The following is a 72,089-nucleotide window of genomic DNA, read 5'->3' as shown; positions in this document are numbered from 1 at the left end:
TCTGTTTGATATATAATAGAATGGTAGAGACATTCATTTTAAGTGGCTTTTCTAGTTCTTACACCACTGTCAGGGTTTATGTTGTGTGGCATTTAAGACACTTTATTACGCTCCGTAAAGCTTTGAATTGGTGTAATTGTACTCAAGTTGTTGGTGTTTTAATGTGTCTTTTAGTATTTTTCCATTTCAGGCATTATTCTAAGAATCAGGTGAATTAACATTGTTTTTGTGCTAATATGGTGTTAGGATGATGTCCAAAGAATAAAGCTCTGGAAGCCAACTCGATTGCAGCAAGAATTAAAGAAATTCAGAAGTTTTTTCAGAAGCACGGATGAAGCGCGTGGCCGCGCCGGGTTGGGATTTTAGAATCCTGATTCTAGTTGATTTATAATTGGAGGACTTCTATCTTGCATGAGCTGCTATATATGCTTAAATAAAGGATCTTTTCTAAAGAGAAGGATATAACAGAGCACAAGGAGAGCCGTAAGAAGACCGTGTTAGCACAATTCAATGAAGACGAAGAAGAGATTGTTTTTACTTGTGAATCTTTGTTCTAAGTTGTAACTTAGATGCTAGTTTTCTTATTTGTGAACCTTACTCTTGTTTCATACTTGGTTTTATTATTTATTTAGTATAAAGACTACGTTTATTATTTTAACACCCCCAAATCCGGGGTCGGGGATCCGGGTTGTCACGAGTTCCATTTCCCTTAATAATACTTAATCTTAATAATCAACCAACTACTGCGTACTGTGACCCCACAATATACACACACACACCACAAATTATAGTCTCAGAGATGAATACCAAAAATAACACAAGTCATTTTATTCCACAATTATAATTCATTACACCTCAAAAGGGTTTCTGAATAAATTTACACATTCTTTGCCATTATTACAATTCATAAATATACATAAGTCTGGTACAACAAAAGTTGAAAGCCTAGCCTATTGGTACACCCTACCTCAGCTACAATGGCATCAACGCCTACAGGAAACTGCGGAACGTTTCCTATCCGCTCACGAATTGGGAGCTTGATCCTGTTCATCTTGTCTATCTGTTGTTGTGTGATGAAAGAAGAAAGCAAGGGTGAGCAACAAGCCCACCGAAATAATATGTATTATAATTAACAATATATGAGCATTCTCATAGTACTCATAAAAGTCTTGGTCAAGAAGAAATGAACCAAGTTTGTTATTTTAATGCGATGAAGTCGCAAAATATTCAGTATACATATATACTTCTCAAATCTTTGAAATCCTATGACATGTATAATATACACAGAGTTCCTGTTTATAACTGTATACAATATCGTTGCAAGGTGATCTCATATATCTAACCTTGTCTCAACGTTTTTCTGAAAATCTTTATCATGCATAAGATAATCATTTACTAGATATAAGTTGAAAAGATGAAGTTACAAGATACTCCCATATACTTATATCTTTTCTGAATACTACTTGAACTACCACCGTTCAAGTTATAATTAGTTTCAAAAGTTCATCACACAGATGAGACTACAAGATAATACTTGAATAAATTCAATCTTTGAAATACTATTGAATTAAATGAAGTTATGAGATACTTCATTAAGTCCCGATATATATATATATATATATATATATATATATATCCATATATATCTCTCATACATTTCCTGAAAACCTCTATCATGTAAAGTATGAACAGAGTTGCAATATCCAATGAATTTGGAAAGAAAAGAATTTTGGCATAAATCCGATATCTTGCTGATCAGGCAAAGATACCAATAAGTAACCTTTTCTACTAGTAGATGGATGAATCCCCCACCGGTCATCACCCTGGCCGCATTAGGACCTTGTGTTGGACCGCCACCCGGCCTCTTACGCGTTGATGGACTGCCACCCAGCCACTTACACTTTGATAGACCGTACCCCGGCCTGTCGCTTATGCCGACTCAATTAGATGGGCTTACTTCCCGAACATTGGGCAAGTAATCAAATTGTTTTCTCAAAACAGCAACCTCGTTGCGAATTTAAAATACACCACAGAGCCGAATCCCTCAGATTTTGAGCGAGTATTTAATTACCCTTCGAAAGAAGGATTTTAAAAATAAAAATGAGTTTTGGGATCCGCCCTAACTTTTAAAAATCATTTTGAAGACTCGAAAATATTTTTAAGAATGTTTGGAGTAATGCTGATATAATGAAATAAATAAGTCCCGATATATTAGAAAATATCTGAATATTATTATTTAAATAATATTCCCGTAAGGATAACCTTTATAAAAAAATAATTGAAGTAGAAGTTTTAAAACTTATACTTGAAATGAATAATAAATAACCAAAGATATACTTATGCGAAAGTACGATCTTTATTTGAATAATCGAAAATAAGTTTGATTATCGAAACGTTATTCTTTAATAAAATAAAGAATATTATTTAATAAATAAGCGGAGTCATAAGTCCACAACTGAATATTCAAAATAATATTCATTAAATAAAATAAACGGAGTCATAAGTCCTCAAATGAATATTCAACTAATATTCATTAAATAAAATAAAGGGAGTCATAAGTCCTCGAATGAATATTCAACTAATAATATTCATTAAATAAAATAAACAGAGTCATAAGTCCTCGAATGAATATTCAACTAATATTCATTATTTAAAATAAAGTTATCGAATAAACCTTATTCGATTAATAGTTTTGAAAACTATATCTATATCTATATATAAATATATATATATATATATATATATATATAATATACTCGGGAACATCGACTCCCGGTTTAGAAAATGTTCACCTTTGGCTCCCCTATACTAAGGGTATACGCAACTACTGCTTATCTCTAGCATAGGTATTATGCAACTTCTAAGCTTTTGAATCAACAATTAGATATCAAGATTACAAAACAGGCATGCATATAAATATCATATCACATGCTCCAATATATCGCAAGACTTTGCTAATAATAATCATGCACTTATCACAAGATAATGCATATACATATATACATCACAACAACAGTATAACGGGTAGAAAACTTGCCTGAGTGTTCCCGGTTAGACTTAAGCTTAGAGTGGGTCCGATAACCTATGAACAACAACATAAGTCGGAATTAAACCACGGTCGCTTAAGGAACTAGACTTTAACCAATTGAACCCTAACATTTGCTTATGGTCACTTCTACGCTTAACGAATCACATAAGTCGTTCGAGTACCCTTAGCTCCACCATTTTTAATAAATTAACCATTAAGAATTTTAAGGCGATTCTTTCGCGAGTACCCTACCAACTGCCTAATCCACTATACTTTCATACTCCAATTAGTCATTTAAGGGCCTTAACCAAGGTTTCAAAGTAAGGCGAGGGGTAATGGTTCGTTCGCGAAACGACGTTACTTAAAACGGTCGTTTCTCCTAAACCGTACATCGGATTCAAGCGAACCACATATCAAAATGAAGCTTACGACATAATCTAACTAAATATGGAAAAGTTACAGATTCAGTAGTTAGCTCTCTGTCCCAAACACTAAGAACAAGAAGTTGTATGAAATTGGGCATTACGACGGCTATGTTTACGCGATTACCAAGTTTTAAGCCACTCCAAACAACCACCATTTAACTCACAACCAACAATACAACCAACCCTCATCCAAACCTTACTATATCAGTCCCCAAACCTCAATATTTTCCAATTTATACAACCCCACACATGAACTACTTGCTATATTTAAGTTTCATTAACTATAAACAAGATTTCAACATCCAAATCACTACAAATCCAATCCAAACTCTAAACACATAAGTATCATGCTTCTCATTTATTATAACCGTCAAAACCATCGTAATACTCAAAGTAAAGTTAGGGTTTGGAGGTGTTATACCTTCCTTGGAGTGATTAGAGTAGCTAGGAAGTCTTAGGGAGCCTTCTACAAGCTTGATCTTTCCAAAGAAATCAAGAACACAAAGTTAGGTTTTGAAGTCTCTAAAAGTCAGATTGAAAGAACTGTCAACACGAGGGTATTACCATGCTTATTTGGACGAGACTTGTGAACAAGAGTTGTAGGGCATCTCAATACCTTTCTAAAGAGCTATAGAACATACTATTTGAGTGAGTATTGAAGGAGATATGGTAGTTTGAAGTTGCTGCTCTGGTTTTGGCCGAGAGCTTTTTGAAGGAAATGAAAGTCAACTTGTATTTTGTGTTTTTGATTTGTTTTGGCTTGGTTGCTTTGTTTTGTTTTGTTAATTATCCTTTTACCATGGTAAAAAATGAATGGCTTAAAATCGACCAACCAATCCCTCCATTTGTCATGCTTATGTCACCATGCCTATGTCATCCATTTGCCACATGTCTCTTCCTTGTGGTTTGATGATGTCACAATCCTTGGCTTCTTGTACAAGCTTGTCTCTTGGTCGCTTATTTGTTTTACGGTACGCTTAACTTTCGTTCTCGTTTGTCGTTTGAGGGATCATATCCGGGATCTTATTACTTGGGTTCCCCTAAACCTTTCTCAATATTTTGTATTCCTTTTATGATCCTCTCTTATAATTCTTGAATTTAAATCCTTTTAATCATGTTACCTTATACTCAATTCTTTCGGTATCTGGTAGATTTTCGGGAAAAATCAAAGTGTTCGAATTTGGATTCTGACGATCTTTACATACACTTATTTACTTTATGGAGTACTAATACGATCTTAGAATTTCCATAACAGTACTCCTATATAGCGTGTTCTGATAATTTTCCTTAATCATCATCATCAGCAAAAGTTACTATTCATCCGTGTTTCAAAAATTTCCAAAAATTGGGGTTATTACAGTCTCCCCTCCTTAAAAGGATTCCGTCCCGGAATCAGATAGAAAATGAATAGGGATGCTCTCTTCGCATTGCACTTTCTAAGTCTCAAGTAAATTTTCCCACATTGTGGTTCTACCACCAAATTCTGCCTAGTATGATAACCCTTCTCCTAAGCACTTATTCCTTTTCGATCTATAACCCTTTCTGGTTGCTCCATATAGGTTACGTCTGGTTGCATGCCTATGCGCTCATATGCCCCTATTTGTCTGGCATCCGAATTATACTTCCTTAACATTGATACGTGGAACACGTTATGAACTTGCTACATGTTCGGGGGTAGGGATAGCTCATATGCTAACTTCCCAATACGTCTTAATACCTCAAAGGGTCCAACAATTCATAGGCTTAGCTTTCCTTTCTTTTGGAACCTCATCCATCCTTTCCCAGGGAATACCTGTAACAACACTAGGTCCCCTACTTCCTATTCTTTGTCCTTTCGTGTCGAATCAACATACTTCTTATGTTCATCTCGGGCTACTACCAGCCGTCTTCTGATTAGATCTATTATATCCTTGGTCCTTTGGACTACTGCGGGTCCGAGCATCTTGCGCTCTACAATCTTCATCCTAACATAAGGGAGATTGACATTGTCTTCCCTCAAGGATCTCATAAGGCGATATCCCGATACTGACATACGATCTATTGTCGTAAGAAAACTCAATCCGTGCTAAGTGACCATTCCAAATTCTTTCAAGTCTATTGCACAGACTCTCATCATAGCTTCTAGCATTATAGCTTTTGTTTCTCAATACTCATTCTTTTCCAGTTCGTAATTGTTACTATCTTCCGTACATAATACTATACTGGTTACACTTTTGCTCGTTAGTATTCTATAACCTTTTAATAACTGCGTCAACCTTAGTATCATGAACACGTTAGATTCGGAATACCACCGCACTGATACTACTTTCTTTAGCTGCTTCCATCTTCGAAAGCTTGATCTATCGTATAGAAGTAAAAGATTTTATTTAGAGATCACTATGATTATGAACACTTGTTCTATTGCATAGTTAGTACAGAAGGTGGCCAACCTTTAGTACTTGACAAGCAATCAAACAACATGTGGTATCCTACTAGGCTTCTATCACACATATAGATAGTCATTCGGCAATACCTCCCCTTCTGGAAGGGTTGTTCTTCTCAGCTTATACAAAAGGAAAAGGAGAGAAAAAAATGAATTGAAGAGAATTGTATATGAAAAAAAAACTGCCACAAATATCTGGCTTGGAATCTACCTCTGAACTATAGAGGTTTGTCATAGGAGAACAAAACATATGTGTATATATATCAACATCAAGTATTATAACATCGCATTTCACGTGCCAGAATATTTACTATTCCGTCCATCATTCCATGGATCCATGTCCTTGCTCGAGCTCATAAACAATCACTTTTGAAACTCCCTCAACATCGAAACTCGAATAAGGGATTTCATTCTAGACATCATCGTTACTAGAATTTTATGCTTGCACCGCAACCTTCCTCGTATAGTAATATGACTCTCTATTGATAAGAAGGAATAATTATTCAATAGGTAGATAATCTATTAATTAGTCTATCAATGATAACTTATACACCACCACGACCCGATTAGTGGTACTCAATCTCAATATCCATTCCAATACAACTCTCACGGTTGTAAGTAATCGGCTCATTACTCGTAGAATCATTCCTGCATTACTATGGTCCACCGTTGACCTATTGTAGTCATTTATTTTCCTTGAAGTCTTAATAGCTAACCATACGGAGTCCATACCTGCCGTATCGGATTCTTCTGAGGAGGTAACATAATTACCATTCATGATTCATGAAGAACACTCTAGATCTTGATGTACATACATGACATGAAGCATATAAAATTATAGAAGAGTTTCAATCAAAGCAACGATAGCAGGTTAATGCCATTCTTAATCACATGCCTTCGATAGAAGACTTAACTCAAAGGTTCGTTTAGTCCTTTTGAAATATGGTCCTAGCTTATCTCAAGATATGACCTTATAAGATAGATAGCCCGCTTACAGCGATTACATAAATTAATCTTTACCAAACTACTATCACGGTTGAGTATCGCACAATCATCAGAAGGAATGTCAATCTTCCACACCATAATACAACCTTCATGGCTTTAACCCTCATTACTGTATTCCTCTGGCACGAGTGCCTATGATTGCTTTCTTACACTTAGAGTGTCGGGCACCTCATTGGCCTTTCCTGAAAGTAATAGTTCCTTATAATCAATGTCTTTTGAATGATCTCCAATAAATTTTCTACCTCATTTCCAATCACTGCTTGTGCGAAAACTCTCTTCCTTACACTTTGGTGAGAAAAAAATATCACCATTTTTCCATAAGTTATTGCCTCGGTCTTTTAGAGGTTAACATTGTCACGATTGACTCTTGATCATACTTAGGACGTCTCTTATTTTGGGTCCTTCTTGATTTCACCAATCTTGACCCTTTTTGGGTCAATCTATACTTTCTTATGGTTCAGCATGTGCCCCACCTGACATTATTATAATTACGTCACATTTCCTTTATCAAAATTTCTATTCTTGAGAACTTTGAATATTACATTTTTCCTTGTAAAACCTCTAAGGTTATCGTTGAATCATTCCTCCTGTATTCCCTAGATACAGGGCATATCAAAATACCATTTACTAATACTAGAACCATTGTCTATTTACTTCTGAAAAATTTCTCTACTGATCTTTAAAGGTTGTTGTTACTTTAGTCCTTCATTCCATACTACCCAAACTCATAATGTCCCTATTAAGGGTGAAATTCCATCCTTTATGCATTCCCCTAGGGTTCATCTCAAGTTATCGAAGTTATATCCTTAACTCCACCTTTAAAAAGGTACTTACATCCTTCCATGGATAAATCAAGTCATATATCCTTGATAGATTATCTTATTCAATCATTCCCACCTCGATAGTCTATACCAATTTCACAATAACATCTGTATTCAAAATGAGGTCAATCAATATGGTCTCCAAAAGATAACAACGGTTATCCGCTTTTCTTGCCTAATTGGTAACGATAACAAGGATGTTCTGGAAGATATTGGTCGTGTTCAACGTGAACTTCTTCTTAATAATTCCTCATTTACTTTTGTTGTTTATCTCAACAGTCATCTCAATGTTGGGATGTCTTTTATACCTGGAGTCTCCCTTTCTGGGTATCATGCCACCGGTCTTACACTTCACATTCTTGAAGGTCACTTCCTTCATCCAATTTTCCTAATTTCTTACTTTCTTGTCTCCTCAGTCTATCCGTGTCTCATTATTTATCCTTCGAACTATCTCAAGGTTTCCTCGAATCCTCCCAACTTACAGGGGATAAAATATATGTATCTCTTATGCCTTTAACCATCAACTTTAACTCATAGTGAATCATCCTCATCCTGATGATTACATACTTTTCTATTTCTATTGCTACGAGTCTTTAGGGTTTCCTCATACCCAACTCCCTTATCATTCCTCAAACTCTATTGTCTTTATTTTCCTTTCCACTTCAGTTTCTTTTTATTTTCTTTTCTATTATAATCATTTCACGCACCCACTAATCATTGACTTCAAATATCACGTCGTTCTGGGATTCTTGTCATCAGAACGAATCTTGACAACTTTTACAACTTAGCTTCATAATTCATCATACTCGTCCGCCTTTGTTCTGGCTCTAAAGCTTTTACACTATCTCCATAACCTTGGGAATTACTTTCCCAAAAACAATTGACTGAACTTTAATCAGTTTATTCTAACCTCTGGCTCCGTGCCTTTCTTGGTCTTTCACCAGCGGGTGGCCTCTTTCTTAGGAAGGTAAGTGACAAAAACAGTCTTTTGCACTTCGTCAATCATTTAGAATCTCAAATGATTCCTATATTTCCTTTAACCAGGCTCCTGCCTCGACTGGGTCAGCTTGTTCCTTGAAACTCTGAGAGCTTAGCGACTTAAAGAACCTGAAATTTTTTTTTCACCGCATTGTTTCCTCAGGGTGGTGGTTGGGGATAATAGTCTAAGTTTTGTTTAGGCAGGTCCATAAATTGCCCCATAGGAGTGTCGTCCTGGTTCTCCCTATCTTGCTCGACTTCTGTTTTCTCAGTATGAAATGTTTTCTCATCCTCCCCATAATCGGGGTCATCCTACATGTTTTAAATCCTCATTTTCCACTTCATTATGTTATGGGTTCCTTCTACCTTGATGGCGTCCTCCCTGACTATCACATTCAGGGTTTGCCCTAAATCTTATTCCTCGAACTATGACTTTCATCTAAGATCCAGTCCTTAAGCTCTTGAACATTTGGAACCCAAATTCTGTAGGGATACCTCATTATTCCCTCATCATCTTTCTAGGTATTAATCTCTTCTCCGGTCATTGGTTCTCTGCCTCTATTCATCACTTTTTTTTGGCACAATGTGACCTTCTCCAATAATTCGGGCTGTATTGCAATCTAAAACAGCTTTTCGGTACCGGCTCCGGTTACCTTCACTTCTATTTCCATTTTCTCAAAATCTCTTATCAACTCTCCCAAAGACATTTTCATCTTGAGTCTCTCTTTTATACTAAGGGCATTAGCCACCATTTTGGCTTTCCCTGGATGATAAAGAATCTCATAATCGTAATCCTTGATTAGCTCTAACCACCTCCTCTGGCGCATGTTGAGCTCTTTCTGCGTGAAAATGTACTAGAGAACTTATGGTTTATGTAAATCTCGCACTTTTCTCCATACAAGTAGTGCCTCTAATCTTTAGGGCAAAACTATTACCACGAGCCTAAGCTCATGGGTGGGGATATCGAATTTTATATTCCCTTAATTGTCTTGACGCGTACGCGATTACCTTGATGTGCTGTATAAGAAGCACCCTAATTCCTTATGTGAAGCGTCACTACACATCACGAAATCTCCTTTTTCCATCCGGCAACGCAAACATAGGGGCCGTCACCAACCTTTTCTTTAGTTCTTAAAAGCTGTTCTCGCATTTCTCTATCCATTCGAACTTCTCAGTCTTACGAGTAAGCCGCGTTAAAGGGGCTACTATCTTTATAAACTTGAACGAACCTCCGGTAGTGACCGGCCAATCCTACCTCTGGTAGTCGCCCTAACCATGGTTATCAATTCCTCAGTGGTCCTTTATTCATTCTTGTCAAGATCATCCACGGGATCCTTCTCAGCAATAATCCATTCTAGGACAACATCCTTAACCGCTACATCCTCAATATGAACATCATCCGGTCTCGTGTTAGGACGCTCTATTGAATCCATAATCTGATCTCTAATAATTAATAAAACATCATCGCGTTGTTGCTCCTCAACCTCAGGGTTCAGAGTCCCGCTACCATATACGATAATGAACTACGCTTCTATCACGATATTTATAAGGGTTCCCATAAGGGTTTTAACTGTCAGTACTACGTTAGGTAGTCCGACTATGAACTTGGCAAGAGTTCTTATTATCTTAGTGAACTTATTATTTTAATGTCACATCATCTCTGAGGTTTATAACGCTTAGCTCTGATACCATTTCTGTAACACCCCCAAATACGGGGTCGGGGATCCGGGTTGTCACGAGTTCCATTTCCCTTAATAATACTTAATCTTAATAATCAACCAACTACTGCGTACTGTGACCCCACAATATACACACACACACCACAAGTTATAGTCTCAGAGATGAATACCAAAAATAACACAAGTCATTTTATTCCACAATTATAAGTCATTACACCTCAAAAGGGTTTCTGAATAAATTTACACATTCTTTGCCATTATTATAATTCATAAATATACATAAGTCAGGTACAACAAAAGTTGAAAGCCTAGCCTATTGGTACACCCTACCTCAGCTACAACGGCATCAACGCCTACAAGAAACTGCGGAACATTTCCTATCTGCTCGCGAATTGGGAGCTTGATCCTGTTCATCTTGTCTATCTGTTGTTGTGTGATGAAAGAAGAAAGCAAGGGTGAGCAACAAGCCCACCAAAATAATATATATTATAATTAACAATATATGAGCATTCTCATAGTACACATGAAAGTCTTGGTCAAGAAGAAATGAACCAAGTTTGTAATTTTAATGCGACGAAGTCGCAAAATATTCAGTATACATATATACTTCTCAAATCTTTGAAATCCTCTGACATGTATAATATAGTATACAATATCGTTGCAAGGTGATCTCATATATCTAACCTTGTCTCAACGTTTTTCTGAAAATCTTTGTCATGCATAAGATAATCATTTACTAGATATAAGTTGAAAAGATGAAGTTACAAGATACTCCCATATACTTATATCTTTTCCCAATACTACTTGAACTACCACCGTTCAAGTTATAATTAGTTTCAAAAGTTCATCACACAGATGAGACTACAAGATAATACTTGAATAGATTCAATCTTTGAAATACTATTGAATGAAATGAAGTTACGAGATACTTCATTAAGTCCCGATATATATATATATATATCCATATATATCTCTCATACATTTCCTGAAAACCTCTGTCATGTAAAGTATGAACAGAGTTGCAATATCCAATGAATTTGGAAAGAAAAGAATTTCGGCATAAACCCGATATCTTGCTGATCAGGCAAAGATACCAATAAGTAACCTTTTCTACTAGTAGATGGATGAATCCCCCACCGGTCATCACCCTGGCCGCATTAGGACCATGTGCTGGACCGCCACCTGGCCTCTTACGCATTGATAGACTGCCACCCAGCCACTTATACTTTGATAGACCGTACCCCGGCCTGTCGCTTATGCCGACTCAATTACATGGGCTTACTTCCCGAACATTGGGCAAGTAATCAAATTGTTTTCTGAAAACAGCAACCTCGTTGCGAATGTAAAATACACCACAGAGCCGGATCCCTCAGATTTTGAGCGAGTATTTAAATCCCCTTTGAAAGGAGGATCTTAAATATAAAAATGAGTTTTGGGATCCGCCCTAACTTTTAAAAATCATTTTGAAGACTCGAAAACATTTTTAAGAATGTTTGGAGTAATGCTGATTTAATGAAATAAATCAGTCCCGATATATTAGAAAATATCTGAATATTATTATTTAAATAATATTCCCATAAGGATAAACTTTATAAAAAAAATAATTGAAGTAGAAGTTTTAAAACTAATACTTGAAATGAATAATAAATAACCAAAGATATACTTATGCGAAAGTACGATCTTTATTTGAAAAATCGAAAATAAGTTTGATTATCGAAACGTTATTCTTTAATATAATAAAGAATATTATTTAATAAATAAGCGGAGTCATAAGTCCATGAATGAATATTCAAAATAATATTCATTAAATAAAATAAACGGAGTCATAAGTCCTCAAATGAATATTCAACTAATATTTATTAAATAAAATAAACGGAGTCATAAGTCCTCGAATGAATATTCAACTAATAATATTCATTAAATAAAATAAACAGAGTCATAAGTCCTCGAATGAATATTCAACTAATATTCATTATTTAAAATAAAGTTATCGAATAAACCTTATTCGATTAATAGTTTTGAAAACTATATCTATATATATATAAATATATATATAATATACTCGGGAACATCGACTCCCGGTTTAGAAAATGTTCACCTTTGGATCCCCTATACTAAGGGTATACGCAACTACTGCTTATCTCTAGCATAGGTATTATGCAACTTATAAGTTTTTGAATCAACAATTAGATATCAAGATTACAAAACAGGCATGCATATAAATATCATATAACATGCTCCAATATATCGCAGGACTTTTCTAATAATAATCATGCACTTATCACAAGATAATCCATATACATATATACATCACAACAACAGTATAACGGGTAGAAAACTTGCCTGAGTGTTCTCGGTTAGGCTTAAGCTTAGAGTGGGTCCGATAACATATGAACAACAACATAAGTCGGAATTAAACCACGGTCGCTTAAGAAACTAGACTTTAACCAATTGAACCCTAACGTTTGCTTATGGTCACTTCTACGCTTAACGAATCACATAAGTTGTTCGGATACCCTTGGCTCCACTATTTTTAATAAATTAACCATTAAGAATTTTAAGGCGATTCTTTCACGCGTACCCTACCAACTGCCTAATCCACTTTACATAATTGTTTCATACTCCAATTAGTCATTTAAGGGTCTTAACAAAGGTTTCAAAGTAAGGCGAGGGGTAATGGTTTGTTCGCGAAACGACGTTACTTAAAACGGTCGTTTCTCCTAAACCGTACATCGGATTCAAGCGAACCACATATCAAAACGAAGCTTACGACATAATCTAACTAAACATGGAAAAGTCACAGATTCAGTAGTTAGCTCTCTGTCCCGAACACTAAGAACAAGCAGTTGTATGAAATTGGGCATTACGACGGCTATGTTTACGCGATTACCAAGTTTTAAACCACTCCAAACAACTACCATTTAACTCACAACCAACAATACAACCAACCCTCATCCAAACCTTACTACATCAGTCCCCAAACCTCAAGATTTTCCAATTTATACAACCCCACACATGAACTACTAGCTATACTTAAGTTTCATTAACTATAAACAAGATTTCATCATCCAAATCACTACAAATCCAATCCAAACTCTAAACACACATGTATCATGCTTCTCATTTATTATAACCATCAAAACCATCGTATTACTCAAAGTAAAGTTAGGGTTTGGAGGTGTTATACCTTCCTTGGAGTGATTAGAGTAGCTAGGAAGTCTTAGGGAGCTTCCTACAAGCTTGATCTTTCCAAAGAAATCAAGAACACAAAGTTATGTTTTGAAGTTTCTAAAAGTCAGATTGAAAGAACTGTCAAAACGAGGCTCTTACTATGCTTATTTGGACGAGAATTGTGAACAAGAGTTGTAGGCCATCTCAATACCTTTCCAAAGAGCTATAGAACATACTATTTGAGTGAGTATTGAAGGAGATATGGTAGTTTGAAGTTGCTGCTCTGGTTTTGGCCGAGAGCTTTTTGAAGGAAATGAAAGTCAACTTGTATTTTGTGTTTTTGATTTGTTTTGGCTTGGTTGCTTTGTTTTGTTTTGTTAATTATCTTTTTACCATGGTAAAAAATGAATGGATTAAAATTAACCTACCAATCCCTCCATTTGTCATGCTTATGTCACCATGCATATGTCATCCATTTGCCACATGTCTCTTCCTTGTGGTTTGATGATGTCACAATCCTTGGCTTCTTGTACAAGCTTGTCTCTTGGTCGCTTATTTGTTTTACGGTACGCTTAACTTTCGTTCTCGTTTGTCGTTTGAGGGATCATATCCGGGATCTTATTACTTGGGTTCCCTAAACCTTTCTCAATATTTTGTATTCCTTTTATGATCCTCTCTTATAATCCTTGAATTTAAATCCTTTTAATCATGTTACCTTATACTCAATTCTTTCGGTATTTGGTGGATTTTCGGGAAAAATCAAAGTGTTCGAATTTGGATTCTGACGATCTTTACATACACATATTTACTTTATGGAGTACTAATACGATCTTAGAATTTCCATAACAGTACTCCTATATAGCGTGTTCTGATAATTTTCCTTAATCAGCATCATCAGCAAAAAGTTACTATTTATCCGTGTTTCAAAAATTTCTAAAAATTGGGGTTATTACAATTATACCATACTTTCATCGGAACCCACGTTGATGATGAGTCCAATCATAGGCTAATAGTTATCATGGGGTTCTAGCGGATTTATTTATGGATTTCTTTAATTAATTTATTTCGATACCTTAGTGTGTGGTGATTGTATGATAGCCTAGTATTGGTTGTGCTTATTCGTCTTATGAGCGTCGTGAACGTATAAGATAGTTTGTTAATTCTTAATGAAGGGAAAATGAATTTAAGGGTTTAGAACTTGCCATGCTAGTATAGGTTCATGTGTTATTGTTATGCATGATTTGTAGGTAATTTTAACCATCTTACTTGCCCGACGTAATCATGATGGATAACTTGTGCATTAAACCGTTATGTTTTCAAATTCTATAGACATATAGGGTCTCAATATAATTGGTGTCTATTCAGCTTCTATCTCTTTTGTGGATGTCTTGTAGTATGGTATTCGTGCAACGAAAGTTGGCGTTTATCAGTTTCGTGTTATCTGATTAGTGTCATCACCATTACATGCTAAGGTTAAGAATGAAAGGATATTGAATGAAGTATTTAATGAAGTTAGAATCCCATGTTTGTCATATATATCAATGCTACCATTCTTATTCTCTTAGTTATAATTGTTAGTTTAATTCTTAGTTATAAACAATCCCATTTTGTTCTCTAAGATTTGATCCCTATAACTAACATGCAGAGATTTAAGAAACAGTCTTAATTCATAGATATCATCAGTATCAAAAGCAAGAGTAGTCTGAGGTACCTTTAATTCAGCATTGTCAACCTCGGTATCATCATTTTCCATGAGAGCATAATTGACCTCATCATCTGATTTTGATGAATCATCCTAGTTTTTTTCTTTGAGATCAAGGCTTGCTTCTTCTCAGCTCTGGGTATTCTGCAGTCAGCTGCAAATTGTCCAATTCCATCATAATTGTAGCATCTCTCATTTGACTTGTCAGGTTTTCCAGATCTTGATTCCTTCCAATCAGTATTTCTTCTGTCATTCCTCTTATCAGAGTTTGAGGAACTGGAAACTTTTCTAGAAAATCTTATCCTTTTCTTTAAGTTCTTGTAGACCATCTTCTTGAAGCCTTTAACCAATAGAGCATCCATTTGATCCATGCCTTCATTGTTGTCATGATAACTATCAGTATCTAATTTATTATCAATATTTGAGTCATCATCAGAGTTTGATGATTCAGTATCTGAGTTTGCAATTATTGCTTTTCCTTTGGAATAGCTTTTTCTCCTAGCTTTCTCCTTTGGCTTTTCTTCAACTTTGAGTGTTACTGGTCTAGACTTAGATCATTTTCTCTTGCTTCTTTGCTCCATCTCTAGTTCATGAGTTTTTATTATTCCATAGATCTCATTTAGAGGTGTGTCACTAAGTTCATAGTTATCCCCTATTGATGTGTCCTTAAAGTCCCACTTTTCAGGGAGAGCAAGTAGGAACTTCAAGTTTGAGTCCTCTGAATCGTACTCCTTATTGAAAAGAGACAAGTCATTCAAAAGCTTCTGAAATCTATCATAGATCTCAGTTAAGGACTCATTATCTCTTGAGTCAAAGTGCTCGTATTCTTGAGTAAGTAATGTCCTCCTGTTCTTCTTGATAGCAGTTGTGCCTTGACACTTTACTTCTAAGCATCCCATATCTCTTTTGCTGTCTTACATCTAATAACCCTAATGGACATAACACTATCAAGACTGTTGTGTAAGATGTGTCTGACTTTTGCATCCTTCATAATTGATGAAAGATCTTCAGGAGAGTAGTCCTTCCTGTCTTTGTCAATCATCTTTTCTGGTTCTCCTCCAACAGAAATAACTACCTTTATTGGTTTATGAGGACCATCATAAATCCTGTTTAGATATTCAGGATCTGTGGCATCCAAACACATGGCTATCCTCACTTTCCAGATTGTATATTCATATATCTTCAGGATTCGAACCTAGATTGCTTCATACCTACTCATATTTATGCTAATTTGTGATGTTAATGGGGGTGGTGGTTGTGGATTCTGTGGTTCTTTTTTGTCTTCCATTAAAAAATGATTTTCAGATTTTAAACTGTTTGTATGTTGTATGGTAACATCAAGCTCTGATACCAATTATTAGGTCCGTAATCAACTATGGGGGGGGGGTGGTGAATACAGTTTATGCAATCAATTCGACAAAGCTTTAACATAATAAACAATTTTTATATTAATAGATAAAAACTGATTACAAATATACTCTCTCAAAAGGATGAACAAATATCCTTGAGAGCTGCTAGGTTATGTGAATGATAAAACAATATTCGCAATGCATATAGCATGAACCTAATCTGTGCTTTATATAGAGCACAACTACACAATCAAATAAAGAATCCTATTCAATTACAATAAGGAAACCTATCCATGTATGATTGCTTCTGAGATAAAGTCCTTCACCGCCTTGAATTCCTGGTTTCCTTTTCCATATTGAATATCTACTGAAGTGACAAATCCTGATGATATCATTAGCTAATCATCAAGTACTGATATAAGTACTGATGACATCACTCTTCATAAATACTAATATAAGTCCTGATATCAACTTCTGATAGTTTCTGCTGATATCATCAATTATATCTAACACATTATTTTTAGAGAAGTTAATGGTTGATGAAGTGTTATACTCCCACCATTTCCCTCATCACCATTCAGCAATAGCTTTAAAAGGAGCCGAATGGAACCAATTTTAACTGCCTTCTTTGCATTAGTGTAAAAATCATGTTTCAAAGGATATATCTTAGTTTAAACTCATGCATGTCAATGATCTATATACTTTTAAGTCTTGCATGTTAGAAAAAACTCTTGAATGCCATGTTTTGCTTAATATATGATGATATAAATTCTTGCATGTTAGTTTTAGGATGTGAACTAAAGGTATTAGCAGAGTATTTTTAAGTTTAAATGATTTTATGGCTATATGTTCAAGTGGTGAAGTTTTAATCTTGGTATTGCTTTGCATGCACTAGATAATGACTTGCTTTTCTAGATTAAATTATGTTAATTTGCTAAGTGAGCTTAATTCATGGATATCATTATTTTTCTTGAGGTTAACATTCGAATAAATGCATGATAAATTCGAAAATATGGTTAAGTGTCATGCATGCATAGTTGTGTATATATATAATTGATTATTATGATTTTTAGAGTATGAAATGATCTCCTCAGTAGATAATAGGGTGATCAAGAGATAGTGTGATTTAGTTTTGGTGTTTCTTGTGGTGAAGTGTTTTAGTTCAAATGGAAATAAGGAAAGAAGGCTAGATTAGTTCGAGTGTTGAGTTGAAGTTTTGCTCATAAGTTTGGAGTGTTTTGAGTGAGCATTTGTGAGGCCCTAGGAGGCCCAAGCTCCAAAATGTTGGGGCACAGTATAAGCTTGAGTTCAGTGGCCATAGGTTGAGGAAATGCTTTGGTTTTGATGGGTGCATTGGTGTAAAACCGAGACCAACCAAAAACAGGGACAATTTTGGAGTTAGTGTGTTTAGAGTCCAAGTTAGCTTGGTTTTGGGTAAGTAAACCATGGACCTTGATAGGAAACTATGTAATGGAGTCTAAGGAAGCTTAGTAAGACATTAGATCCAACCTTAGGGCTAGATTAAAAGGTTTTAAGTTACGTAAAACATGGCAGTTTTCCAAGTTGCAACTGTAGAATTATGTCAACTTCATAGGAAGCCATAAGTGAGCCTAAGTGAGGCCTTAGTTTCAATCCAAGTTTGGTAGTTATTTTAATGATCTAGGAGTTAGTAAAAGTCAGAATTGAGTGAATACACTAAGTCGGAAGGTTCGTTTTTCCAAGGCACACAAGCTGGTGCCGAATGGTGCACTCAAAAAGGTTGGGTTTGTGTGAAGTATTTATGAGTTCAATTAGGTGAGGCCTTGGTGTGATTTTTCATGTATAAGATAGGTAAAGGTCAGTAGAAGAGAATGTTCTAAGAATAATCAAGAGAATTAGATGTATAGTATTTAGGAATTGCTAGGTTTGGTGACTGAAAATGAGAAAAGGAAAGGATCGAGTGATCAAGGGTAGAGTGTCTCGAGATCATTCGATACTCGTTTGATTATGTGAACTATATGCCATATTCCATATGACTACTTGTAATTATACGTGATTATGTGCACTAAGTGATTATGTGATATAAATGCATGATAGTAAGTGAACTTGTGTAAGTGATACATATGTTTGGCATTATAGTCAAATAAGTATATAAGAGTCCTTCGAGTTGTGTATAGAACCTTTATTAATGAGGTTCTATTATATGTGTAGATTCAATAGAAGATAGAGGAAAGACTCTTGCCATCAAAGTCAAGTAGGGGAGCTCAAGGTTTCTTTTGTGTTAGCTAAGGTCGTTATAAGAGGCAAGTGTTCCTCCCTTGTCAAACTTTTTCTATGCAAGTATTCCCATACTTCTTGATATATTGCAAATGGTTCTCTTTAATAACTCATTTTATGCAAGTATTCTACCTAAGATTATTGCAAGTGCCGTTCCCTTTCAAATTTATATTATGCAAGTCTCTCAACGTTATCATTCATGATTCCACTTTACTTTCACAAGGAAATGCTTATACTTATCAATACTTATAATTTTCGTATGCAAGTTCTACTCCCTTTTTCTTTAAAAGCTTACCTTATGCAATTGTTATGTCATATCCTATTAGTTGTCGAAATGATCTTTTTTCGATACTTTCTTCCTTAGTTATTAAATCATTGATCCTTCATCCTTGATGACCCTACTAGTGAGAAGATAATTCATTTATGATAAGAGTTCGTAATTTGAATCCTTGATTTTTAGTTGTAATTCTATTGTCTAGAATATCTTGAAAATGGAACAATTGATATCCTTGTTTAAAATCTTTGTAGCTTCCCTCTGGCATCAGTTTTATAAAAGATAGTTGATTAAAAGAGATTTTCAAACAAAGGAAATGTTTTTGCGAGACTACTGGATTTGACTAAGACACAAGTCCCTTTCACATTTATGATGTTAGGCTTAAAAGTTTCCTAGGGATCCCATTTGAAATTTGTTATAACCCGACGAGTTTCGGGATTACTTCGCGGCTGAACACCGGCTGTAATCCGTAGCGTCATAAATTGATTGTTGAGCAATGATTTGCTTTAAAAATGATTTTAACTTGAATAATGATGCCATCTACCCCAACTTTGAATTATAAATTGCTATATTGTTAATTTCTATTTTATTATATATCTTACTGAGCATTTGGCTCATTTCTTGCTATTCATTCATGATATTTCAGCTAGCAAGTATGGTTAGATTCAAGAAGACTGCTTGTAATTCTACCAATGGAGATGCTGAGGCGTATATGAGAGCTCAGGTAATATAGCCAGCATTTGTGTGAGGAGCAGTAGTTATGTAGAAGCTGTAATAGTTGTTACTGTTGGATTGTTCAAACACTGAACCTTTACGATCTTGGATTATGTTGTAAACAGCCGTTTGTAATAAGTATGTTTATCAGTTGTTATCTTTTAGTTATGGGTTATGACAAGTTTTGGTATCAAAGCTAAGGTTTAGAGTCCCTGAATAGTCCAGATATGATTTAGAGTATATATAAATGTATATAGGAAATATGAGAGAGTAGGTAAATATTATTTGAGTAAGTCGTTAATATTCCCTTTGTATATATATATATATATTGTTTTTTAGCAAATGATGCATTCGTCCTCGTCCTCGGCGCCATCCGACACTATTATTTTCTTCGTATATGCTGACTTGAGGCTTTAGTTCAATAGGCTTCAAGGGAAGTACGACCGATTTGTGGAGCGACTGGATGTAGCTTTTCAGGATGATTCACGACTCAGAGAGGAACCTAAGGCACTGTTGATTGCGAGAATTGAGTCCTTGACGCAGTTCGTTAACACTAAGCTCGGGGAGATGCCAGCATACCGCGACCACAGTAGCAAGTATACCATCTAGATGGTAGCAGATGAACTCCAGGGCATCGTGAAGGTACTTTAGGTGGATCAGTGGGAGGAGATCCCAATAGCGTGAGACGATAGCGAAAAGACTTAGGAGGAGAACTATTAGGCCGAAACTAGGAGCCAGATTCCTATTTCCTTTCCAGTTGGCTATCCTTATGTTGTTGTATCTTTCGAACTATGTATTTTCCTTATTTCCTTTCTGAACTATGATGTTGCCTTTTAAATTTAGACCTTATTCGGTTATGTTGTAAGCTGAACCCTGTTTTAATAATTATGCACCATCATTTTCTTTCGGTTTCGCTTTCATTTCTGTATCTAGAACTGTACATCACCTTTATTGCTAATAATCGGAATCTCAATACATGTGATCACATTAACTTCGTAACACCTTAACCTTGAAATATTTTCAGTATTCACAACTATTTTGTAATACCTTTTATTTCAGAATTATACCACCTAAAAAAATGAGGCAAATCAGTACTTCTACTACAACCACAATAGACCCCAATATCCTTCGAATATTGGAAACCCTGCAACAAAAAACCAATACAATAGCTCAACAACAACAAACTCTTCAATAATAATTCCAACAACAACAATTTTAAATTCCAGAGAATCATGATCAACACCAACATCAACCAGATGCACCAGTACCTCCTCAACCAGTTGTGACTTTTAAAGCTTTTCAGAATGTGAACCCTCCATCTTTTCATGATATCACTGATTCAGTTGTAGCCAACACATGGATAAGAGAGATGGAACGAGCATTTAAGTTTGTTTAACTAAGAGAAGAATAGAAGACAGTATATGCTAGTTATTTCCTGAGGGGCGAAGTTATCTATTAGTAGGATTCAGTTCGAGCTTTGGTGGAAACTCAAATGATTGCTTGGGAGCGATTTAAGGAACTATTTCTAGAGAAGTATTATCCTAAGTATATGCAGAATCAAATGAAGATAAAATTTCTAGAATAGAATCAAGGAAGTATGACTATCTTGGAATATGAGAAGAAATTTATAGAGTTGTTGAGATTTGTGACGAAATATGTAAATACTGAGGAAGAGAAGGCCAAGAGGTTTCAACAGGGCCTTGAGTATTGGATTCGAGATAAGGTGTTGATGTTCGAGATTAGTACTTATGCAGGAGTAGTACAGAAAATAGCTTTGATTGAGAGTGACGAAGTGCAATCCAGGAAGGATAGAGATAATAAGAAAAGGAAGGTGTCTTTTCACGAAGATAGATCAGGATCCGGGAATCCGTAAAACAGGGATGTGAAGAGGATTGAGTTCCATAAGAATGGCAATTCTCAAAGAGGAGACGAGCAGGAGGCAGGATAACCTAGAGAATTACCATCATAATCAGGGTCAAGCAAGAGAGAATAGGCCGCTAAGGGTTGAATGTAAGCATTATGGAATGAAGCATCCGGGAGTGTGCAATAAGATTAATATGACATGTTATCGATGCAACCAGAAGGGCCATTTGGCTAATGAATGTAAAGCTCAGAAGACGGGAGTTACATGCTTCAAGTGTGGGAAGCCAGGACACATGGCTAGAGAGTGCAAATCGGCAGGACCAATCAGGAGTATGATGAGCGTAGCAATAACCAGTTCGACTGTTCTAGCTGAGGTATTGGCTTTACCTCCACCATCTGAATCAGTTCCACAAGAGACAACACGAACTATTGACTTGAAAATGAAGAATGCAGTCCAGAACTTAGAAGTGATAGCTAGTAAAATTTCGGTGAATAATATTAAAGCTAAGATATTGATTAATTCAGGAGCTAGAAGATCTTTTATATCTGAAACTTTTATTGATAGACTAAGATGTGACAGATTGATTATGAGTGAAGTAATGAATGTGGTAATTGCTAATCAAGAGAAGATACACGTAAGTCAATTCTGCCCAAAGTGTGAGATTGATATCTCCGGGCAGAAGTTCCCATTTGACTCGATACTCTTCAAGTTAGGGGAATTTGATATAATATTAAAAATGGATTGATTAGGAAAGAATAATGCTCATATAGAGTGTAAATCTAAAAAGGTTTATTTAAGAGCGGAAAATGGAGTAAAGGTAATATTTAGAGGTTAGAGGTAAGGACAATTGTTTCTTATAGTTGTTCAAGATAAAAAGTTGCTTAGAAAAGGCTGTGGAGCGTTTCTAGCCTATGTAGTGGATACAAAGAAAGTCCCAGTGGTTAAGGAGTTTTCGGACGTGTTTCCAGAAGACTTGCCAGGATTACCGCCAGATCGACAAATTGAGTTCGAGATCAACCTTGCTCCAGGAGCAGAGCCAGTTTCGAAGGTACCATATAGAATGGGACCAGCATAGATGAAAGAGTTAGCGAGTCAGCTACAAGAACTATTGGATAAATGAGTCATAAGGCCAAGTACGTCGCCATGGGGAGCGCCAGTTCTGTTCGTAAAGAAGAAGGAAGAAAGTATGAGGTTGTGTATAGATTATTGGGAGTTGAACAAGTTGATGATTAAGAACAGATACTCGTTACCCAGGATATATGATCTGTTTGACCAATTAAAAGGAGCTAAGTGTTTCTCCAAGATTGATTTGAGGTCATGATACTATCGGTTAAAGATCAAACCAGAGGATATTCCAAAGACGACATTTAAAACAAGATACAGACATTATGAGTTTTTAGTCATGCCTTTTGGGTTAACGAACGCCCCTGCAACTTTTATGGATCTAATGAATCGATTGTTCAAGAAATACTTGGACAAATTTGTTGTGGTATTCATTGATTGTGATATCCCGGATTTTCAACAATTAATATTATTATTCCTTGAATATGTTTATGTGATTTTCTTATTTAGAAGGAATAAAATTATGGATATTTTATTCCTGTTTGACGTGTTTGTTTTATTAAATGGTAATGTGCTAATTGGTAGTTGGTATCAATCTCTGTTATTATTGTGAAAGTATTTAATTACTTTTACAATTTAAAATGTTTATCTGAAATCCGATTGTTTTATCGATATCGGTAAAACTAAGTATATTTTTCAGTCTTGGGGATCGAGTGTATATTTTACTCTCCTCAATATTTTATTTGCATCTGAAATATTATTTGGTATTTTAACCGTGTTCACCCGGGCATAGGGTGAGGTTTAAAAATATTTAAAAGTAATATTTTACAGCTATTTCGTTACGTTTTAAATGAATAATAATATGGTTAATATTATTTAAAATGTGTTTGACCATGATTTAACATGCGGTGGATTTGGACCAGAGTATTTTTCGGATACTCATTACGTGTTTAAAATGCATTTATATGAAATTACCCGCAATCTGGACGCGTGTTAAAGTGCGTTTTTTATCGAGGTACTTGTTTTATCTCGTTTTGCGGGTATTTGCATATATTACATATGTTTTCGGGGTTTATTATTAATTTAAAAAGTATTTCGGTTTTATAAAAATTATCAGACCGAGCCCGTACCGGGACGTCAAACCGTACAAAAATTATATTTTTATTTTTATAAAATCATGGGACTTTATATATTATATTTTTATATTTTTGGAATATTAGTAATTTTTGGAAAATTTTGATACAAATTTCATATTTATTTGATTAAATATTATTCCCAGCTAATTATTAATTTTGGGCTAATTGTTTAAGTATTGTATTGATTTTAGTTAAAAGAATAAAGGAAAAAAAACAAAAAACAAAAAACAAAAAAAACAAAATGTGTAAACCACCCCCCACCTGGAAAACCCCCCGAGTATACCCCCTTCCCCCTTCCCTTTAGTTTTTTTGTTTACACTGTTTACTCCCTCTCCCCTGTCCCTCTCTGTCTCTCTTCTATCCGTTGTTTATATATTTTTTTTAATTTTCAAAAATTCATATCTTCTCAACCGTCCGTCCAAATTTCAATTGTTATATATATAAACAATCAACGCTTCGATACCTACACAAAGGTATATATATTGCAAAGTTTTGAGGAGATAATTTGCATAGCATATTTCCGTATTAATTTATTTTCGGGGCATAGAAAAGGAGTTTGACGGCGTTGATTACTCCATATGGCATTTCAGCGTGATATATGTTTATGGCTATAAATTTCGGATTTTTCTGTAGATATTTTCCGGTCATCAGATATTCTCTTCGGGGTGATCAGAATTTATTTTGGGTAACGATTTCGAAATTCTGCTTTCGTACTTGTGTATATTATAGCATGTTAGTGTTTATATATTTATTTCATAATTTTTAGAAGTTGTTGTAGAAGTCGCTTTTGGCCGTATTTTTCATTTCTGGCGTGTTTATATGTGCAGATATAAATTATTGTGTGTTTTGTATTTATTGATTTTATTAGAGTATAGTTGGGTTGTATTGTTTGGAATTGATTTTGAGGGGTTTTGACCCCGAGAAAAGTCCGTTATACAAAGATGTTATTTCGATTTTTTTTGTAAAATATTTATTTTAATTTCAAATTATTATATTCTATTATTTGTGAAAATAATAATATGATTTAATTATTTATAATTTATTTTGATTAGTTATTTATTAATTTAATTAATTTATAAATTCATTTAATCGATTAATTTTATTTATAAATAGTTGAATGAAGTGTAATTATTTATAATTGAGCCAAATAATATTTTAAAATTATTTTGAACTTTTAAAATTATATTGGAATTGAATATTCAATTATTATTATTATTAATTGAATTAATCTTATTTTATTCATAATAAATAGACCGTTGATCCGTTTAATATGAAACGAACGTGTCTAGACTCAGACAAATATTATGCTTCCATTAAAAATACTTTGTAAACCCAAATTATTTTGTTTCGAAAGGTTGCTTGAATTGCAAGTCAGTTCTGAGTCGCGTATTTATCAAAATGTCGTATTTTGACTCAGTTTCAGTTTTAAACCTACCGAGTCAAATGTTTTGACGAACCGAGTCATGTATTATATGAATTATGTGATATGTGAATTATATGTATTATATGTATTAAATGTCTACCCAAACGATAGAGTTTTGACGCGCAGTTTATCGAGTAATTATCGTGTAGACAATTAAGAGTGTATCTTTTAATTATAGATGTGAGTGGTTCAAGACGATTAAGACGAGACTTTGGGATCCAGAGTAAAGTTGAACAGTAATGCATATCGGGCTTCTAGCAATCGCATGAGCAGCATATCAATGAATTGTTGAAATAGAAGACAACAATGTCTTGAGATGTAAGAATGAGTCAATTGTGTTATTGCGAGTGTGCTTAACTGCTAAAACCAAAGGCAAGTTTTCTATGCAATTCTAATTCCAGAATAGTTCAATATTTTACATATCAAACAATTAATATGAATGCAAGTTTTTATACACTATTCTACTTCTATAATAGTTATATGTTTATAGATCTGGATTAAACTGTTTTATAAAACTTTTGGAAGACATTGCATGTATATAATCAATGGGATTATTGAAGTCGTGTTATTCTAGAAATTTTTCTGCTAGCAGATAATTCATTTCCAGATAAATAGTGAATAACTATGGTATCCCATTTTACTGTATACAGTGGAACTTTATATTGATATTTAGTGAATAACTAATCATTCTAGTTATTTCGCCATCAGTTGTTGAGATTACTCCGGACCATGAGAAATGGGGAGTAGATTATGATAGGATATCGATTGATTCGATTCCTTTATGACGGAAAATTATTTTGATTGGAAGATGCGTAAGTGGCCCTGGCGGACGGTCCAGCATTAGGGCGTTGTGTTAACTGAAATATGTTAATACAATTTTGTCCTTTGGCCACAGTGTGCCTTTTTATAAAGTACATATCGGTTATGGCCGGTATGTAGCTTTTGTTTGAGTACTCGTGTTTAGGATCTAAATTCTACAAATTATGATCCACCTCTATCACAGTGGCCGATCAGCATGTGATAAGGCATCCGCCGGAATATTGTGATTCACAATATAAAACTTATCGCTTACTATTTTATAAGCTTACTGTTAACTTAAGTTATTATTCAGATATCATTGATTATATGTTGTTCTTTCTTTATCATGTATAAATGATTTATCTTGTGCTTCTGTTTTGAATAAAAGGTGAAAATGCAGTTTTGATTTAGTTTCTGGTTGATGTTGATATTTAGTTTGTTGTTAAATATCAAAGGTGGTATTAATATAGATGATTGATGTTGACTTCAGTATGGGATGTTATTAGTATCAAAGTTCGTATTAATATCTAATTTGATATGCCATCAAAATGAGTATTAATTTCAAGAGTTGGGTTTTGAATGAGTTTGTGATTCAGTATATAATCACTGTTTCATATTGTTTTTTATGATTTTTCTGTAAACACTGTTTTACTAGTTTTATTCTCGTCGAGATTTAAAGTATTGCTGAAGCATTTTCGCTCGAAAATATCAAAAAGTTTTTAAATACATTTAAGGAACCAATTCTGCGATTCCTTAACTAAAACTTTCCTGGTTCAGCAATTATGATTTAAAATGTTCTACCCTAGTGCAGATGTCGGTTTTATATCAAAAGACCATATATATGCTATAATGAACTTGCTGAGCATTTCTTTCGCTCATACTTGCCTGTTTTTAAATTTAACCTTCCAGTGAGGATTAGCTTGCACTGTTTAGCCGCGTAATTGGAAAAAGCAAAGAAGAAGCTTTTGGAAGGTGGTTGGTCTAGGGTTTGCGGACTAGTGTAAGTTCTATTGTGTAAAGTTGTTTGTTTGTATATTAGTTATATCATTGTGTATTTGGGCCTAGTATACTTCTTTTCAAAGTTATACTAACGGGTTTACTTGGGAGTTTGTAATTTGTTAAAAAGAGTTTTAAAAGAAAGTGAAAAATTTATTTATGGAATTTGGATATCTTATTTCTAGAACTGTAACTTAAAAATATATTGGTGTAGTTTGGGGTCACATATGCTATATTTCAGTTGCTGGAATTTATTTATTGATTAAACAGGTTATTTTGGATCGAGGTTTCATAGTGACGACCAAATCTTATGACCCCGGAAATGGGGGCGCCACGGGTTGGTATCAGAGCTGAGGTTATAGTAAACTAGAAACGAGAGTTTGAGGGAGTGTGTATAGTTATGTAAGGACGTTTGAGCTCATATCGAGTTCCTGTTTGACTATTGGATATGGTACCAACGAGTAAGCTAAGATAGGCGCATTCGTTTGTTATGGTTGTGTTGAGCTGGACAAAACTCCTGGCAGCAGCAAACGTTTATTGTGGAATCTACCGAGGCTACTACGATTCGACGACGATGAAGATTATCGATATCCTTAGAACATGAAAAAGTATCTAGAATCGGATGACGAGTCAACCGAAGAGTTCAAAAAGGAGATAAGTATTAAGATCTTGGCAATACCTTCTCTTTCTATAAATTATTTTGACATCTCTTTAAAAGAGGTATATGTTAGAGGATATATTCCCTAACCCTCGTTTTCAAACATGTCTGTGTTTTAAAATTTCCAGAGACTGTCATGACCCAAATTTTCAGGTTTTGATAGTTGTGTCAAGTTGTGATAGTGAAGTTTCCGCATTTCCAATATGGTGGATAGTTTTATTGGTGATGTGACACCACTTGGCCATTTTATGCTAGAATTTGGTTTTCTGGATTTCATTTCCTCCAGAAATATCAGCTTTGAAATCTATTCATTTTTAATCCGAGGATTTCCTTAACAAGGCATTTATTATAAACCATTTATTATTCATTTGATTTTAAATTCTTTTCATATTCTTTTACCCTGACTGAGATGAACAACCTTATTTATAAGGGACGCCATGACTCTCTGTCTGTGTGATAGAAGTTAGATGGGACACCATCACTGGTGTGTTATGCATTACAAAAAGGCTAATTACCTTCACTTGTAAGTGTCTTAACTAAGTCACGCAACATAAGTTCTTTGATCATATTGATCTCTCGGTTATTCTTTTATTCCAACAATTTTTACTCAAAAGTCATCATATTTTGATAATCACATTTGTGGAACATGTGTTAGTTGTCAGATCCTTTTTTTTCCAGAACTTCATTATTTTATCATCATTACAATATTTGAAGGTATGCCAACCAAGGATTATCTTGTTTCTGGAACAAGAATTTGGATATCTTGTTTCTAGAACTGTAGCCTAAAAAGATCTTGGTGTAGTTTTGGGTCACATATGCTATATTTCAGTTGCTGGCATTTATTTATTGATTAAACAGGTTATTTTGGATTGAGGTTTCATAGTGACGACCAAATCCTCTGACCCCGGAAATGGGGGCGTCACATTGATGACATTTTGATGTACTCCAAGTCAGAAGAAGAGCACGAGCAACACTTATGGATAACATTGGAAACCCTCAGACAATAGAAGCCATACACGAAATTTTCAAAGTGTGAGTTTTGGTTAAGAGAAGTCCAATTTCTAGGGCATGTAATTGGGAGTGAAGGAATTAGGGTAAATCCAACAAAGATTGAAGCAGTCATGAGTTGGGAAAGACCAAGGACGTCTACGAAAGTGAGGAGTTTTCTAGTATTAGAAGGATACTATAGAAGTTTCGTAAAATATTTCTCAAAGATCTCCACACCATTGACTAAGATGACAAGGTAGAATCAGAAGTTTGAATGTAATGCAGAATATGAAGGAAGCTTTCAAGAGCTAAGCAGAAGTTAGTTACCACTCCGGTGTTAGTACTTCCAGATGACAAAGGAGAATTTGTGATATTTAGTGATGCTTTACATAAAGGATTGGGCTGTATGCATATGCATCAAGACAGCTTAAACCTCATGAATTGAAGTATCCTACGCACGATTTGGAGTTAGCCTCCATTATATTCACGCCCAAGATATGGAGACACTATTTATATGGAGAAAGATGTGAAATTTTCACGGATCATAAGAGCCTGAAGTATATATTTATGCAAAAGGCACCCAACATGAGGCAACGGAGATGGTTAGAACTGATAAAGGATTACGATTGCAAATGTGGTAGCCGATGCTTTGAGTAGGAAGGAGAAGTTGAATATAATGATAATGTCAAAAGAATTTTTTAAGGAGATTGAGGAGTTTCAACTAGAACTTTGTATTGGCGGAAGAATGGAGGAAATGTGTCAAGCTATTACCTTTCAGCCATAATTATTGAAAAAGATAAGGAGGTGTCAGGAAAAGGTATTGAGCAAGGAGAATAATCAACTGACCGGAGAAGAATCATGCACGCAAAAAGATGACCAAGGTGTATATAGGTTTTCATCAAGAATCTAGATCCCTCATGTGACCGAACTAAAGAACGAGATATTACAAGAGGCACAATACTCAAGATTTTTGATTCATCCAGGTAGCACGAAGATGTACCAGGATTTGAAAAAGAAGTTCTGGTAGCCAAATATGAAAAGGGAAATTATAGAATGGGTCACTAAATGCTACACTTGTCAAAGGGTGAAGGCGGAACATTAGAGACTTAGTGGTTTAATTCAGCCTTTAAAGATTCCAGAATGGAAGTGGGAGAATATTGCTATGGATATCAAGTAGGATTGCCTCGAACGAAATCTGGACACGATGCTATATGGGTTATAGTTGACCACCTTACAAAGTCGACATATTTTTTTCCCATCAATGAAAGGTCTTCATTGGATAAGTCGGTTCACTTGTACTTGCGCGAAATTGTATTCCGTCACGGCATGCCTGTATTGATAGTTTTGGATCGAGAACCATGATTTAATTCAAGATTTTGGAGACAATTTCAAGAAAGTCTTGGCACGAAGCTGAATATGAGCACACAAACAGACGATCAAAGCGAGCAGACTATTTAAACAATCGAAGACATGTTGCATAGTTGTGCAATCGATTTTGTAGGAAGTTGGGACGATAATCTACCGCTTGTAGAATTATCTTACAATAATAGTTATCATTCCAATATTGGCATGCCGCCGTACAAAGCTGTATAAAGAAGGAAGTGTAGATCGCCAACAAGTTGGGACGAAGTTGGAAAGGGAAAGATTCCCGGCCCCAAAATTGTTCAACGGATAAAAGAGACGGTCAAATTGATCCAGAAAAGATTGCTTGCTGCTCAAGACAGGCAACAAAAGTATGTGAACCCAGCTCGAAAAGACGTGAATTTCCAAGTAGGCGAAGCGGTATTGCTAAAAGTATCACCATGGAAAGGATTGACCAGATTTGGGAAGGAAGGAAAATTAGCACCGCGATATATTGGTCCCTTTGAAATTTTGGGTCAAGTGGGGAAAGTTGCTTACGAGCTAGCTTTGTTGCCACAGTATCAGCATGTTCATAATGTATTCCATGTGTCATTACTCAAAAAGTATAACCCAGATGTCAAGCATGTAATAGAGTTTGAGCCAATAGAAATTCAGGCAGATTTGTCATATGTAGAGCAACCCGTCAAGATACTCGACTGGCAAGAAAAAAGTCTTAGGAATAAATCAGTGAGATTAGAGAAAGTACTTTGGAGAAATCCCAAGGTGGAGGAATCAACGTGGGAGTTAGAGTCTGATATGCGAGTGTAGTATCCTCATTTGTTTTCCTAGATTTTGGGGACAGAATCCTGTAAGGGGGAGAGGATGTCACAACCAGTATTTAATTACTCGTAATTGAGTTGTATTTAGATATTTGTGTGTGAATATTATAAACTTGCATAAATGTGTGTCAATTAAATGTTTATGTGATCAAGTATAGTAGATAATTATAAATCGATGAGCAAAATGTTTTATCTGGAATTTTGTGTGTGATTTTTAAGATATTATTAATTGATAAAAGTTACTTTTCAAAAATATGTTTCCTTTAAAATTATAAAAGTCATCTCATAAAATTTCTAAAATTCCAAGCTATATTATGGTATAATTCTTGTAATTTATGGAATTATATTTTCTTTTATAAAAGTCATTCTTTTAAATGATATTTGGAATTATGAATAAAGATTTATTGATTACTAAATTTCCGTTGCATGCATTTAATCATCCAAAAGGAGAGAGCGACACTAATGTCATTTCCAACCCCACTACAATCTTTTCCACTGGCCAATTTACTAGAATAGCCTTGCATGCAAAAACTTTGTTGTTTTGGAGGAAGGGTAACTTGGTACTTACTCACTCCACTATCTAATCAACACATAAAAACACATAAACTTGTCAAATGGAATCATTCTTAGAGATCAATCACTCAACCAAGCCGAATGGAAACAATTTTAGTTGCCTTCTTTGCATTAGTATAAAAATCATGTTCTAAATCATATATCTTAGTTTAAACTCATGCATGTCAATGATCTCTATATTTTTAAGTCTTGCATGTTAGCATAAACTCTTAATTGGCTTTTTTTAATATATGATGATATAAATGCTTGATTGTTAGTTTTAGGATGTGAACTAAAGGTATTGGTAGAGTACTATCAAGTTTAAATGATTTCATGACTATTTGTTCAAGTGGTGAAGTTTTAATTTTGGTATTGCTTTGAATGCACTAGATAATGACTTGTTTTTCTAGATTAAATTATTTTAAGTTATTAAGTGAGCTTAATTCATGGATATCATGATTTTTCTTGATGTTAACATTTGAATAAGTGCATGCTAAATTCGAAAATATGGTTAAGTGTCATGCATGCTTAGTTGTGTTTATATATAATTGATTATTATGATTTTTAGAGTATGGAATGATCTCCTCATTAGATAATATGGTGAGCAAGATAGAGTGTGATTTAGTTTTGGTGGTCCTTGTGTTGAAGTGTTTTAGGTCGAATGGAAATAAGGATGGAAGGGTAGCTTAGTTCGAGAGTTGAGTTGAAGTTTTGGTCGAAAGTTTGGAGTATTTTGAGTGAGCATTTGTGAGTCCCTAGGAGGCCCAAGCTCCAGAATGTTGGGGCACAGTATAATCTTAAGTTAAGTGGCCATAGGTGGAGAAAATGCTTTGGTTTTGATGGGTGCAATGGTGTAAAACCGAGACCAACCCAAAACATGGACAGTTTTGGAGTTAGTGTGTTTAGAGTCAAAGTTAGGTTGGTTTTGGGTAAGTAAACCACATGCATTGATAGGTAAACATGTAATGGAGTCTAGAGAATCTTAGTAAGCAATTAGATCCAACCTTAGGGCTAGATTAAGGGGTTTTAAGTTGGGTAAAACAGGGCAGTTATGCAAGTTGCAACTGCAGAATTGTGTCAACTTCATAGGAAGCCATAAGTGAGACCAAGAGAGGCCTTAATGTCAATCCAAGTTTGGGAGTTATTTTTATGAGCTAGGAGTTAGTAAAATTCAGAATTTAGTTAATTTACCAAGTAGAAAGGTTCGTTTTTTCCAAGGCACATAAGGTGGTGCCGAGTGGTGCACTCGGGAAGGTTGGTTTTGTGTGAAGTGTTTGTGACTTCAATTAGGTGAGGCCTAGGTGTGATTTTTCATGTATAAGATAGGTAAAGTGTAACAACCCCAATTTTTGGAATTTTTGAAACCCTTATGAATAGTGCTTTTGTTGATTATGCTGAATAAGAAAACTTTTCATACCACACTATGTAGGGGTTCTTTTATTGATCTTCTGAGATATTATTAGTACTCTATGTGGTATATAAGTGTATGTAAAGATCGTCATAATCCAAATCCGAACACTTTGATTTTTCCCGAAAATCCACCAGATACCGAAAGAATTGAGTATAAGGTAACATGATTAAAAGGATTTAAATTCAAGGATTATAAGAGAGGATCATAAAAGGAATATAATGTATTGAGAAATGTTAAGGCAACCCAAGTAATAAGATCCCGGGTATGATCCCTCAAATGATAAACGAGAACGAAAGTTAAGCGAACCGTATAACAGATCAGCGGTCATTAGCCAAGTGATTAGGAGTTAATCAAAGAGTTAGTGGAGGGTGATGTCATCTCACCAACAAGAAGAGGACAAGTGTGGGATGATGACATAAGGGGATGACATGAGCATGACAAAAAGGGAAGGAAGTATTGGTTGATTCTAAACCACACAAAATTCACTATGGTTAAAAGTAATTAATCAAAACAAAAGCAACCAACCAAGGCAAGCAAAACGAATCACAAAAAAAACACAACTTGACTTCTTTTTCTTCTTGAAGCTCTCGGCCTCTTTCTTAAGAAATGGGAAGTCCAAGCTCCTCCACTTGCTAATTTACAAGGTAATTATCCTAGCTTCTCCTAGTTAAGTTACATACTTCCTAGGAATCTTAGCTTCAAAATCCTTTCCTAGCATTTCCTATAAATCATTCAAGAAGATGGTGAATAGTAGTTTCTTGAAATTAATTTTTGTGTTCTTGATTTCTTTGAAAGATTAAGCTTGTAGGAGGATAGATTAAGGCTTTCAAGGGCATTCCAAGGATCTTTCATGGATTAAAAGCTTCAAGGAAGGTATAACTCTTCATGATCTTAGTCTTAAGTTTTGTTGTTTGGATTTCCTAATGTTTAGATGATGGGTTAGTGTAATGGGTGTGTAATCATGTTTAGAGCTTTGTTTAGTAAGTGGTTTTGTTGATTTTGGGGTTAGGAGTGATACTTGTTGGATTTAAAGTTCTTGGCCACATTTTTGACCTGGTTTAGATGAATAAGTTGAGATATTGAGTTATGGTTGAATGATATTGTATTGTGGTTGAATGATGGTGGAATGGTGATGATTTTGGGTTGTTTGTGAATTGAATTGGAGTTGTACGAAATTGGTAATCGCGTAAACATAGCCGTCGTAATGTCCGATTACCCTAGAATGTTTTTGTTCTTAACATTAGGACCCGTGAACTCACTTTTAGGTTTTGACCATTGACATTATTAGATATTTCATGTTACGAGCTTCGTTTTGATATGTGGTTCGTTTGAATCCGATGTACGAGTTAGGAGAAACGACCGTTTTAAGTAATGGCGTTTCGCGACCGAACCATTACCCCTCACCTTACTTTGAAACCTTAGTTAAGGCCCTTAAATGACTAATTGGAGTATGTAACATTTATGTAAAGTGGATTAGGCAGTTGGTAAAGTACTTGCGAAAGAATCGCCTTAAAACTCTTAATGGTTAAATTATTAAAAATGGTGGAGCCGAGGGTACTCGAATGACTTATGTGATTCGTTAAGCGTATAAGTTACCATAAGTGAATGTTAGGGTTCAATTGGTTAAAGTCTAGTTTCTTAAGCGACCGGGGTTTAATTCCGACTTATGTTGTTCTTCATAGGTTATCGGACCCACTCTAAGCTTAAGTCTACCTCGGAACACCCAGGCAAGTTTCCTACCCGTTATACTGTTGTTGTGATGTATATAAGTATATGCATTATCTTGTGATAGATGCATGTTGGTTTATTAGCAAATTTTTGCGATACATTGATGCATGTTGATATGGTATATATATGCATGTCTGTTTCGTAATCTGGTTATATATCTGTTGATTCAAATGCTTATTAGTTGCATAATACCTATGCTAGAGATAAGCAGTAATTGCGTATACCCTTACTATACGGGACCCAAAGGTGAACATTTTCTAAAACCCAGGAGTCGATGTTCCCGAGTATATTATATATATTTATATATATATATAGATATAGTTTTCAAAACTATGAATCGAATAAGGTTTATTCGATAACTTTATTATTATTAATGAATATTATTTTGAATATTCATTCAAGGGCTTATGACTCCATTTATTCATATTAATGAATATTATTTTGAATATTCATTCGAGGACATATGACTCCTTTTATTTTATTTAATGAATATTATTTTTTAATATTCATTCGAGGACTTATGACTCCGTTTATTTATTAAATAATATTCTTTATTTTATTAAAGAATAATGTGTCGATAATCAAACTTACTTTTGATTATTCAAATAAAGATAGTACTTTCGTATAAGTATATCTTTGGTTATTTAATATTCATTTCAAGTATAAGTTTTAAAACTTCTACTTCAATTATTTTTATAAAGATTATTCTTTATGGGAATATTATTTAAATAATAATATTCAGATATTTTCTAATATATTGGGACTAATTTATTTTATTAAATCAGCATCACTCCAAACATTATTAAAAATGTTTTCGAGTCTTCAAAATGATTTTAAAAGTTAGGGCGGATCCCAAAACTCATTTTTATATTTAAGATCCTCCTTTCGAAGGGGATTTAAATACTCGCTCAAAACCTGAGGGATCCGGCTCTGTTGTGTGTTTTATACTCGCAACAAAGTTGCTATTTTGATAAAAGAGTTTTTGATTACTTACCCAACACTCGGGAAGTAAAATTCGTGGAACAAGTTAATCCATTAACAGGCATCGCCTGGAAAATATCGGTGAGTTTTCCTTTCCAACTAGATACGACTTCTTGGTGGAGCCGTATCAACAAGTTTCTACTTCGGGAAAGGGGGGACGAGCTTTACGTTTCAGAGTCATGGATTTCATCTGAACTAGGAGTGGCGTAAGTGGTCGAGTGGTGCCGGCCCCGCCTTATTATATTGGCCAAAATGGCCTGGAAGTTCCGCTAAGACGGTCTATTCCTTAGGAGTCCAGTGTTCAGTTGACAAGTAAATCTGACAGGTTCTCCTCTACATGTAGAAAATGGTGGGGTTGCACTACTGCAACTGATCATCGTAAGTGGTCTTCCTGGCGCGACAAACTCCCGTAATGAGTTCATCATCTAGTTGGATATTTCTGCAACACTACCCAGAGCACTTCGATAGAAAGGCTACGGCTGGGCGATTGTTGAGTGTTGGCAGGGTCGAGTTTTCAAAATGATGTTTCCATCAAATGAAGTATCTCGTAACTTCATTTCTTTTGAATGATATTTCAAAGATTTATTCTATACAAGTTATGCCTTGTAGCTTCATATATGTGATGAACTATTTATACCTTGAACGGTGGTAGTTCAAGTAGTATTCGGAAAGGATATAAGTATATTGGAGTATCTGGTAACTTCATCTTTTCAACTTATATCTGGTTAATGATTATCTGATGCATGACAAAGATTTTCAGAAAAACGTTGAGACAAGGTTAGATATATGAGATCACCTTGCAACGATATTTTTATACAGTTATACACTGGAACTCTGTGTGTATTATGCATGGAAGAAGACTTTTAAGATTTTGAAAAGTATATATGTATATATACTGAATATTTTACGACTTCATCGCATTAAGATATCAAACTTGGTTCATTTCTTTTGACCAAGACTTTCATGAGTACTATGAGAATGCTCATATATTGTTAATTATTATACATATTATTTCGGTGGGCTTGTTGCTCATCCTTCCTTTCTTCTTTCATCACACAACAACAGATAGACAAGATGAACAGGACCAAGCTCCCAATTTGTGAGCGGATAGGAAATGTTCCGCAGTTTCCTGTAGGCGTTGATGCCGCTGTAGCTGAGGTAGGAATTACCAATAGGCTAGGCTTTCAACTTCTAATGTACCAGACTTATGTATCTATATGAATTGTAATAATGGCAAAGAAATGTAAATTTATTCAGAAACCCTTTTTGAGGTGCAAAGGCTTATAATTGTAGAATAAAACGACTTGTATTATTTTTGGTATTCATCTCTGAGACTATAACTTGTGGTGTGTGTGTGTATATTGTGGGGTCACAGTACGCAGTAGTTGGTTGTTTATTAAGATTAAGTGTTATTAGGGGAAATGTAACTCGTGACAACCCGGATCTCCGACCCCGGATTTGGGGGTGTTACAGAAATGGTATCAGAGCCAAGCGTTATAAACCTCAGAGATGATATGACGTTAAAATAATAAGTTCACTAAGATAATAAGAACTCTTGCCAAGTTCATAGTCGGACTACCTAACGTAGTACTGGCAGTTAAAACCCTTATGGGAACCCTTATAAATATCGTGATAGAAGTGTAGTTCGTTATCGTATATGGTAGCGGGATTCCGAACCCTGAGGTTGAGGAGCAACAACGTGATGATATTTTATTACTTATTGGAGATCAGATTATGGATCCGATAGAGCGTCCTAACGAGGGATCGGATGATGTTCATATTGAGGATGTAGCGGTTGAGGGTGTTGTCCTAGAAGGGATTGTTGCTGAGGAGGATCCCATGGAGGATCCTGACAAGAATGAATAAAGGACCACTGAGGAATTGATGACTATGGTTAGGGCGACTACAAGAGGTAGGATTGGCCGGTCACTACCGGAGGTGCATTCAAGTTTGTAAAGATAGTAGCCCCTTTAACGCGGCTTACTCGTAAGACTGAGAAGTTCGAATGGACAGAGAAATGCGAGAACAACTTTTAAGAACTAAAGCAAAGGTTGGTGACGTCCCCTATGTTGGCGTTGCCGGATGGAAAATGAGATTTTGTGAAGTGTAGTGACGCTTCGCATAAGGAATTAGGGTGCTTCTTATACAGCACAACAAGGAAACTGCGTACGCGTCAAGATAATTAAGGGAATATAAAATTCGATATCCCCACCCATGAGCTTGGGCTCGTGGCAATAGTTTTGCCTTAAAGATTAGAGGCACTACTTGTATGGAGAGAAGTGCGAGATTTGCACAAGCCATAAGTGCTCTAGTACATTTTCACGCAGAAAGAGCTCAACATACGCCAGAGGAGGCGGTTAGAGCTAATCAAGAATTATGATTGGGAGATTCTTTATCATTCGGGGAAAGCCAATGTGGTGGATGATGCCCTTAGTAAAAAGGAGAGACTCAAGATGATAATGTCTTTAGGAGAGTTTATAAGAGATTTTGAGAAAATGGAAATAGAAGTGAAGGTAACCGGAGCCGGTACCGAAAAGCTGTTTGAGATTGCAATACAGTCCGAATTATCAGAAAAGAACATACTGTGCCAGAAAAAGTGATGAATGAAGGCAGAGAGCCAACAATTAGATAAAAGATTAATAACGAGAAAGATGATAAGGGAATAATGAGGTATTCCTACAAAATTTGGGTTCCAAATGTTCAAGAGCTTAAAGATGAGATCTTAGATGAAAGCTAGTTCGTGGAATAAGATTAGGGGCAAACCTTGAATGTGATAATCAGGGAGGTCGCAATTAAGATAAAAGGAAATAGAAAGTCGAGTAAGGAAAGGAGACCCGAGACGGTACTCCTATACGGAAATTTATGGACCTTTCTAGACAAAACTTAGACTATTATCCCCAACCACCACCCTGAGGAAACAATGCGGTGAGAAATTCTTTCAGGATCTTTAAGTCGCTAAGCTCTTAGAGTTCCAAGGAACAAGCTGACCCAGTCAAGGCAAGAGCCTGGCTAAAGGAAATATAGGAATCATTTGAGATTCTAAATGATTGATGAATCACAAAAGACTATTTTTGTCACTTACCCTCCTAAGAGAAAGGCCACCCACTGGTGAAAGGCCAATGAAGGCACGGAGCAAGAGATTATAATAAACTGATTTAAGTTCAGTCAATTGTTTTCAGGAAAGTACTTCCCAAGGTTATGGAGATAGTGTAAAAGCTTTAGAGCCAGAACAATGGCAGGAGAGTATGATGAATTATGAATCTAAGTTGTAAGAGTTGTCAAGATTCGTTCTGAGACACGAATCCAAAATGACGGGATGTTTGAAATCAATGCTTATGTTGTGTTGGTTCATGAAATAATGATAAGAGAAAGGAAAATAAAAAGAAACTGAAGTGGAAAGGAATATAAAGGCAATAGAGTTTAAGGAATGATAAGGGAGTTGGGTATGAGGGAACCCTAAAGACTCGTAGCAATAGAAATAGAAAAGTATGTAATCGTCAGGATGAGGGTGATTCACCATGAGTTAAAGTTGATGATTGAAGGAATAAGAGATACATATATTTTATCCCCTGTAAGTTGGGAGAATTCGAGGAAACTTTGAGATAGTTCGAAGGATAAATAATGAGACGCGGATAGACTGAGGAGACAAGGAAGTAAGAAATTAGGAAAATTGGATGAAGGAAGTGACCTTCAAGAATGTGAAGTATAAGACCGGTGGCTTGATACCCAGAAAGGGAGACGCCAGGTATGAAAGATATCCCAACATTGAGATGACTGTTGAGATAAACAACAAAAGTAAATAAGGAATTATTAAGAAGAAGTTCTCGTTGAACACGACCAATATCTTCAAGAACATCCTTGTTATCGTTACCCAATTTAGGCAATAAAAGCGAATAACCATTGTTATCTTTTGGAGGCCATATTGATTGACCTCATTTTGAATACAGATGTTATTGTGAAATTCGGCATATACTATCGAGGTGGGAATGATTGAATAAGACACCCTTATCAGGGATATATGACTTGATTTATCCATGGAAGGATGCAAGTACATTTTTAAAGGTGGAATTAAGGATATAACTTCGATAACTTGAGATGAATCCTAGGGGAATGCATAAAGGTTGGCATTCCATCCTTAATAGGGACAGCATGAGTTTTGACAGTATGAATTGGAAAGGATTAAGGTAATAACAACCTTTAAGGATCAGTGGAGAATTTTTTTTTAGAAGTATATAGACAATGATTCTGGTATTAATAAATGGTATCTTGATATGCCCTGTATCTAGGGAATACAGGAGGAACGATTCAAGGATAACCTTAGAGGTTTTACAAGGAGAAAGGTAATATTCAAAATTCTCAAGAATAGAAATGTTGATAAAGGAAATATGACGTAATTATAATGATGCCAAGTGGGGCATGTGTTAAACCACGAGAAAGTATGGATCGAACCAGTAAAGGTTGAAATTGTTCAGGGAAATTAGGACCTAAGATAAAAGATGTTCTAAGTATGATTGAGAGTCAGTCGTGACAGTGATTAACCTCTAAAGACTGAGGCAATAACTTATGGAAAAATGGTGATATTTTTTTTTACTCATCAGATTTTAAGGAAAACATCTTCACATAAGCAGTGATTGAAATGAGGTAGAAAATTTATTTGGAGGTGGTTAAAATGACATTGAATGTAAGGAAATTTTACTATCTGGAAAAGCCAAAGAGGTGGACGACACTTTAAAGGTAAGAGGATAATTATAGGCGCTTATGCCAAAGGAATACAGTGATGATGGTTAAAGCTGTGAAGGTTGTATTATGGTTTGGAAGATTGACATTCCTTCTGATGACTGTGCAATACCCAACCGTAATAGTAGTTGGTAAAGGTTTAATTCGTGTAATCGCCATGAGCGGGCTATCTATCTCAGAGGGTACTATCTTGAGATAAGCCAGGACCATGTTTCAAAAAGGACTAGACGAACCTTTGAGTTAAGTCTTCTATTTAAGGCATATGATTAAGAATGGTATTAACCTGCTATCGTTGCTTTGATTGAAACTCTTCTGTAATTTTATCTGCTTCATGTCATGAAAGTACGTCAGAATTTGGAGTGTTCTTCATGAATTATGAATGGTGATTATGTTAACTCCTTAGAAGAATTCTATACGACATGTATGGACTCCGTATGGTTAGATATTAAGACTTCATGGAAAATGAATGACTATAGTAGGTCCGTGGTGGACTATAGTAATGCATCAACGTTTCTTTGAATAATGTGTCGATTACAACCGTGAGAGTTGTATTGTAATGGATGTTGAGATTGAGTACCATTAATCGGGTCGTGGTGATGTATAAGTTATCTTTGATAGAAAAACTAGGTCGATTATTTACCTATTGAATATTTATTCCTTCTTATCAATAGAGAGTCGTATTACTATACGAGGAAGGTTGCGATGCAAGCATAAAATTCTAGTAACGATGATGTCTAGAATGAGATCCCAGATTCGATTTTCGATATCGAGGGAGTTTCAAAGGTGATTGTGTATAAGCTCAAGGAAGAGCATGGGTCCATAGAATGATGGACGGAATAGCAAAAATATTTAGGCATGTGAAATACGATGCTATAATACTTGATGTTGATATAAATACATATATGTCTTGTTCTCCTATGAAAAACCTCTATAGTTCAGAGGTAGATTCCAAGCCAGATATTTTATGGCAATAAAATTTTTACGTATATACAATTTTCTTCAGTTCGTTCTTTTCTCTTCTTTTCATTTCATGTAAGCTGAGAAGAACAACCCTTCCAGAAGGGGAGGTATTGCCGAATGAATATCTATCTGTGTGATAGAAGCCTAGTAGGATACCACATGTTGTTTAATTGATTGTCAAGTACTAAAGGCTGGCCACCTTCTGTACTAACTATGCAATAGAACAAGTGTTCATGATCATAGTGATCTCTGAACAAATTCCATTACTTCTATATGATTGATCAAACTTTGGAAAATAGAAACAGCTGAAAAAGGAGTAGTAAAGTTATGGTGGTATTCGGAATGGAAACACATTCGTGATACTAAGGTTGACGTGGTTATTAAAAGGTTATAGAACGCTAACGAGCAAAAGTATAACAGTATAATATTATGAACGGAAGGTAGTAGCGATTACGAACTGGAAAAGAATGGGTATTGAGAAGCAAAAGCTCTAATGCTAAAAGCTATAATGAGAGTCTGTGCAATAGACTTGAAAGAATTTGGAATGATCACTTAGCGCGGATTGAGTTTTCTCACGATAATAGATCGTATGTCAGGTATCGAGATGTCGTCTTATGAGATCTTTGAGGGAAGACAATGTCGATCTCCCTTATGTTAGGATGAAGTTGTAGAGCGCAAGATGCTCGGACCAGCAGTGGTCCAAAGGACCAAGAATATAATAGATCTAATCAGAGGACGGCTGGGAGTAGCCCAAGATGGACATAAGAACTATGCTGATTTGAAAATAAAAGGACAAAGAGTATGAAGGAGGGAACCTTGTATTGTTAAAAGTATTCCCTTAAAAAGAATTGATGAGGGTTTGGAAAGAAAGGAAAGTTTAAGTCCACGAATTGTTGGACCCTTGGATATATTAAGACGTATTGGGAAGTTAGCATATGAGCTAGCCCTACCCCCGAACATGTAGCAAGTCATAACGTGTTTCACGTATCAATGTTAAGGAAGTGTAAATCGGATGCCAGATAAATAGGGGCATATGAGCGCATAGACATGCAACCAGACGTAACCTATATTGAGCAATCAGGTTGGGTTATAGATTGAAAAAGGAACAAGTGCTTAGGAGAAGGGTTATCAAACTATTCAGAGTTTGATGGAAGAACCACAATGTGGGAAAATTTACTTGAGAGTTAGAAAGTGCAATGCTAAGAAAGTATGCCTATTCATTTTCTTTCTGATTCCGGGACGGAATCCTTTTAAAGAGGGGAGACTGTAATAACCTCAATTTTTGGAATTTTTGAAACCCTTATGAATAGTGCTTTTGCTGATTATGCTGAATAAGAAAACTTTTCGTACCACACTATGTAGGGGTTCTTTTATTGATCTTCTGAGATATTATTAGTACTCTATGTGGTATATAAGTGTATGTAAAGATCGTCAGAATCCAAATCCAAACACTTTGATTTTTCCCGAAAATCCACCAGATACCGAAAGAATTGAGTATAAGGTAACATGATTAAAAGGATTTAAATTCAAGGATTATAAGAGAGGATCATAAAAGGAATATAATGTATTGAGAAAGGTTAAGGCAACCCAAGTAATAAGATCCCGGGTATGATCCCTCAAACGATAAACGAGAACGAAAGTTAAGCGAACCGTATAATAGATCAGCGGTCATTAGCCAAGTGATTAGGAGTTAATCAAAGAGTTAGTGGAGGGTGATGTCATCTCACCAACAAGAAGAGGATAATTGTGGGATGATGACATAAGGGGATGACATGAGCATGACAAAAAGGGAAGGAAGTGTTGGTTGATTCTAAACCACAAAAAATTCACCATGGTTAAAAGTAATTAATCAAAACAAAAGCAACCAACCAAGGCAAGCAAAACAAATCACAAAAAAAAACACAACTTGACTTCTTTTTCTTCTTGAAGCTCTCGGCCTCTTTCTTAAGAAATGGGAAGTCCAAGCTCCTCCACTTGCTAATTTACAAGGTAATTATCCTAGCTTCTCCTAGTTAAGTTACATACTTCCTAGGAATCTTAGCTTCAAAATCCTTTCCTAGCATTTCCTATAAATCATTCATGAAGATGGTGAATAGTACTTTCTTGAAATTAATTTTTGTGTTCTTGATTTCTTTGAAAGATCAAGCTTGTAGGAGGATAGATTAAGGCTTTCATGGGCATTCCAAGGATCTTTCATTGATTAAAAGCTTCAAGGAAGGTATAACCCTTCATGATCTTAGTCTTAAGTTTTGTTGTTTGGATTTCCTAATGTTTAGATGACGGGTTAGTGTAATGGGTGTGTAATCATGTTTAGAGCTTTGTTTAGTAAGTGGTTTTGTTGATTTTGGGGTTAGGAGTGATACTTGTTGGATTTAAAGTTCTTGGCCACATTTTTGACTTGGTTTAGATGAATAAGTTGAGATATTGAGTTATGGTTGAATGATATTGTATTTTGGTTGAATGATGGTGGAATGGTGATGATTGTGGGTTGTTTGTGAATTGAATTGGAGTTGTACGAAATTGGTAATCGCGTAAACATAGCCGTCGTAATGTCCGATTACCCTACACTATTTTTGTTCTTAACATTAGGACCCGTGAACTCACTGTTAGGTTTTGACCATTTCCATGATTAGATAGTTCATGTTACGAGCTTCGTTTTGATATGTGGTTCGTTTGAATCCGATGTACGGTTTAGGAGAAATGACCATTTTTTAAGTAAAGGCGTTTCGCGACCGAACCATTACCCCTCGCCTTACTTTGAAACCTTGGTTAAGGCTGTTATTCCTAGTGAACTAACAATGAGATTTACAGAAGGGGGGTTGAATGTAAATCTCAAAAATTTTTCAAGTTTTGAGCAGTTTCAAAGGCTGTGTGTTTAAGATAAACAAGTGTGTGAATTGCTTTAAGCTAATACAGACAGATATATATTCAAGCACAAAAGTACAGAACACAACAGACCTTAAAAACTTTTCTGGTGGATTTGTTGTTCCACCAGAGATGGTATTTCAGAAAATCTGTGATTCAAGAAGTTGATCACAGCTGCATCCTAGTACAAACTAGATAATTTTTCTCAAGATTTTTCTAAACAGCTCTGGAAAAATTCTCTTCTAATTACTAGCTGCTACTTGGTTTATATAACACCAAGTTTACAAGTGAAGACAAAGATAAAAGTACAATAATAAAATAAGTTCTCCACTTGTTTCTTCTCCATTTTACTCCAGTGCATTGTTGACTATTGCCTCTTTATACTAGAGTAGAACGGCTGTTTTTTCTGATGTTCCTGAAATAGGCTACCACATCTCAGTTGTCTCTGTCAACCCATGTGCCTCTGTTTGTAGGTACAACTACCACTTGTCAACTGCTATTTAACAGAACATTCGTTGAAGCCTTCATCCGTTGATGGCTTTATCCGTTGATGTGTTAGCAGTTGAAGCTCTATCCGTTGATGCACTCATCCGTTGAAGGATGTTATCCGTTGAAGCTTTAGAGACATCCGTTGAAGCTTTGTTTCTCATCCGTTGAAGGTCTTTAAGTTATCCGTTGACACCATTTCATTTATACAAAATTACAAGGCATGAAATATTTACAATTGGCCTTCCTATCTGCATATCCTTTAGTAGTCAACATGACTTATAATTTCCCTCAACATTTAAGAATTATATCTCAAATTCAGAGACTGAAATGTGCTACAACACTAGACTTATTTCTAAGTAAAGCTACACCATCAACGGATAGCCAAAGTGGTCTTATCCGTTGAGGCTACAAACACTAGATTTCTATTTAAGTGTTTTATTACACATATCATCAAACCAATGCACATATATTCCTAACAATCTCCCCCTATTTATGTCTATAAGAATTGTAGACATAAATTCAAGGTTAACTTGATGATAACAAAACACTTAACAAATATATGAACTGAAACTAAGTAGAAATTTAAAAGTGCTACAAAAGTGTATGTACTAGAAGGTAATTGAAGATTTACAGTGTTTCCAAGGGTGCTCCTCTAGCCTGAGCAAATCATCTTTTTCTTCTTTGATCCCTGGTTTTCTTTCCTAGCCCTTTGTCATTTTCCTCAATTTGGAGTTGGAGTTATCTGAAGAATTCAGCTTCATCTTCATCACTGATATCCAACTTAGATTGCATTTCTTTGAGAGTTTCATTGCTGGCAATCTTGAGTTGGTCTTCAAGTCTGAAAAATCTTCTGACTCCTTTATCATCTCTGAATTCCATCAACCAATGAGGTGATTTGTGAATTGTAGTTCCCCTTTCTTGAATGAGTAAGGTTCTGGGCAAAGCATTGGGCTCCCTCCAAGTTTTCCTTATGTTGGCAATCTTGTTGAGAATTTCAGTCTTGGCAGTCCTGGTAAAGCCAGAATCCTTTTGTATGGCTGAAAAGACTCTGATCAAGGTAGAGTAGCCTTCATTCAGAATCCTGTAGAGAGGCCATGTTCTTTCCCCAGCTCCTTTGTATCTGAACACCAATCTCTCTGGTAGCTGTCTGTAAGCAGCAATTCCCCTTACATCCTCCAGCTCATCCAGATAGAGTTCAATGTCTGAAATTTCTTTTATGTCACAGATGTGAACATAATCATCTTTAGAAATGGGTGGCTTAGGGTTAGGTTTGTGTTTTTGAGTGAATTTCTTAGAGTTTAGGGGAGGTGTAGATTTGGATTTTCTTTTCTGTTTCTTTGGTAGTGGAAGAGTGGTTAAAAAGGTAGGCAAATTGATGGTGTCCCAATCAATAGGTTCCTCTTTTGGGATGATTGGTTCACCATGGATGTTTATAGTGGGATCAGCAACAAAGGGTTCAGGTATGGAAGGTAGAGATTTAGTTTCTTCAGTGTTGCCTTCACTCCTATGTGCCTTGGCCTTTCTTCTGTTTCCCTTCTGCCATTTCTCTTTTTCCTCCATGCTTTCACCAAATATACTCCCAAAAACCTCATCTAAGTTTGCAATCTTGTCTTCACCCCTGACTTCAATTCCTTTCTCATTTTCAACTAGACTTGACTTTAGCTTTTGTTCAAGCTTTGCTTGTGCTCTTTTGTCAGCCTTGAGTTTTTCAGCTTCTTTCTTTAACCTTTTGGTTTCTTCCCTCTTGGCTATTGAGAATTTGGGATGTCCTTGCATCACACATATGCTCTTTCCCTCTCTAAAGATAATAGCCATATTTCTCCTTACTACCTCATCCATGGTCTCCTTGTGTTTTATGATGCTTGTACCCAAAACTTTGTCTTCATCAGGCTTTGGAAGAGGAAAGTCCACTTCTTTCATCTAAGCAAAGTCAAGAGGGTTCTTTGTGGAGTCCTTGCTGGATCTGGTGTTAGGCTTGAGAACCATAGGTTTTAGATTCTTGAAAGAAGTCTCTCCAACCTTATTTCTCCTTTCTGGCTTGTGCTCCATATTGATTGGTTCAACCTTTGTGCTATGTTTCACAGATATTGATTTATCTTGTGTTGAGCCAAACAGCTGTTGCATCCTTTCATCAATTCTCCTCCTTTGCTCTTTCACTTGAATTTCAGCTGCTGCTAGCTGGATTAAATCAATTCTATCAGGCTTTCCTTTGATTTGAATGATTGGAGAAGTAGTGATGGCAGGAACTAGCAATTTAGATATTTGGATTTTTGTAGATGGCTCTCCTTCCCCTTCCCTTTTACTCTCCCCCTTTTTGTTATCATCAAGGAGAGGGGTCAAGCCCTGTGCTTTTGCCAGCTGCATAAGTAGATTTGTTTGAGATTGTTGGTTGTGAAGAATGGTGGCCACAGAATCTTCAATAACTTGACCTCTGTCTTCCAATTTGGCCAGCCTCTTTTCAGTATGTGATTCCTTTTTCAATCTCAACAAAATGTCCTGAATTGTACCAAAGGGCATGACTGAATCCAATTTTTCAGAATTGTAGGATTTCAAGTCAGCAATATCCTTTCTGAGTTCATCCACACTCAGATTCTGTTTTACTTGCTGCAACTTCATAAGATGTAGTGAGTCCAAGTGAGCTGTAAGGATAGCCTTTGTACCAGCATGAGAAGTTTTCTGAATGGCCTGTTTGATAGTACTGATTTGTTTGACTAAGGAGACATTGAATTGCCCTGTTGTAGACTCCTTTGTGAAAGCCCATTCAGGTAGATTTGGAATAGAACTAGGGCCTTCATCTCCCCCTAAGTTCATGCTTCCATCAGAAGAAACAAAGTCATCATCATCAGAATTTACTCCAAATTCTTCAAATGACTCACCAGCTGTTGAAGGCATCTTGTTAATAGCAGTTTTGTCCCTTTGAAGAGATGATGTTGTATGTACTAGATGTAGTGTCTTTTCTGCCTCCACATTGCCCTGTGCAGCCAATACTTGATAGGATGAAATAGGATGAGTAAAAGTGTCAGCATCCAAGGAAATGTTATCAATTACAGCTTTGTAATGTTGCTGAAATTGTCTTTCCTTTTCAGCATCATTCACAATCATTGACTCACTAGCAATGGCTGGATCCATCCTTATATCTGCTGTACCTGCCTTTCTCTCATTTTCTCTATGTTCTTGCATCAGGGGCTCCCCCTGGCTCACACAACTCACTCCCTCACCTTCACCTACTAAGGTGGTACTCCTCTCACTTACTTTTGCCATGCTGGTAGAAATAGCATGCATATTTGAGCTCTCAGTTTCTCCTTTTGCCTGGGAGCAACCCAGCCTCTCACTCAAATTGTCACTCCCTTCCCTCAGTCCTAGAAGTGATTGTACAGTAATCAAGTCTTCTACACTTGGAATTGTTTCAGTTGTGTGTGTAGAGACTATCAACGGATGAGGAATAGCCGTTGAAGGTGAAACTGATGGTATCAACGGATAACTGCTGTTAAGCTTATCCGTTGAAGAACAACCACTTGTCAACGGATGAGTGATATCCGTTGAAGAAGGAAAAGAAGTAGAACTTGAAAGTGATATAACTGTTGAATCTGTGTAGATTGATATGAGTTTTGGTGACACAGATCCTTCAATTATATCTGAAAGAATTTGCGGGTGATCCAACAAATCATCTAAAAGATGATGATCACCTATATTTGAGTGGGGCTCCTCCCTGAGTTGTAAAAAGGGAGAATCAGGAATTGATGGGAATAACATATCCACATCTAGAGATGGTGAAGAAGTGTGTGGTGATTGATGTGTGTTAATTATGAGAGAATGGGGCTGTGACTCCACATTTGTTGGAGCCACATCAAACTGAGTTTGAGAAGGCATAGATACAGATGGAAGTATCTGTGCAGTGTGTGCACCCTGTGTAGAAGATTGGGTTCTAGCTCTCTTTCTTCTAATAAAGGCTTTTGTTGGTGAGTGTTTGGCTTTAGTGTCCCTCCCTCGTTTGTGTGTTCCTGTTTGGGAACTATTTTCAATAGTTACATCCTTTTGGGATGATGCAGCTAGGGATATGCTAGTAACCTTTTCAGCCACCACAGCTTTTTGAGAAACTGTGGCTTGGCTAGCTTGGGAAGCACTTTTCTCTCCTTCCTTATCCTGGGGGTTTCTTTGATGTTCACCCCTCCCCTCACCACTCACACCCTGTTCACTCCCCTCAGGGTTAATGGTAGGTGTTACAACTGTTGTCTTTTGAGAAACAACAGAGGTGGTTTTCTTTGTCTTTGATTTTGAAAGTTTAGTTTTGGTGACCTTGGTAGGTATCTGTTGGGGCATTGTCACAGATTCCATGGCCACACTAAAAGATAAAGAAATAGAGGGGTTGGAAGAAGTAGGAGTTGTAGAAGCAATTACCTCACCTACCTGTGGTGCATTCATGATTGGTAAATATACCAATGGCACACTGCTGTTGAGATCCATTCTCAATAAATCTGCAAGAACTCTTTTCTCTTGTGCCCAGCACTTGAGTTTATTATTCTCATTCGTAATGACCAAACCTTCAGCAATATGGTTAGCCAATAACATAAAGAATCTAGCATAATAGATGTTATTAGGTCTATTAGCTTTGTTACCTAATCTAGTACCCACATCTAGCATAATATAGTTGCTAAAATTAAAATACCTATCAGAAACAAGCATATAGAGCATATTAACAAGAGATGAAGTTATGGCATCAAAATTGCTAATTTTCCCAGAGAAAATCTTCATAAAGACATCCCCAAGAAAACTCCATTCTTTCCTAAGGCCTTTTCTTCTAATACTCCCTAAACTAGCAGAGTTAAGAGAATAACCTATGGAATCTAACATGCTGGATACATCATTATCAGTGTGTGGTGTCATGGCATTGTTCTCAGGTAATTTAAAACATGCTAGTAAGTCATCACAGTTAACACAGTGATTTTTACCTTTGAGAGTGAAGGAGATAGTCATATCTATGGAGTTGAACTCAGCAGATGTCCAAATCTCCTCAACTACTTCACAGTAAATCGTTAGGGCTTCCAGCATTGCATAGCTAAGTTTACAGTTTTTGATGAAGTCCATCATTTTGTGATAATCTGAGTGGGCTTCATTCTTTTTTACCAAAGCTATGAAATTGTTCTTCTCATAGATGAACCCAGATTGAGACATAATCTTTACTACTGGTGCCATTGTTGTGAGTAGAAATTGCAGAGAATAACTTGAAGGTTTTGCAGAGAGAAAATGGTAAAAGCTTTGAAATTTCAAGAAAGCGTAAAGTAAAAATGAAAAATCAGAAGGGCTTATATACTTTCTCAAATTAAAAAAAACATAAATAAGAGATTAAACAATAAATATGTGTAAGTGAATTTCAGCCGTTTAAGAATAAACTGTAAGTATTCTGAAAACTACCTTTAAAACAAATACATACAGCTGTATGTATGAGTATCAACGGTTAAGACAATAGAATCAACGACTGTGAAACACTTGAATCGACTGATGTGATATTTCAACGGATAAGGTAAACTGTCATCCGTTGAAGAGCACTTCAGTTTTATCCGTTGACGGATAAAAATTCCAGAAATGTTTATGACTTTCAACGGATAATGAACATCCGTTGACAGAACAATTTTGACTTTCAACGGATAGGGAATATCCGTTGATGGAATAATCTATGTTAAAAATCAAATTTGTTCTTGCAGCTAATACATTTCAGGCTTCAATTCAAATTGCAATAAGGACATGAATTTTAAGAGTAATTAAGCATACCTAGCTCACTTACCAATCTTGTGAATGTTGATTCATCAAGTGGCTTGGTAAATATGTCTGCAATTTGTTGTTCACTTGGAACAAAATGAAGTTCCACTGTACCTTTCATCACATGTTCCCTAATGAAGTGGTACTTGATATCAATGTGCTTGGTCCTTGAGTGCTGCACAGGATTCTCTGTTATGGCTATGGCACTTGTGTTGTCACAAAAAATAGGAATTCTATCAACATGTAGTCCATAATCAAGGAGTTGATTCCTCATCCATAACACTTGAGAGCAGCAACTTCCAGCAGCAATGTATTCAGCCTCAACTGTAGAAGTAGAGACTGAATTTTGCTTTTTGCTAAACCATGATACAAGCTTGTTTCCCAGGAATTGGCAGGAGCCTATTGTACTTTTCCTGTCTATTTTGCAACCTGCATAGTCTGCATCTGAGTAGCCAATTAGATCAAAACCAGACTCTCTAGGGTACCAAATTCCTAGATTTGGAGTCCCTTTGAGATATCTGAAAATCCTTTTAATAGCTACTAAGTGAGATTCTTTAGGGTCAGCTTGAAATCTAGCACAGAGACATGTAGAAAACATTATATCTGGTCTACTGGCAGTTAAATATAAAAGTGAACCAACCATGCCTCTATAACTTGTAATGTCCACAGACCTTTCAGTCTTATTTAATTCAAGTTTAGTGGCAGTGGCCATGGGAGTTTTTGCAGATGAACATTCTATTAAGTCAAACTTCTTTAAAAGATCATAAATATATTTAGTTTGACTAATGAAAATTCCATCACTAACTTGTTTAACTTGTAAACCAAGAAAATAGGTTAGTTCTCCCATCAGGCTCATTTCATAATTACTTTGCATTAGCTTAGCAAACTTTTTACAAAGCTTATCATCTGTAGATCCAAATATTATGTCATCTACATAAATTTGAACAAGTATACTAGAGCCATTAACATTCCTAAAGAAGAGAGTTTTATCAACAGTACCTCTAGTGAAGTGATTCTCCAAAAGGAATTTTGATAAGGTTTCATACCAGGCTCTAGGTGCTTGCTTCAGTCCATAGAGTGCTTTCAACAAATAATACACATAGTCTGGAAAATTTGGATCTTCAAACCCTGGAGGTTGACTTACATAAACTTCTTCCTCCAATTTCCCATTTAGAAATGCACTCTTGACATCCATTTGATAGACTTTGAAATTGGGATGGGCTGCATAGGCTAGAAAAATTCTGATGGCTTCAAGTCTTGCAACAGGAGCATATGTCTCATCAAAATCTATTCCCTCTTGTTGAGAATAGCCTTTAGCAACCAATCTGGCTTTATTTCTTATGACAATGCCATTTTCATCCATCTTGTTTCTGAATACCCATTTTGTGTCAATAGGACTCTTGTTCTTTGGTTTGGGTACCAGCTTCCAAACTTTGTTTCTCTCAAATTGGTTCAGCTCTTCCTGCATAGCTAATATCCAATCTGGATCCAATAAAGCTTCTTCCACTTTCTTAGGTTCCTCCTGAGATAGAAAACTACTATACAGACATTCATCTTGAGTAGCTTTTCTTGTTTGCACTTTAGATGATGCATCACCAATGATCAGTTCAAAGGGATGATTCTTGGTCCATTTCCTTTGAGGTGGAAGATATACTCTAGATGAGGTGGCCTCAGTATTGTCATGATGTGAGACAGAGTGTTGATTAGTTGAAACTCCCCCTGAGTTGTTGGTCCTTTGCAGGGAACTTGGAGTTCTATCAACTGATGATGTAAATCGATTATCCGTTGATGAACTATGATCAACGGATGCTTCATTTTGTACTTCAACGGATGATGCACTATGTCTTTCAACGGATACTGCATTGCCTCTATCAACGGATGCAGAATTTTGTGCATTATCCAATGGCATGTTTTGAATCCCTTTTGAAGTGTCATCTCCATCAGTCTCCTCTTCACTATCATCACAATATATCTCAATGTTGTCAAATTTGAGTCTCTCATGGTGTCCCTCATCTGTTAGTCCATCAATCTTTTTATCATCCAACACAACATGCACAGATTATATAACAATGTTGGTTCTTAGATTGTAGACCCTATAAGATTTTCCAGCTGAGTAACCAACAAATATCCCTTCATCAGCCTTTGCATCAAACTTCCCTTTATGGTCAGATTGATTTCTCAGTATAAAGCATTTACATCCAAAGACATGAAGAAAGTTTAGAGTTGGTTTTCTTCTTTTGAACAACTGATAAGGAGTCATGCCTTTAGCTTGATTGATCAAAGAAATATTCTGAGTGTAGCAGGCACAATTAACAGCTTCAGCCCAGAAATATGTTGGTAACTTTGATTCTTCAAGCATTGTTCTAGCAGCCTCAATTAAAGATCTGTTCTTTCTTTCAACTACCCCATTTTGCTGAGGTGTTCTTGGAGCTGAGAACTCATGCATGATTCCAATTTCTTCACAGAACAGCCTCATTGTTAAATTCTTGAACTCAGTTCCATTGTCACTCCTGATATTCCTAACCTTCAAGTCAGGATGATTATTGACTTGCCTGATGTGATTGATAATGATTTCACTTGCTTCATCCTTTGATCCAAGAAAATAGACCCATGAAAACTTTGAGAAATCATCTACAATCACTAAGCAATATCTTTTTCTTGCAATTGACTGGTCCAAACAAATCCATATGTAGCAGCTGTAATGGTTCATCAATTGTTGTTTCAAGCTTCTTTTTGAATGATGCTTTCCTTTGTTTTCCTTTCTGACAAGCATCACACAAACCATCCCTTGAGAATTCAACAAGAGGAATTCCTCTAACTAAGTCCTTTTTGACTAGATCATTCATTGTCTTGAAATTCAAGTGGGATAGCTTCTTGTGCCATAGCTAACTTTCAACTGGACTTGCTTTGCTAAAGAGACAAGTAATAGATTCTGCATCAGTAGAGTTGAAGTCAGCTAAGTACACATTTCCTTTTCTAACTCCAGTTAGAACCACTTTGTTGTCTTTCTTACTGGTGACAACACAGGCTTCAGAATTGAAGGAAATTGTATTCCCTCTATCACATAGTTGACTGATGCTCAGTAAGTTGTGCTTGAGACCATCAACTAATGCAACTTCATCAATGATGACATTCCTTGTTGAAATCAAGCCATATCCCATAGTAAACCCTTTGCTGTCATCTCCAAAGGTTATGCTAGGGCCAGCTTTCTCCTTAAACTCTGTGAGCAGGGAGAAATCTCCTGTCATGTGTCTTGAACAGCCACTGTCCAAGTACCATAGATTTCTTCTGTTTCCCTGCACACCATAAAATCAATCAAGTTGATTTTGGTACCCAAGTTTCCTTGGGTCCATTCATGTTAGCCTTTCTCCTAGACTTCATTCCTCCTGCATCTTTAGACTTAGGTAACTTTGAGTCAACCTTGATCTTAGATGTAGTTGGTTGAGGTGTAGGGTTAGTCACAGAATCATTTAGCACATTTGGAATTTGATAAGGCATGGATTGTGCAAACATGTTATTCCACATAGGCATATTGTATGGCATTTGAGGCATACTAAATGCAGCAAGATAAGGATTGTTAAAATATGGCATGTTTGCAAAATGTGCATAAGGATTCTGTTGAGACATAACAGGCATAGCATGCAGAGGTGATGCAGACATATTAGGCATGGAAGAGGGTACAGGTATGGGAGTTTTCTTAATAGATTTGCAATTAGCAGATAGATGATTAACACTATTACAATGCACACAGCTTTTTCTAGGAGCATACTTATCAGGTGTGTAATTGTTATGTTTGTTAACCCCTACCTTCCCATTTCTATTAGATTTCCTTTTAGTTTCCTTTTTATCCTCAACCACTTTGAGCCTATTCTTTAACTGTTCTAAGGTCATGTGTCCTATATTCACCTTACTGAAATCTTTGGATGTGCTTGCTTCTTCTTTGACAAAGTTCTTGGAAGTTGAACCAAACTTTTTGTTGAGTTTCTTTAGATTTTCACTTTTAGAAATATCTGCCAGTTTTAATTGAGGAACCTTCAACGGATGCTCCTTTTCTTCCTTCAACAGATAATTTTCATCATCCGTTGATTCCACATCCGTTGATAGCCCATCAATTAATTCCATTTTCTTTTTGTTTTTATCCCAGGCAGCCTCACAAAATGATTCAATTCCTTGTACCTTGACAATTTGAGCACTAACATCCCTAGATGTCTTCCAGGCTTTAATCACCTCTTGCTCTCTCTCTAATTGATTAGAAAGTATTTCTACTTTCTTAACAGATTCAGCTAGTTCATTTTCAACAGATATACAATGTTGCTTAGTTTTCTCTAGGTCAATCAACTTATCTTCTAACACAGCATTTCTATTACTTAAAAACAGATTGTTCTCTTTAATCCTACTATTTTCTTTAGCAAGAGATTTAAGAGACACACGCAAGTGATACAATTCAGTAGACATGTCATTAAAAGCATCATTGCACTCTTCTTTAGTAAGCTGTGTTAAATCAGTAGTGATTACCTGGTTGCTTGATGAACTAACTTCATTTTCCTCAGAATCAGCCATGAGAGCCAAGTTGACATATTCCACATCTTCATCCTCTTCTTCTCCATCAGTTGCCCAGTCTTTTTTTTGAGTAATGAAAGCCTTCTCCTTTTGCTTGAGCAGATCAAAATATTTCTTTTTGTAATCTACTTGGTCAAATTTCTTCTTTTCAGTAGTTGGCTTTCTGCACTCACTTGCAAAGTGTCCACTTATACCACAATTGAAACACTTGAACTTGGATTTGTCCACCATGTTCTTATGAGGTTTAGTGGCTCTAGTGTTTTTCTTAAATTTCATCTTTGCAAATCTTCTGGACAGAAATGCAAGATGCTCATCAATACCATCAGAGTCATCTTGGCTGGAGTTGTCTTCATTCTCAGCAACTTGCTCCTTACCCTTGCTTGATTCTGATTTGCTTGTGCCATCTTTGGAGTTTAATGTTGATCTCACAGTTTCTTATCTGCATTCTTTCTCATTTTCAGCTACCAAGGCAACTGAACCTCCTTTCTTTCTTCCCTTCTCCAATACCTCATCCTGTTCCAGCTCTAGTTCATAAGTCTTCAAGATTCCATATAATCTTTCAAGAGTGAAGTCCTTATAATCTTGAGAGTTTCTCAAGGAGACAGTCATGGGTTTCCATTCCTTTGGCAAGGATCTTAAAAATTTAAGATTTGAATCCTTCACCTGGTACACTCTACCATACAGCTTCAGTCCATTCAACAGCTTTTGGAATCTATTGAATGTGTCATTTAAAGATTCATTTTCTTCTAAATGAAAATACTCATACTGTTGAATGAGAAGCTGCATTTTGTTTTCTTTTACTTGTTCTGTACCTTCACACAGTAGCTGAACTGTGTCCCAAACCTCTTTGAAAGTTGTGCAATTTATCACATTATCAAACATATCCTTGTCAAGACCATTAAACAAAATGTTCATAGCCTTCTTATCCTTGTGGACTTCTTCTGTGTCTTCCATTGTCCATTTTGCTCTAGGTTTTGGAATGGATTGACCAACAACAATTGTGGCTGTAGCAACTGTGGCTACTTTGTGGGGAATGTGAGGACCATTTTCAATGCAGTTTACATAACCTTCATCTTGGGAGAGTAGATGAAGGTGCATTTTCACCTTCCAATGGTGATAACTGTCTTTGTCAAGAACTGGGATTTTTACTCCAATATCCTTCTTACTCATCTTTGTTAGTTTCCAAGAACTTTAAACTCTTTGTATGTCAAGAGCCTGCTCTGATACCAATTGTTATTCCTAGTGAACTAACAATGCGATTTACAGAAGGGGGGTTGAATGTAAATCTCAAAACTTTTTCAAGTTTTGAGCAGTTTCAAAGGCTGTGTGTTTAAGATAAACAAGTGTGTGAATTGCTTTAAGCTAATACAGACAGATATATATTCAAGCACAAAAGTACAGAACACAACAGACCTTAAAAACTTTTCTGGTGGATTTGTTGTTCCACCAGAGATGGTATTTCAGAAAATCTGTGATTCAAGAAGTTGATCATAGCTGCATCCTAGTACAAACTAGATAATTTTTCTCAAGATTTTTCTAAACAGCTCTGGAAAAATTCTCTTCTAATTACTAGCTGCTACTTGGTTTATATAACACCAAGTTTACAAGTGAAGACAAAGATAAAAGTACAATAATAAAATAAGTTCTCCACTTGTTTCTTCTCCATTTTACTCCAGTGCATTGTTGACTATTGCCTCTTTATACTAGAGTAGAACGGCTATTTTTTCTGATGTTCCTGAAATAGGCTACCACATCTCAGTTGTCTCTGTCAACCCATGTGCCTCTGTTTGTAGGTACAACTACCACTTGTCAACTGCTATTTAACAAAACATCCGTTGAAGCCTTCATCCGTTGATGGCTTTATCCGTCGATGTGTTAGCAGTTGAAGCTCTATCCGTTGATGCACTCATCTGTTGAAGGATGTTATCCGTTGAAGCTTTAGAGACATCCGTTGAAGCTTTGTTTCTCATCCGTTGAAGGTCTTTAAGTTATCCGTTGACACCATTTCATTTATACAAAATTACAAGGCATGAAATATTTACAATTGGCCTTCCTATCTGCATATCCTTTAGTAGTCAACATGACTTATAATTTCCCTCAACATTTAAGAATTATATCTCAAATTCAGAGACTGAAATGTGCTACAACACTAGACTTATTTCTAAGTAAAGCTACACCATCAACGGATAGCCAAAGTGGTCTTATCCGTTGAGGCTACAAACACTAGATTTCTACTTAAGTGTTTTGTTAAACATATCATCAAACTAATGCACATATATTCCTAACAAAGGCCCTTAAATGACTAATTGGAGTATGAAACATTTATTTAAAGTGGATTAGGCAGTTGGTAAAGTACTCGCGAAAGAATCGCCTTAAAACTCTTAATGGTTAAATTATTAAAAATGGTGGAGCCGAGGGTACTCGAATGACTTATGTGATTCGTTAAGCATATAAGTTACCATAAGTGAACGTTAGGGTTCAATTGGTTAAAGTCTAGTTTCTTAAGCGACCGGGGTTTAATTCTGACTTATGTTGTTGTTCATAGGTTATCGGACCCACTCTAAGCTTAAGTCGACCCCGGAACACTCAGGCAAGTTTCCTACCCGTTATACTGTTGTTGTGATGTATATAAGTATATGCATTATCTTGTGATAGATGCATGTTGGTTTATTAGAAAATTTTTGCGATACATTGAAGCATGTTGATATGGTATATATATATGCATGTCTGTTTCGTAATCTGGTTATATATCTGTTGATTCAAATGCTTATTAGTTGCATAAAACCTATGCTAGATATAAGCAGTAATTGCGTATACCCTTAGTATAGGGGACCCAAAGGTGAACATTTTCTAAAACCGGGAGTCGATGTTCCCGAGTATATTATATATATTTATATATATATATATATATAGATATAGTTTTCAAAACTATGAATCGAATAAGGTTTATTCGATAACTTTATTTTTATTAATGAATATTATTTTGAATATTCATTCAAGGGCTTATGACTCCATTTATTCATATTAATGAATATTATTTTGAATATTCATTCGAGGACATATGACTCCGTTTATTTTATTTAATGAATATTATTTTTTAATATTCATTCGAGGACTTATGACTCCGCTTATTTATTAAATAATATTCTTTATTTTATTAAAGAATAATGTGTCGATAATCAAACTTACTTTTGATTATTCAAATAAAGATAGTACTTTCGTATAAGTATATCTTTGGTTATTTAATATTCATTTCAAGTATAAGTTTTAAAACTTCTACTTCAATTATTTTTAAAAAGATTATTCTTTATGGGAATATTATTTAAATAATAATATTCAGATATTTTCTAATATATTAGGACTGATTTATTTTATTAAATCAGCATCACTCCAAACATTTTTAAAAATGTTTTCGAGTTTTCAAAATGATTTTAAAAGTTAGGGCGGATCCCAAAACTCATTTTTATATTTAAGATCCTCCTTTCGAAGGGGATTTAAATAGTCGTTCAAAACCTGAGGGATCCGGCTCTGTGGTGTGTTTTATATTCGCAACAAGGTTGCTATTTTGATAAAAGATTTTTTAATTACTTACCCAACACTCGGGAAGTAAAATTCTTGGAACAAGTTAATCCATTAATAGGCATCTCCTGGGAAATATCGGCGAGTTTTCCTTTCCAACTAGATACGACTTTTTGGTGGAGCCGTATCAACAAATTTCTACTTGGGGAAAGGGGGACGAGCTTTACGTTTCAGAGTCATGGATTTCATCTGAACTAGGAGTGGCGTAAGTGGTCGAGTGGCGCCGGCCCAGCCTTATTATATTGGCCCACATGGCCTGGAAGTTCCGCTAAGACGGTCGATTCCTTAGGAGTCCAGTGTTCGGTTGACAAGTAAATCCGACAGGTTCTCCTCTACATGTAGAAAATGGTGGGGTTGCACTACTGCGACTGATCATCGTAAGTGGTCTTCCTGGCGCGGCAAACTCTCGTAATGAGTTCATCATCCAGTTGGATATTTCTGCAACACTACCCAGAGCACTTCGATAGAAAGGCTACGGCTGGGCGATTGTTGAGTGTTGGCAGGATCGAGTTTTCAATATGATGTTTCCATCAAATAAAGTATCTCGTAACTTCATTTCTTTTGAATGATATTTCAAAGATTTATTCTATACAAGTTATGCCTTGTAGCTTCATATATGTGATGAACTATTTATACCTTGAACGGTGGTAGTTCAAGTAGTATTCGGAAAGGATATAAGTATATTGGAGTATCTTGTAACTTCATCTTTTCAACTTATATCTGGTTAATGCTTATCTGATGCATGACAAAGATTTTCATAAAAATGTTGAGATAAGGTTAGATATATGAGATCACCTTGCAACGATATTTTTATACAGTTATACACTGGAACTCTGTGTGTATTATGCATGGAAAAGGACTTCCAAGATTTTGAAAAGTATATATGTATATATATTGAATATTTTGTGACTTCATCGCATTAAGATATCCAACTTGGTTCATTTCTTTTGACCAAGACTTTCATGAGTACTATGAGAATGCTCATATATTGTTAATTATTATACATATTATTTCGGTGGACTTGTTGCTCACCCTTGCTTTGTTGTTCACCCTTGCTTTCTTCTTTCATCACACAACAACAGATAGACAAGATGAACAAGACCAAGCTCCCAATTTATGAGCGGATAGGAAACGTTCCGCAGTTTCCTATAGGCGTTGATGCCGCTGTAGCTGAGGTAGGAATTACCAATAGGATAGGCTTTCAACTTCTGATGTACCAGACTTATGTATCTATATGATTTGTAATAATGGCAAAGAAATGTAAATTTATTCAGAAACCCTTTTTGAGATGTAAAGGCTTATAATTGTGGAATAAAACGACTTGTATTATTTTTGGTATTCATCTCTGAGACTATAACTTGTGGTGTGTGTGTGTGTGTGTATATTGTGGGGTCACAGTACGCAGTAGTTGGTTGTTTATTAAGATTAAGTGTTATTAGGGTAAATGGAACTCGTGACAACCCGGATCCCCGACCCCGGATTTGGGGGTGTTACATAAAGTTCATTAGAAGAGAATGTTCTAAGAATAATCAAGAGAATTAGATTTATAGTACTTCGGAATTGCTAGGTTTGGTGACTAAAAATGAGAAAAGGGAAAGATCGAGTGATCAAGGGTAGAGTGTCTCGAGATCATTCGATACTCGTATGATTATGTGAACTATATGCCATGATTCCATGTGACTACTTGTAATTATACATGATTATGTGCACTAAGTGATTATGTGATATAAATGCACGATAATAAGTGGACTCGTGTAAGTAATACCTATGTTTTGCATTAGAGTCGAATAAGTATACAAGAGTCCTTCGAGTTTTGTATAGAATCTTTAGTAATGAGGTTATATTATATGTGTTGGTTCAAGAGAAGATAGATGAAAGACTCTTACCATCAAAGTCGAGTAGGGGAGCTCAAGGTTGCTTTTGTGTTAGCTAAGGTCGTTAGAAGAGGCAAGTGTTCCTCCCTTGTCAAACTTATTCTATGCAAGTATTCCCAAAATTTCTTGATATATTACAAGTGGCTCTCTTTCATAACTCATGTTATGCAAGTATTCTACTTATGATTATTCCAAGTGCCGTTCCATTTCAAATTTATATTGTGCAAGTCTCTCAACCTTATCATTCGTGATTCCAATATACTTTCACATGAAAATACTTATACTTATCAATACTTATAATTTCCGTGTTCAAGTGCTACTCCCATTTTCTTTAAAAGCTTACCTTATGCAATTATTGTGACATATCTTATTGATTGTTGAAATGATCTTTTTTCGATACTTTCTTTGTCACACCCCCAACTTAACAAACAAAATAAATATAACTATTAAATATTTAGACGAAAATAAACATAACTGAATCCAAGATCTTACAGTTTAGGGTTTGGAATAGCCCAACACTACCATCTATTACAACTGATTTTAATGTCGAGTGCTCACACAAAACTATCTCTTATTCTACCTGAGCTCGGACATACGCATCAACGTCACAGGTCTTACGTGTTGTCTGCTTGAATCTAACCATAGCTGCTAACTGTAATATCAGGGTAAAGCAAGGAGTGAGCCAAATGCTCAACAAGTGCTAAACAATACGATACAAAACATAAATCGAGATATATATTAAAGAATGACAATGTGAATATATAATTGATAATAATCAGAGATGAAATTTTTGGGTGATGGCATCATTTGCTTGTATCAAAACATTTTCAAAATCATATCTTAATCAAAATCATTTTATGACGCTACAGATTACAGCCGGTGATCAGCCGCGAAGTAATCCCGAACCTCGCTGGGTTATAAAACATTAATGGGATCCCTAGGAAACTTTTAAGCCTACAATATAAGTGTGGAAAGGACTCACGTCTCAGTCCAGATCCACTATTCAAAGAAAACATTTATCCCCCTTTGGGACTGAAAATCCACATTTTAATCATTTCAAAAACTGATGCCGATTTATAACAAAATCTCTTAAGTAGTAAACATTTTTATCAAGGGATTATAGATCAACTTGAAACACTGGGAATATGTCACAAAATCTCAAGGCCATGATCCACTAGACTTTACTCTATTAGTGTAACTGAAAGGTTTCCATATACAAGAACTTGGACAAGGAAATTTAGCAAGGCTATTGGGTATTATGAAATAGTAATGCCAAACTAGGCTTAAAACAATGGTTTTCGACAAGGTACAAGTGCTAGAACATCAAGAAGATAAGCTTCATGAATACTAAGGGTGTTAAAATATGAAGAAATGATCTTTAGCTCAAGGTATATCAGGATTGTCAAACTTTAGGGTAAAAAAGAGGGGTATCAATCAATTATGGACAACTTTGATGAATATCTGGCTTTTAGGTATCAAGGTAAAGTTTCTATAGGGGTTAAGCATCAGGGTGAGATATCAATACTTTGGGAATCATTAGCATGTTAATCAAGAGGATCAATCAAGTATTATAACAACTCTTTATTTTATCATGGCATTCCAATTACTTTAATATACTAACGTGATAAGACCTTTAATCTACTTGCAATACGTACTTGAGGGTTCATGGCATTTCTATATAATTCAAAGATAGAATTAAGAATCGCTTGGTTCAAGTATAACAAAATGACTCAGGATAATTGCATCAATATATATGAACTAATTGTTACACATTTGCAGTGAGTACAAAAGACAGGTTGAATCACTTGCCTTGAGAAAGGCTGGTCTGGTCTGGCTGGTAGGAGCAACTGGAAGCTTCACTCGACCTTTATGGCAAGTTTACCCTCGTCTCGAGATCCTACATAAATAATAATAATCCTCATTATAATATATTCTCACCAACTTAACCTATTTACAACAAAAATGGCACTTAGGCCTATATGCACGCAATTTATATTTACCATATAAATATAATTGTACACATAGCCAGATATACTCACATATCATATTTTAATACCAAATAATATCACACACACCATAATGCAACCCTAGTCTTGGATGATCTCGACTCACAACTTAAGTCACTTGGTCGCTAAACTAGACAAAGTCTCTAAACTTTGGCTTCCTTACACACTGTGCCTTTACTTAACTATCCAAAACCTATTAACCCTCACTTGGCCCTTTAATTCTAATGGCTTTATACTATCTTGCAAACATAGCGGTCAACCTAGGTCTTACTCATAAATGCTCAAAAACTATGTGTTAAGTGAAAGTGCTCACTAAGGAAAATTTCAGAAAGACATCTATGGTTTCTTGAGTGCATTAGACACTCTTAAACTACAAGTTTACCTCCAAAACTTTTACACTAGACTCTTCTGACCATAAGGCATCTCCCAAACTTGATGTGGCTAAGGGCCTAGCTTGGGCCTCCTTGGGCCTAAGCTTAAAGTCTATGGTTCCCTTGTTTTTCTGGGCAGAAAACGCCATGACTTGAACTAACTTGTGACACATTGGTTCTAACTCAAATCCTATGAACTATGGTTATAAAAACTCCTGTGACACTCCCTCTAACTAAGGCCCAACAGGGCCTAATGAGGGCCTACCCATGACATGGTCAAAACTTCCTATTTCTAAGTTGCAACAAAACTGTCCCCTGCTGGACAGATTTTGTGATTTCACGCGTGCACCTAACCAAACGACTTATAAACCTTCAAAAAACACCTAAAACCTTTTATATACCCCTAATGCTAGCTTCTGGTGGCTTGGGCGTCAAAGTGCACAACAAATGCTCATTCAAAACTTCCCCATAAACTAGTGCATCAAATCTGGAAAAATGCAAATACTAACTAATCCCTTTCCACCTTGACTCCCACTTAATAACCAAGCATCCAACTCTTTACAAAGCAAACCTAGTGTCTTAATGTCCAAAAATAGTGCCTCAATAGAAGGGGAGATCATCCATGCCCAAGAATGAACAATATGCCACTAAAAATATGACATGCCACTCATGGAAAACACATAACAAGATTTCGGCTAGGCATAAAGTTTAAATGCTTGCAAATTCGGCTTTTACCTATTACTCATCCTTAATAATCATGAAATATATCTTCTTTTAACTATTAATAAGAAATTTATCATGGAAACAATCTATTTTAAGCATACATATTTTGAATTTATAGATTTTTAGACATAGCAACATGATTTCAAAAAGAGTAGCATGAAAAGCATGGTTGATCATCATTTTAATGTCTTAAAACTAGAATGCATGACTAAATATAAATATATAATGAAATTTCAGTAGCATGCAAAGGATTTTAAAGCATGATATCTCCATAAAACACTTAGTTAACACATATATAAAATATATCTCATTGAGAGCTCTTGAATTCACAAGAATCAAGAGTTTCTCTTTGGAGATCACATAAGAACTACACATGAATCCATGGAACTTCAACCTCCAAGTCACAAAACTCTTGAAAGTATATAAGATGAATGTAGGTAGAAGATTTACACTTGGGAAGATGAAGAATGAAATGAAAAATGGAAGGGGGTAGGGGAATGATGCTTCGGCCGAGAGCAATGGTGGGAGGGGGAGGAGAGAAAAATTTTGGTGTGTTGGAGTGTGGAGTGAGTGGAATGACTTCTCCCACTTTGATTTTAGTTTTATGCTTTTTGGTTGACAAAATAATGAGTGGAAGTGAGAATGTACAAAAATGTCCTCTAACTAAAGTTAGGCCATTTTGCATGCAAGGCTAATGTGGTAATTTAGTAATCAACAAATGAGTTAGTGGGGTTGGAAAGGTCTTATTTGCCCTTTGAGAGAATAGAAGAGTGATTTACATACAAGGTCTTCTATGTAATTTGCTAATTATAACAAATAAAATTTGTAAAGATTTATTTTTATAAAATAAAATACAAGTTCAAAAATTATAAAATTTATACCATAAAATAACTTGGATTTTTAGAAATTTTATAAAATCACTTTCGAAATTTGTGAACAAAATAACTTTTAAAAGAAAATTTCTCCAAGGTTTAGAATATTCCTTATAAATCAAAAATAAGGGAAATAAATAAACTCTTGCTTTGAAAAATCATATACTACATGAAGCAAATTTAAAATGCAAAAATTTTTCATTCACACAAGGTACAACCATTAAGTATATTTACTTTCGGCTTTAATATCACACAAAATTCACAGATAATATTACATAAAATGCCGGTCGTAACTTCCTCTCCCCCTTAAGGGATTCTGTCCCCAGAATCTAAGAGAACATATGAGGATACCGGGAACGCATATCAGACTCTAACTTCCAAGTTAATTCTTCGACCTTGGGGTTCCTCCAAAGTACTTTCACTAACTTTACCGACTTATTCCTAAGACTCTTTACTTGCCAATCGAGTAATTTGACAGGTTGCTCCAAAAATGACAGGTCTACCTGAATTTCTACAGGTTAATATTCTATCACATGGCTGGCGTCAGGATTGTACTTCTTAAGCAATGACACATGGAACACATTATGCACATGCTAATATTGAGGTGGTAAGGCTAACTTGTAGGCCACCTTCCCCACTTGACTCAAAATTTCAAAGGGATCTATATATCTAGGTGCTAACTTCCCTTTCTTGCCAAATCTAGACAACCCTTTTCTTGGTGACACCTTCAACAAAACGGCTTCGCCAACTTGGAAACTAACATCCTTACGCGCTGGATCCGCATACTTCCTTTGTCTATCTTGAGCAGCAAGCAACCTTTTCTGAACTAACTTGACTGTCTCATGCAACTGTTGTACCAATTCCGAGCCTAGAATCCTTCTTTCTCCTACCTCATCCCAACTTGTCGGTTATCTACATTTTCGTCCGTACAAAGCTTCGTATTGTGGCATGCCAATACTGGAGTGATAGCTGTTTTTATAAGAGAATTCAATTAATGGCAAGTGGTCGTCCCAACTTCCTGCAAAATTGATTGCACAACTACGCAACATGTCTTCGATTGTTTGAATTATCCTTTTGCTCTGACCATCAGTCTGCGGGTGGTATTCCGTACTCATGTTCAACTTTGTGCCAAGACTTTCTTGAAATTGCTTCCAGAATCTCGAGTTAAATCGGGGATCTCTGTCTGAAACTATTGATACGGGTACTCCATGCCTTAGTAAGATTTCACGCACGTACAGATGAACCAATTTGTCCAAAGACGACTTCTCATTAATTGGAAGGAAATGCGCCGACTTCGTAAGGCGATCAATTAATAACCCATATAGCGTCATGTCCGGATTTTGTTCGCGGTAGTCCCACTATAAAGTCCATAGCAATATTTTCCTATTTCCATTCTGCAATCTTTAGGGGCTGAATTAATCCGCTTGGTCATTGATGTTCTGCCTTCACTTTCTGACAAGTATAACACTTCGCAACCCATTCCGCCACGTCTCGCTTCATATTTGGCCACCAAAAGTTCTGCTTTAAGTCCCGATACATCTTGGTGCTTTCCAAGTGGATTGAAAATCTTGAATTGTGGGCTTCTTGCAGGATCTCGCTCTCCAATTCAGGTACATGAGGAATCCAAATTCTTGAGGAAAACCTTAGTATACCTTGCTCATCCTTTTGAGTGTCGATCTCTTCTCCAGTTAGCTGATTCTTCTCTTTCTCCATTACTTCTTCCTGACATTTCCTTATCCTTTCCACTAGGGTTGGCTGAAAAGTCATTGCACGACAAACTTCTTCAACTTTTCCATAATCACAAAGTTCCAGTCCAAATTTCTTAATCTCTTCAGAAAATTCTTTTGGTGTTGCTATCATATTCAATCTCTCCTTCCTACTTAATGCATCAGCTACAACATTCGCCTTTCCAGGATGGTAATTTATCGAGCAATCGTAGTCCTTTATCAATTCCAACCATCTCCTTTGCCTCATATTGAGCTCCTTCTGAGTGAATATGTACTTTAAACTCTTGTGATCCGTATAGATTTCACACTTCTCTCCGTAGAGGTAATGTCTCCAAATCTTAAGTGCGAACACTATGGCGGCTAGTTCCAAGTCATGCGTCGGGTACTTCAACTCATGCGGTTTCAACTGTCTTGATGAATACGCGATCACCTTACTGTGTTGCATTAACACACAGCTCAATCCTTTATGTGAAGCGTCGCTGAATATCACAAAGTTTCCTTGGTCATCTGGTAGTACTAACACCGGAGCTGTTACCAATCTCTGTTTCAACTCTTGAAAGCTATCCTCACATTCTGCACTCCATTCGAATTTCTGATTCTTCCTGGTTAACTTAGTCAATGGCGTGGCGATTTTCGAAAAATCCTTGACAAACCTTCTATAGTACCCTGCCAATCCTAGAAAACTTCGCACTTCCGTAGGTGTCTTTGGCCTCTCCCAACTCATAATTGCCTCAATTTTTTCCGGATCTACTTTAACTCCTTCATTTCCAATGACATGTCCCAAAATTGAACTTCCTTTAACTAAAACTCACATTTGGAAAACTTGGCATACAACTTCTTCTGCCGAAGTATCTCCGATGCTATCCAGAGGTGCTTCTTATGTTCTTCTTCTGACTTAGAATAAATAAGGATGTCATCAATGAATACTACTACAAACTTATCCAAATACTTTTTAATTACCCGATTCATCAGATCCATAAATGCGGCCGAGGCATTAGTCAATCCAAACGGCATTACTAGGAATTCATAATGTCCGTATCTGGTCCTGAAAGCTGTCTTGGGAATATCTTCTTCCTTGATCTTTAATTGATGGTATCCTGATCTCAAGTCAATCTTTGAAATGCACTTTGCTCCCTTCAGCTGAGCAAATAGGTCATCTATTCTTGGTAGCGGGTAGCGGTTCTTGATCGTTACCTTATTCAACTCCCGATAATCTATACATAGCCGCATACTTCCATCTTTTTTCTTTACAAACAGAACAGGTGCTCCCCGTGGTGATGTACTTGGCCGAATCACTCCTTTATCCAACAATTCTTGTAGTTGGCTCGTCAACTCTTTCATTTCCGCTGGTGCCATCCTATATGGGGCCTTTGAAACTGGTTCTGTGCCTGGAGCAAGGTTGATCTCGAATTCGATTTGTCGATTTGGTGGTAAGCCTGGTAGTTCATCTGGAAACACATCTGGGAACTCGTTAACTACGGGGATATCTTCTATGCTGGGGTTGCCTTTCTCTGAATCCACTACATAAGCTAGGAATGACTCATAACCTTTTCTAAGTAGCTTCTTAGCCTGAACGATTGTAAGAAACAGTTGCTCTTGCCTCTGTCCCTTAAATTCTACCTTCTCTCCACTCTTCATCTTTAAATACACTTTCTTGGTCTTACAATCAATCTGGGCGTTATTCTTCCCTAACCAATCTATTCCTAAAATTATATCAAACTCTCCCAACTTGAAGAGTATCAAGTCGGCTAAAAACTTATGCCCCAAAATATCGATCTCACACTTCGGACAGAATTGATTCATAGGAATCTTCTCTTGGTTTGCAATTACCACATTTACTACCTCGCTCATAATCATTTTATCACATTGTAGTTTATCAACAAAAGTTTCTGATATGAAAGATCTTGTTGCTCCCGAATTAATCAATACTTTAGCTTTGACATTATTGAGTAAAAGTGTACCTGCTATCACTTCAGAGTTCTGAACAACATCCTTCATTTTCAGATCGAATGTCCTTGCTGTTGCTTGCAGAGTTGTTGTAGATGGTGGAGGTAATGCCAATACCTTGGCTGGCACGCTTGCACTGGTACTTGCCACATTCATTAAAGCTTTGACTGGTCCGGTTGCCTTGCACTCCCTAGCTATGTGTCCAGTCTTCCCACACTTGTAACATGTAACTCCTGGCTTCGGCATCTTGCACTCATTTGCCAAATGTCCCTTTAGGTTACACCTATAGCATGTCATGCTCAGCTTATTACATACTCCGGGGTGCCTTCTTCCACAGTGCTTGCATTCCGGTCTCTGGAACCTGTTTTCTCCAACTTGCCCTTGGCTTTCCTGGTCGCTCCCCTTCGATTCTTGTCTTTTGCCCAAATTTCCCTTCTTTTGAAAATTTCCGCCCTTATGGAATCCAATCCTCTTTACATTCCGATCTTGTGAATTTCCGGCTTCAGACTTCTCTCCATAAAATGGAACCTTTCTCTTCTTGTTATCCCTTTCCTTTCTTGACTGCATCCCATTATTCTCAATCAGAGCATCTTTTTGTACTACTCCTGCATAAGTATCAAGCTCAAACATAGCCACTCTATCTCTAATCCAAGGCTCCAATCCTTGTTGAAATCTCTTCCCTTTTTCCTCCTCAGTGCTGGTATACTTTGTCATAAACCTTGACAACTTAGTGAACTTCTTCTCATACTCCATTACATACATATTCCCTTTCTTTAACTCAAGAAATTTAAGCTCCATCTGATTCTGCATGTACTTAGGGTAATACTTTTCCAGAAATAACTTCTTAAATCTCTCCGAAGAAACCTGCTGAGTTGCTTCCATAGCTTTTACTGATTCCCACCAATAGATGACTTCGCCCTTCAGGAAGTAAGTAGCATATGGCGTCTTCTGATTGTCTCCTGACTGTACCAACTCAAAAGCCCTTTCCATTTCCTTAATCCATATGTTAGCTATTATTGGATCAGTGGTAACATGAAATGCAGGTGGATTCACATTCTGAAAAGCCTTGAAAGTGACAACTTGTTGAGGTAGTACTGGTGGTTCGGGTGGTTGGTGTGGTTCACGGTTATCTTGGTTTTTTAGTTCGTTGTTGAAGAGTTAGTTGTTGTTGAGCTATTGCATCGGTTTGCTGTTGTAAAGTTTCGAGTAATCGAAGAATATTTGGGTCTGTGGTAGATGTGGTTGTTGGGTTCTTCTTTTGGTGAGGCATAATCCTGAAATAAGGGTTATATCAAAACATGTACGAATGATGAAATAATTCGAAGGTATTGCATGGCATTCTTATTTACATATGAGGTCAAGTTTCAAATTAAACAGATATGGTAATGCATACAAAAGCGTAAAATAACAGTTGAGAGCAATTGGAACGATAGTGCATAATATTTGAAATTTAAAGGTCACAATACATAGGATTAGAACAAAGTCTGATTCTAGGAATAACATGCTTATTTAAAGGAAACAACTGGGAATTTCTACGAAGTCTGATAATACAACAACATGGAAGGTAGATATGGAAAGAACTAAGGCTCCACTCCATCAGAACGGGGCTTGGTAGTCTTCTCCTCTCGAAGCATCTTCACAATGCTCTGGAGCTCATCTGCCACCATCTGGATGATATACTGGCTGGTGCGGTCTCGGTGTGATGGCATCTCCTCAATCTTAGTGTTAACGTACTGAACCAAGGTCTCAAGTCTCGCAGTCATCTGCTCCTTAGGCTTCCCTTCATAGTTTCAGCTGTCCGAGTACACGTTCTTCAGTCGGTCTATCAGTCGGTCGTACTTGCCCTGAAGCATGTCAAACTTGCGCCTCAACTCAGCATACACGGAGAAAGAAATAGTGTCGTCCAACCCAGAGGGGTGCCGAGGAATGCACCCTTTACTGACAAACCAATAAGAGATGTATTAATAATAATTTACTTAACCTACTCTCTCGCATATTATCTATAACCTATACATATATCCAATAACCTATTTGGGCTATCCAGGGACTCTAAACCGTAGCTCTGATACCAAAACCTATCACACCGCCAACTTAACAAACAAAATAAATATAACTATTACAATATTTAGATGAAAGTAAACATAACTGAATCCAAGATCTTACAGTTTAAGGTTAGGAACAACCCAACACTACCATCTATTACAAATGATTTTAATGTCGAGTCCTCACACAAAACTATCTCTTATTCTACCTGAGCTCGGACATACGCATCAGCGTCACAGGTCTTACGTGTTGTCTGCTTGAATCTAACCAAAGCTGCTAGCTGTAATATCAGGGTAAAGAAAGGAGTGAGCCAAATGCTCAACAAGTTCTAAACAATACGATACAAAACATAAATCGAGATATATATTAAAGAATGACAATGTGAAGATATAATTGATAATAATCAGAGATGAAATTTTTGGGTGATGGCATCATTTGCTTGTATCAAAACATTTTCAAAATCATATCTTAATCAAAATCATTTTATGACGCTACGGATTACAACCGGTGATCAGCCGCGAAGTAATCCCGAACCTCGCTGGGTTCTAAAACATTAATGGGATCCCTAGGCAACTTTTAAGACTACAATATAAGTGTGGAAAGGAATCGCGTCTCTGTCCAGATCCACTATTCAAAGAAAACATTTATCCACCTTTGGGACTGAAAATCCACATTTTAATCATTCAAAAACTGATGCCGATTTATAACAAAATCTCTTAAGTAGTAAAACATTTTTATCAGGGATTATAGATCAACTTGAAACACTGGGAATATGTCACAAAATCTCAAGGCCAGGATCCACTAGACTTTACTCTATTAGGGTAACTGAAAGGTTTCCATATACAGAACTTGGACAAGGAAATTTAGCAAGGCTATTGGGTATTATGAAAGAGTAATGCCAAACTAGGCTTAAAACAATGGTTTTCGACAAGGTACAAGTGCTAGAACATTAAGAAGATAAGCTCATGAATACTAAGGGTGTTAAGGTATGAAGAAATGATCCTTAGCTCAAGGTATATAAGGATGTCAAACTTTAGGGTAAAGAAAGAGGGGGTAATCAATCAATTATGGACAACTTTGATGAATATCTGGCTTTTAGGTATCAAGGTAAAGTTTCTATAGGGGTTCAAGCATTAGGTGAGATATCATACTTTGGGAATCATTAGCATGTTAATCAAGAGGATCAATCAGGTATTTAACAACTCTTTATTGTATCATGGCATTCCAATTACTTAATATACTAACTTGATAAGACACTTAATCTTACTGCAATACGACTTGAGGGTTCATGGCATTCTTCTAATCAAAGATAGACTTAAGAATCGCTTGGTTCAAGTATAACAAAATGACTCAGGATAATCGCATCAATATATATGAACTAATTGTTACACATTTGTAGTGGAGTACAAAGACAGGTTGAATCACTTACCTTGAGAAAGGGGTCTGGTCTGGGCTGGTAGGAGCAACTGGAAGCTTCACTCGACCTTTATGGCAAGTTTACCCTCGTCTCGAGATCCTACATAAATAAAATAATCCTCATTATAATATATTCTCACCAACTTAACCTATTTACAAACAAATGGCACTTAGGCCTATATGCACGCAATTTATATTCACCTTATAATATATAATTGTACACATAGCCACATATACTCACATATCATATTTAATACAAAATATATCACACACCATAATGCAACACTGGGCTTGGATGATCTCGACTCACAACTTAAGTCACTTGGTCGCTAAAACTAGACAAATCTCTAAATTTTAGCTTCCTTACTGTGCCTTTACTTAACTATCCAAAACCTATTGACCCTCACTTGGGCCTTAATTCTAATGGCTTTATACTATCTTGCAACCATAGCGGTCAACCTAGGTCTTACTCATAAGTGCTCTAAAACTATGTGTAAGTGAAAGTGTCACTAAGGAAAATTTCAGAATGACATCTATGGTTTCTTGAGTGCATTAGACACTCT

The sequence above is a fragment of the Apium graveolens genome, chromosome 4 (genome assembly GCF_009905375.1).
Source record: "Apium graveolens cultivar Ventura chromosome 4, ASM990537v1, whole genome shotgun sequence".
NCBI lineage: Eukaryota > Viridiplantae > Streptophyta > Magnoliopsida > Apiales > Apiaceae > Apium > Apium graveolens.
This window is presented reverse-complemented; position numbering follows the sequence as displayed.